Source organism: Eschscholzia californica, unplaced genomic scaffold (genome assembly GCF_041429995.1).
Source record: "Eschscholzia californica isolate CP2 unplaced genomic scaffold, dmEscCali1.0.p SCAF_3, whole genome shotgun sequence".
Classification (NCBI taxonomy): Eukaryota; Viridiplantae; Streptophyta; class Magnoliopsida; order Ranunculales; family Papaveraceae; genus Eschscholzia; species Eschscholzia californica.
Window position 1 is genome coordinate 13,214,677 of NW_028238420.1, and position 71,069 is coordinate 13,285,745.

The window sequence follows — 71,069 nt, forward strand, 5'->3', positions numbered from 1 at the left end:
TACAAATTAAATTGGGAAATGTTAAATGTACAAAGAATCTTTGACAAAATTCTTGACAAAATGTTAAGTGAATGGTCCCGATCAAAGTCAAACTTTGAAAAACTTTGATCAACTTTTGTCTTTTAGTGAAAATGATACATTAAGTCAAGAATTTTGTCAAAGACTTTGTACATGTAGCACTCTCGAATTAAATTATAAGGCACCATCCATTACTCATCTATTTTTTGCAGATGATCTCTTCTTATTTGGGAGTTGCAAAAAAGACAATGTTCATCGACTAAAGCATATGCCACAAATATATTCTGAATGCTCGAGTCAAATCATAAACTTCCACAAGTCATCGATACACTTTAATAAAGGTATCTCACTTCATATTAAGGAGGACATTGCGACTTGGTTAGGCGTTAGAGATATGGCTGATGATGAAAAATATCTAGGTACCCATATTCTTCAACTTGATTCTCGAATCGGTTCTTTTGACTTTTTAATCGAAAAATTGCAAAACAAACTATCGGGTTGGTAGGGTCGATTTATTTCTCATGAAGGGCGTGGAGTTCTCATCAAATCATCTTTACCTTCTATATCAGTATTTCACATGAGCACAACATCCTTACCAAAGAATATTATTAAGCATATGGAGAGAATTGAACGCAACTTCTGGTAGGGACAAGTGACTGATTCTCGAAAAATTCACTTCATAAACTGGAATATATTATGCTCACCAAACCCAAAGGAGGGTTAGGCATATGGAACTTCAACTTTGTCAACAAATCACTCTTAGCAAAGATTATCTGGCGTCTTTTTTCAGATGCTAACGCGACTTGGGTGAACATAATTAAAGCCAACTATTTCCAGAATCAAAGCTTCTGGACAACAGTTTCAAAGCCATCATCTTCTCCTCTTTGGAAGGGTCTTCTAAGTATCCGGGACATGTTCTTATCAAGTTGTATCTGGCAAATCGGCAACGGAAATCAGGTAGACATTTTTGCTGATCCATGGGTTCCAAATCTGGGAAAAGTACTACATCCAAAACCGCCTAATTGGCCGAATGGGATTCAGAAGGTCAGTGACCTTATAGATAACGATCATCGACAATGGCGAACAACCTTGATACACTCATTATATCAAGAAATTTTCAATCAAACCTCAATCAATACTTCAGCAGGACCTCTAAACTGGAGTAAATTTTATAAGAACAACAATCTCCCACCGAAGGTTAGATGTTTTATTTGGAAACTAATCTATAATGGTCTACCAGTTCGAGCTAACCTAGAAAAGATTCTCCTTGTCCCAACAAACCTTTGTCCATGCTGCAACTTACAATCGGAAACGATCCAACACCTTTTCCGAGATTGTGGACATACAAGACATCTATTGCAGCTATTTGATGTTCAGATTACTCAAGCCCAAGATCAACTGTCGGTTCAGCAACTACTGTCTAACTACCTTAATTTGCAAGATAATTTTTCTTGTTTTAACAAATGTTGCTTAATATTATGGAATGTATGGAAAGAAAGAAATGGAATTCACTTTCAGTCCACTTATTTCAATGTCGATCATGTGATACACAAAATCAAAATGGATTTGGCGTACCTACCAAATGATCAGACTCAAACCTCTTTCACAAGTCATGGCATGAATGCTCCCGAACTGCAGTGGGTTCCACCTATGGAATCTTTCATTAAACTCAACGTCGATGGAGCTTTCTCAAACAACAGAGCAAGTTGTGCTACTGTCGCAAGAAATTATCGAGGTATCTTCCAGGGAGGAGCATCAACATGTCTTTCTAGTGAAAGTCCTATTGAAGCAGAGGGGAATGCTATTCTTCTAGGCATGGAATTTGTAAAACCCATGCATTATTCGAAGATCATTATAGAAAGTGACTCGCAATCGCTCATAAACGACTTGATCCAAGAAGACACACTAATCCCTTGGCAACTTCGACCAATATTCAGTGATATCCGATACCTGGAAGCCACCTTCGATTCAGTTCAGTTCTGCTACTGTCCGAGGGTTTACAATACGGCGGCACATGAATTAGCAGAATTAGCTATGCACAACGATGTCTACGGTGTTTGGAAGAGGATTAATATTCCTCATTGTATTGTATCTTGTACCCATGCTGATAATGCTTAATTGAAATATTGTTTCTTGTTTCAAAAAAAAACTGATTTGATCTCATAACTAGGGGTACTTCTGTCTAACTAAATCTGAACGGCTACTTCTTTTTCCAGCGTAAAATATAACCGTTGGGTCATTTCCCGGACAAACCTAATTGTGTACAAATAGCAAACCCTAGACCCAATTCTATTCACAAATCTCTCTCTCCCTCTCCTTCTCTCTCTCTAAGCTATCTGATAAGCTCTCTATTCAATCTCTAGCAGATTGAAAATTGTGATATTGCTCACTTTGTTGTTATTTTCTTGTTTGATCAAATATTTTCTTGCAGGTTTATTATCTTTCTGTTTGTTTTTTTTTTGTCTAATAATGGATGCAGGACGATCTTTCATTTCTTCAAACAACACTCAATCTCGACCTCCATTGCAAGAACAGATGCTCCATAGAAGAAACTCCAGACAAAATGTACGTTCATAAAACCCTTTTTTTTTCCTTCATTGAACCCATCTTTTTGTGTATTCTTTCACATAGTCTATGATCTTGTTTGTGATATTAGTGGTTTCTCCATCTAGGGTTTTATGAGTTTGCAATAGGAATTATCCAAATATAGGGTTTTCACAAAAACAATCTGTAGCTCTAAGAATTTTTCTTCTTTACACCGTTAAATTTAGGGGTTTCTTGATTTTTTTTTTTTTTTTTTTTGTCTATTTATCGAGGATTTGAGTAGTAGAAGAGTATGATTTTTCTCAGGTCTATGGTAATCACAATATATTCTATAAGTTCGCAATAGGAAATATCCAAATATAGGGTTTTGTGGGTCTTTTATATTATATTTGTTTGTTCTAATCTGGAAATTTCTAGGCAGGGTTTATTAGTATCCTAATCTAGGGTTTCAATGTTTTCTTTATTTTTCTGCCTTTATTGATTAGATCAAAATGGTGTTGTTGTTTAGTTACTGAGATGGGATTATTTAAATCTAGGGTTTTCCATTTCTCCCTTGGTTTCTGATTGTATCTCTTGAGAGTTGTAATCTGAGATTGGGTTTTTCATTAACCTAATTTAGGACTTCAATATTAACATTAACCTAATTTGATATTATGTTCCAACAACCTTTATATGGTGTTGTATTCTTGGTTCTGAGATAGGATTATTGAAAATCTAGGGTTTTTTTACTTCTTATAGTTTTTTGATTGTATCTCATGGATTAATTTTTGTTTGGAAATTGCAGTTGGATAGATTCATCCCGAACCGTTCGGCAATGGATTTCGATTATGCGCAGTTCATGCTAATGGAAGCAAGAAAAGGTAAGGAAAATCCGGTTGCGAGTTCTCCAGCTAAAGAAGCTTACAGAAAAGCACTTGCAGAGGCTTTCAACATGAACAGAACCAGAATCCTTGCTTTCAAGAACAAGCCACCAACACCTGTTGAACCATTGTTTCCTGAACCATCCACATCTGTTCAGCAAATCAAACATACCAAACTCAGAAGATCAATTCCTCAGGTAAATATTATTCTCATTGAAATGGGTTTTCTGTTTTATCCTCAATTCTTCGATTTCTGCATCGAAAATTGGCTTTTATAATCTGATTGTTTTCCTATCATTTACAGACATCTGAAAGAACACTAGATGCTCCTGAAATCCTCGACGATTACTACCTGAATTTGCTGGACTGGGGTAGCAGTAATGTCTTGGCAATTGCTCTTGGAAACACAGTTTACTTATGGGATGCTTCAGATTCATCAACTTCTGAACTTATGACTGTCGACGATGATGAAGGTCCTGTCACCAGTGTTAGTTGGGCACCTGATGGTCGTCATATAGCTATTGGATTAAACAGTTCTGAAGTCCAATTATGGGATACTACTTCTAACAGACAATTAAGAACTCTTCGAGGCGGCCATGGATCACGAGTTGGAGCTATGGATTGGAACAATCACATTCTTACAACTGGTGGAATGGATGGTTTGATTGTGAACAACGACGTTAGAATGAGATCCCACATTGTCGAAACATATAGAGGACACCATCAAGATGTTTGTGGGTTGAAATGGTCTTCCTCTGGCCAGCAACTAGCAAGTGGTGGAAATGATAACCTTCTTCATATTTGGGACCTATCCGTTTCTTCTTCAAATTCTCCTACTCAATGGCTACACCGACTCGAAGATCATACTGCGGCAGTAAAAGCCCTAGCTTGGTGTCCATTCCAGTCTAACCTACTTGCTTCTGGTGGAGGTGGAAATGACAGATGTATAAAATTCTGGAACACCCATACTGGAGCTTGTTTGAATTCCGTCGATACTGGCTCACAAGTTTGTTCTTTGCTTTGGAACAAAAATGAAAGAGAACTTTTAAGCTCTCATGGGTTTACTCAGAATCAATTAACTCTTTGGAAGTACCCATCAATGGTTAAAATGTCTGAGCTAACTGGTCATACTTCTAGAGTTCTATTCATGGCTCAGGTAATGATTTATTTAAAAAAATCCCAAATCTCGATTCGATTTTTTATTATATGGTTTGATTCATTTTCTTACTATTTGAAATTCATGTGTTTTTGAAATTTGAGCAGAGTCCAGATGGATGTACCGTGGCATCAGCAGCAGGAGATGAAACTTTAAGATTTTGGAATGTATTTGGAGCTCCTGAAGCTGCTAAGCCTGCACCAAAAGCTAACCCCGAGCCATTCGCCAGTATCAGTCGAATTCGATAAGCATAATTTGTTTAACTGCAACTATTGAAGAACGACGGATGCTTTTTCCTCTTTGATTTTGACATTCATATACTTCATGAAGTATAAGTTAGGGAGGATTATTTTCTTAGTGTAACTTGCATTAAATTGGCTTCAAATTCCAGTAAGTTCTGATTTCTGAAGTCTTTTATTCTATGTTCAGTAAAAAGCTGAACTTTTTCACATACTTGTAAATTTCTTCTAAACAAGTGGTTTATAAATAATAATACAGTGATTTTTTCTTCTTTCAATTTGCTAGGGTTCTTTTATATATACTACTTAGTTAAATAAAGGGTAGTTTCTCTTCCCTTTCTCTTCTTTTTTTTCCCCTTTTATATCTTTGTCCACCTCTTAGAAATGTGTATCTTTGTATAGGTACCCAATCTATCCATCAACCAACATTAGGTAATTCTCTTCATTGTCAATGAGGTTGTGGGATCGAGTCTTGGAGGAAATCGTTTGCCATCAAGATTTATCTCATGTAATTTGGACAATAAATGTAGTAAATAATATAATAAACTTGTCGGGTTTTAGGCCTCTTTCATGTAACCATGTTGTTGGGTTTTAGCCTCTTTCATCAATAGTTTAAATTAGGCGGTTATCGTACTTATCACATCTTCATGATGTATCAATGTTTTGTAGTGACTAACGTAGATCATATTCGATTTTTCAAAAAAAAAAAAGAAATTACTCTTTTTATTTATATTAACGGTTTGTATAGTATATATATGCATTATACACACCATTTCTATATCATATTTTACATACTTGGCATTTTATTTTATGGAACGTATTGTTGATTAGTTTCATATTAATCATTTAAATACTTACTAAGTTAGTCCGTCACAATGCCTATTTTATATTTACAGAACTTAATCGATAGTACTCATAAAATTATACTGAAATGACAAAGTTGATGTGTAATTCATGTTGTTCGAACGAGTATCTCCAATGCAAAATTCAAAAAAAAAACTCAATTAGATAAATTTGTCAAGTTCCAGTTGAATTTCTCATTTTATGTGACAAAAATAGAGCTCCTCGATTCTCGTATGTTAAACTTTTTTTCTTTTACTTATGTGGCATGATTTTTTTTATAAATAAATAGTTAGTTATTTTGAAAATATATAAAGACTTTCTATTAGTTCAAATTCAAATATTAATGAGTTGGATAACTAGAGATGATTGAGGTTCACCTCATCTTTAAGATCTTTGTTGAGTTTTGCATTAGAGGTGATTTTTTTAACTCCAAAAATATTACGTGGCACTCTAGGTTTTATGATTAAGTATTGATGTACGAAATAGATCTTACGTGGCACGGTAGGTTTATATGATTGAGTAATTATTGATGTACGAAGTATATAATCTACGACAGGAGGAGGTAGTCCGTCTGAACATACAGACCTCTCACATGAGACCCCTTGCCCCCAAACAAGTTCAACCAGCAAACAAGTTGCGAGCAGACCACTTAAGTGAGGGTAGGTCACCCATCGGTAAATACATAAATTTCGATAAATGTGTATGGGTCGGGTTGATTTTACCATACCCAATACTACCCAATCATATCTACCACAACTAATGTTCAAAACAAAAAACAAAAGAGCAAAGACTGGTTGTTGCTGCATTAGGATTCAAGTTGGTTCAACTCCTAGGAATATTGGTAGATACAATAAAATACTAATCCTCAATTACCTCAAGATTTCTCAAACTAAACCAGCAAGAAACTATAAACCCCTCTCTGATCTCAGGAGAAGAAGTGCAGTTGGTTTTGATCTGAAACTCAAACTTCCTGACCATCAGGTATGATTTCATTTAACTCTTCTTTCATTCTACCTAATTCTCAACCTGCACCATATCCTAAGAAAAAGGAACTGCGCACCAAAAATCTTATTAATAACACAGAACACCCTCTGAAATCGTACTCTTGAATCAAGATGGTAAAGAAATTTTCTGATATATACAGTTCTCTCTAACGTAAAGACATAAATGTAGAAGGGTCATTGCATAAAGTTAACACAAAATATTTCACAAGCCCTTTTCATTTGCAACTTTTCTGATCTTTATTCACAAAATCAAGAATCTCGTCATTTTCAGCGACGAGCCAGATCCCAATTTAGACCACTTCTTCCTTCTCTTTTCATGAATCTAGTCAGTTTCAGCGATATGACTCCTCTATACCTTTTTGCATCCCCAAGATACAAGATGAATTTCTCTAGGAGTAGCAGTTACTGAATCAACCGTGCACTACATACATATTTATCTGGATATGATAGACTCAACGGGTTGGATGATACTGTGTAATGCCACGCTTCGGGGGCAATTTCCTCAATATGAAAAGGACCAAGGCTGAGGGAAGAATCTCCACCAACTATATCCATAAAAGAAAACACAAGAGATTAGTAATGGAAGTAAGATAATAGATTCACAATTTTGGGCATGAATCGTCCATTAGGAAACAAGCAAACATACGACTATACGAGAGTTACATTGATAACCTACTTTATACAGACTATGGGTATTGATATCGACACATGTACAAAATATCGGATTAATAACGTAAAAAACCAGAATACAAGCATACAACACACAAAGGCTTTACACGAATAACATTAACCTAAAGTACTGCCGTACTGGTTATGTCACTAAGATAATAAAGTACACCTGGTAACTCACTTTTTACCCACGCAAGTGTGAAGTGACTGCAAAAACCCTAAGAAACAAGTAACCTTATCCAACAAAATTCCTATACTACTTGGATTATATCTACAAACAATTTTTTGCTCTCTAAATAAATTTTGATCCAACAGAAAACAAAAGCTTACCAGATAGTATAGAAAATTGAGAACTGGATGATTTAGAACATCAAGGTCAGCCGCCTTGTCAAATGCATTAAAGCACATCTGCAGAATGTGGAATTCACAAAGTTATATGTACTTGAGAAGTAGCAAAGCAGAGAGAGTAGAAAAGGAAGGCAACAGCGGTCACAGAGTGATCTGTGACTCTCACTGGTGATCAACTTCAGAAACCACCACAGCCATAGCTCGAGTCAAAAGTAAGGTCTGGAATTTGGGTTACTGTGTTATGCCAGTCTATTCTGTCAAAATCGTAGTCTGCTGCTAATCAGCCAACCGAGGACTAGAACTGATAACTTGATAACTGGCCAGCAGCCACAACTGGTTCTTAAAATAAAGAATTTCATTAACGCTTCTAAAGTCAAAACAACTTCACCAAAAACTTGATACGGATTTACAATAGCCTAAGCAATAGGTTGAAATAAACTCGTATTTTGTAATAAAAATAACCACTACTACACGGGTCTATGCAGTTTAGACCTAGGCAAGTACGGGTCGATTCCACGAAGATATGATTGAAAAATGATTAAAACCTAAAACTAGTAAAGAAATTTGAATTCGGAATGAATGAGAAAGAAAAATAATAACTAAACGGAAAACTAAATCTAACGAAACCAAGATGAGAAAAAAATCCACATAAATCACTTTTAGACACGAGTAAATAACTAATTAAATCTTCTTTTGTAACTCAAAATTAAGATAAGAAACTATCTAAATTCTGAAAGATGTTTCCATTCAAAACCGATTTATAATCATAAAATTATAATTGTTTTGCTTTGAAAAATAAATCTCTAAACTATTGTCTATCATCAATAACTATACACCATCAAAAAATTTAACCCAAGCATGATGCATCGAATTTAAAAGCATAGACAAAATGAAAAGAAAATCAATTTAACAAAATAAAACAAATTAAACATTAATGCACAATTAAAAAATTTAATCAATTAAAAAAATGTCTCTAAAAGGTCAAATATGAGTTTCATCATCAACCCTAGATGGCGAATGAGAAACCCATTAGTAGAAAAATCACCATCAGACCTAGATGCCGAATTTAAAAATCATGATTTTTCTATGAATGGGTTACCTAATTCTCCATCTAAGGTTAAAGCCCATATAATAACTAATTAAATCTTCAACAAAAAAAAAAAAAAAAAACTAATTAAATCTTCTTTTGTAACTCAAAATTAAGATAAGAAACTATCTAAATTCTGAAAGATGTTTCCATTCAAAACCGATTTATAATCATAAAATTATAATTGTTTTGCTTTGAAAAATAAATCTCTAAACTATTGTCTATCATCAATAACTATACACCATCAAAAAATTTAACCCAAGCATGATGCATCGAATTTAAAAGTATAGACAAAATGAAAAGAAAATCAATTTAACAAAATAAAACAAATTAAACATTAATGCACAATTAAAAAATTTAATCAATTAAAAAAATGTCTCTAAAAGGTCAAATATGAGTATCATCATCAACCCTAGATGGCGAATGAGAAACCCATTAGTAGAAAAATCACCATCAGACCTAGATGCCGAATTTAAAAATCATGATTTTTCTATGAATGGGTTACCTAATTCTCCATCTAAGGTTAAAGCCCATATTTAACCTCTTAGAGACATGTTTTTAATTGATTAAATCTTTTAATTGTGCTTTAATGTTCAATTTGTTTTTAGTTTGTTACATTTATTTTCTTTTCATTGTCTAGGCTTTTAAATTCGATGTATCATGCTTAGGTTAAATTTTTTGATGGTGTATGGTTATTGATGATAAACAATAGTTTAGAGATTTATCTTCCAACGCAAAACAATAATTTTATGATTATAAATCGATTTTGAATGAAAGCATCTTTCGGAATTTAGATAGTTTATTATCTTAATTCTGAATTACAAAAGAAGATTTAATTAGTTATTTACTCGTGTCTAAAAGTGATAGACAATAGTTTAGAGTTTAGAGTTTATTTTTCAAAGCAAAACAATTAGGATTTTATGATTAAAAATCGTTTTTGAATGAAAACATCTTCCGAAATTTAGATAATTTATTATCTTAATTTTGAGAGATAAAAAAAAGATTAATTAGTTAATTACTTGTTTCTAAAAGTGATTTTATGTAGTGGATTCTAAGACTAGATTTTTCTCATTTTGGTTTCATTAGATTTAGTTTCCTTAGTTATCATTTTTCTTTCTCATTCAATCCAAATTCAAATTTCTTTTCTCTACTAGTTTCAGGTTATAATAATTTTTCAATCTTATCTTCGTGATGTCAACCCGTACTTGCCTAGGTCTATACTGGATAAACCCATGCATTTGCGGTTATTTTTTATTACAAAATACGAGTTTAGTTTAACCTATTATTTAGGCTACTTTAAATCTGCATCAAGTTTTTGTATCAAATTGGAATACAACATTACCACAAATTACAAGTACGCGACAATATAAATACGACACCATCAGTTTATCAACCCTCGGAGAATTCTATCCAACAGTTTACAGCTGAAAAATTAATAAAGATAGAATTGCTAATTTGGTTGGAATTGGTGTATGTTTTTACTCATTTAATGAATTTGTCTGCCATAATACCTCTTTCTGTTCTAGCCTAAGGTAGTATTTTATGGTCTCAACACTATTGTCTGCAAGTTCATACAAGCTATACACATAATAATTAATATCCTACATTTGAAGTGACGACATACGAAGAAAGTATTGATTGTTTGATATGGTTATAAGAGATATAATGGCTAAACACAAAGAGATACTTAATATTTGTTAGATTATAATATTATGCAAATAAAATATTAGCTATTTGGAATTTTTTTATTTATTTAAACAATCAGACCTTGAGGCTTACTATGGCCACTCAAAAATCGCTAATTAGAAAGGAGGGCAACCTAACATATAAAGATAGCCTTTTATTATTGCCTGAGCCATAAGGAAGCTTTTCACAAGATAGGTTATATATTAAGTTTGTCTTACGAAGAAGTGTTTGCACATATTCATATTTGCATGACCTAACCAATGATAATTAGAAATCAATTCTAGCTTGAATACTTAATTAGTCAAAGGGATACTAACATAGCTAAATTCTATATGTTTGGAAATAGGTACACTCACCATAATGCATCTTATAAGGAAACACAAGAAACATATGGTCGTCACATAACCAACCTGCACATCATTAAAAGAATGTAAGATACGATATTAATAATTTACGGTCTTACATGTTGAGAATATAAGTTACCTCCTCCAACTTCTTACGCCGCCCTTTTGATTCAAGAGGGAATCTTTGTAGCATAAGGAAGAGCCTGGCAAAACATGATAGGAAAGATGAGAGAACAAAATCAAGCTTACATATGAAGTAAGAGTTTTTCTCTTTCGGAAACTCTATAAATCATCAAACATGAGTATGTGGTGGATAAAAGAAAAAACATACCTTCCTCCATAAAGAAGGAACCCGAGTGCCGCAAATAATGATACACCTGCCCAACGTTAGAGGATATTATCATCATCTTACGTTAAATGGAAAGATTCAAGTTCAACTACTGGACTACAAACCTGCAAAGAATATCTTGGACAGGACAATCATAAGATGGACAGGCTTCCACCACAAAATGAACCAGAGAACTATCTGTAACCATATGAATCGAAAGGTTAAGTCCAGCCCGACAAGGAAAAACATTTTCAGTTACATTTCACAGGTATCTTATAAGAGCAACTTCAAGTGAAAATGTTTCAAAAGTTTTAACATCTCCTCAAACATAACGATGAAGTTGATCCGATTTGGTTAAAACCTGTCAAAATACCTAGATCATACACATGATAAACTGACGAACTTCACCAGGACTTAACCACGAGTATTGAAAGTTTACCTGAATAGCATATACTATTGCATTAACGGTAAAGAAACTCGGTCGTAGACCATCAGTGGATACTGCCCGTGCCTGTAACAAGTTGTTAGAGTACTAAAAGAACAGCTAATAACAAATTAAATAAGGATAACATAATCATCAAAATCAAACCTGATAATATATTTCAGCCCAGAAAAGTACGAGAAGAGCATAAGTCGTGAAGAATGCGAGACTTGGCAAATCGAGCAAGACATGTTGAAAAATCTGACAGTAAAACCATTTGAAAAGATGAAATTAAAAGGTCAAGCGCAATCCTTAACAAATTCATAGAAACGAATGGATTCTAACCTCGGGGTGTATCCGTTGAATATCAAGACGAAACACAAACACTACTGAACGAACTGCCAAGCATGAGAAAGAAAAAACAATCAAAATACATATAAACCCTAATTTGAACCTAATTTGAACCCAATTTGATCTGCAAACAACACAAATACTAACCAGCATTGACAACAAAGTTCAAGAAATGGAAAACCTTCTGTGTTGTCCAACCATACTCCGGAACTCTTAATTCTATCCGGACAAGTTGGATCTGAAATTACAAAAAAAACAACTAATTAACCCTAACCCTGATAGTTACAATTCAAAATAAATATAACCAACTTGACACCCCCAAAATTGAAACATTATAAAGTCTAAGCTAGCAAAATTGAATTTAAAAGATTCAAGAGATATTCCATATCTATCACCATGGCAAGTAAATTTCAAAACCCTAATAGAAAGATAGAAGATGATTGATTACCAGAGCAACGAGAGCAATAAAACCATAAAGACCGGCGAGGGTATGAAAGATACGGTTTTGCCAAATAACTGAATTGTTAACGTCTTCCCACCAATTAGAAGAGTTTTTAAGTCTATAAGCCATCACAAAAGAAGTCAAATTCATCACAATTTTATTATCGTCTGTAATTTTTCCTCGAGATCTCTCCTGAAATTCTTTAAAACCCAAATAGTGCTGAGAAGAAAACTCAATGCGAACAGAATACAGGAGGATCTTAGGAAAAGAAAGAAAGAAATTATAGAGGGAATTTAAAAAAAATGTACAGTATATATATTCAAAGCTACCGACCTATTATCCACAGAAAACTCAATGCGAACAGAAAACTCAATGTCTCCGAGGGGAAACTTGCACCCAAAAAAAATGTCTCTCAAACGCAAAACTGAATTTCGGTTAGAGTCCGTTTGTTACGATGGAAAATCAAGTTAGGAAATCGATTTTCTTATGAAAATCGAATTTCTATTGTTTGGTAGGACACTTTATGTGTGAAAGTCAATTTCTACTCGGACCGTCTAAACTTTGCGCTCTTTCTCTTCTTGCGAGGGTATTTCCATCAATTCCTCACTCAACCTTTTCTCTTTTTCTCCCTCTTTGAAGGATATATCCTTTCAGTCTGAAGAAGATGTCCTTCCGAAGGAATTTCCTTCGACCAATATGACAATGCGCTCAATCTATCAGATAGGATAATGATGACTTTATCCAGAAGATCATCTAGTCTTGGTTGAATTAGGGATTATAATGCTTAGCTAGAAGCCAACTACGATAGTTGGATCACCTCAGTGATTCGCGGCTAACATCGACCGAATGCTACAACGGGTTACACCAAAGAGTCATGATTTGATCGGAGAGATAAAACTAGAGGGACAGGGTAAAAGGTGGATTAGATCCAACTTGGAAAGGTCCAAAAAGGTTCAGATGAGATCCGGACAAAGATAGGAAGAACCGGACCCGAAAAGGAGGCCCAGATCAAGCTAAAAGGGTCGAACATATGATGGTCGACTGGAGTAATGGGTCGGCCATATGATGGGCGGCTGGAGTAATGGGTTGGTCAGGCCAAGGCCACTAAAAGGGCTGCCATACTCAGCCACATAAAGAGGAGCCCTAGATGGGGTAGAACTCGCATCTGAGAACCCCACTTAAAATAGGATTCTGAGTCTTATCTTTTCTGGAGTTCTTAATTGAATCCTAATTGAAATAGGATTCTAACTTTAGGGTTCTCTATTTAAGGATCATTATAGAGCAGCAAAGGTGTGGAATTTTCTCTAAAGAAAATCTATCTCTACAACCATCTAATTGAGAGAGAGAGAGAGAGAGAGATCTTAGAGAAAATGCTCTCAACCTATCTATCTAGTCAAAGAAGAAGAATTCTTCACCCCAACCTCCTAATAAGGTCCTAGCTGACTCTAATGGTGGGAGATCAAGTCACTTGCTCGGGTGTCTCAAGTAGAGGAGTTGCTCAGGTGTCTCAAGTAGGGGAGCTGCAATTTGGAGCTCTCATCTTCGGGATAATGGCACCAGATTTAGTTAGAGGGAAAACGATTCAGGTAAATCTCTATCCCGTTCTAGTTCATCTTTAGTTCTTGCACGTGATCCTGGATACTAGTGTTAGACGTCTGAGTTTCCGCTTAGAACACTGGTTGAGACCAAAACCCAACACCTCTCTCTCGAGCAGGTCATTCCTTTCTCTCTCTATCACATCTTCTCTTGAAATATCTCTTGCAGATCAGGTATTTGATATTACCGCTTTCTATGTTTTCATGTAAGAATCAGTAGAGGCTGAATCATTTGTTCGACCGATTATCTATTGCACAAATTAGGACAGTTATTTCATATGTGGGAGAGAGATCATCAAAATCCTAATTCATAGTCCGACGTGATACAAAACACATAGAACTTGGATAATTGATTCTGATTCAGTTATTTTGGCATCGATTGCGTTAGGGTTTAAGTTAGCTTGTTATTACTGTGAGTTTTTTTGATAATTGGTCTTCATCATTTGTTGTTTCAATGGTTCTGGACATTTTGGGAAGGTTTTCCTTTTACTAGTTAATTTTGAAATTCAGCTCTTTTTTGCTTATTTTCCCTTGTAAAGTCTAGAAACATCATGAAACAGACTTGACTCCAATCTAGTGTTGCTCTTGACCGTTGTGGGTGTAATGAAAATTCATTAATCCTTTCCGCCTGGAAGACCTTAAATTGAATTCAGTCAGGAAGCCCTTTAATTTCTAAAGGGATTGAGTCGGTGTGGGTGGAATGTAAGCAACAACCTCGAATCCAATATGGTGTCATTCGAACAACGGAACCCTTTCCACCTTCTGGAGTTCATGTAATCCATCTTTGTATTCTAGACTTGGGGAAGAGACCTTAAATTTTTTAAGGCAAATTTTAAAAGCTCAGGAATTATACCAGTCTTTAAAGGCACTTTCTGAATTTCCTACTACCTACCAAACACTTACGATTTAAATTTCTAATGTGAAAAAGATTGTTTTCTTTCCCATCCGAGAACATGATTTTGAAACCAAATATTTTGACATTGAATCAAACAAGCCCTTAACCAATTTCCTTTCTGGACTTTTTTTTAGAAAGTTAACTTCATTAAACCGCCGGAAAACGGTAAATAAGTTTAACAATGAACGTACGGGCTAAACTTTCAATCACAACATACGTAGGGATTAAAAGTTGGTGAAATACAACAGTCATGGACTAAATACTAAAGCTGCAACTCCATGTGCCCAATTGTTAGTTGCACGTGGTATGTAGTGGAGGGTCTACATCTCAAGCCGTTCCAGGTGGGTAAGACTGTTCTGGATCGCCGATCGTATTCTCCACAGGGTTTGATCCCCATCATCCATCACCGTTGTAGTCACAATGGATAAATCTCCCTCTATGAGAGCCTTTGAAAACCCTAGATCTGCCATTTTCTCACACGTGAACAACAACATTTGGGCTTCACTATCTATAGCAGACATGTGTTTCATTCTCGTACCTTCTTGGTGAATGACTTCTCCATTAGTGTTCATTAATAGGATACCAACCGAAGCCCCTTGTTGATTGAACTACCCATCGAAGTTAGCTTTAACCATTCCTTCTAGAGGGGGTTCCAAAAGTGATTCTTCGAGATCTGGAATTTGTTGTGCTACTTGTTGTTCGACGAGATTTTCCTTGCTTAGATGATAATACTTCTGCTATTGATCTGGCCTCCGTGGAACTGTAGTATGTTTCTCTCTTTTCAGAAGAGCCATACAAGGTATGACAAAACGTCATTTCCTCTTGTTTTTCCTTTCTCTGAGCTACTAGCTTTCTTGTTAAGTTTTCTGGTTATTTTCCTCGAGCAATGATGGTGTTGTTGAGCTTGCAACCAAATATTCCTAAATACCGAACATTCACTAAACAAATGTTTCTTTGTTTCTTCTGGCTAGTGACATAAACCACATGTGGTGGAGATTTGGTTGTCCTCTTTTGCTATATTTTCTAAGACAATTAATCCATTACTTAATAACTTTCATATGAATATGAATACTTTGGGTTCGATATATGTCATTGTCCAAAACTTCGACCATGGAAAATCTTGTTGTACTCGAAGGTTTCTTTGTGTCGAGGAGAGCTCTTAGTAGAACGACTTAGAGGAAAAATTGTCAGTCCTAATAGGAAGCCATATCAGTCGATCCAATATGTTGTTTCTAGATAGTGGTTCTGTTTGATTGCATTTACTGAAAGTCGGGTCAAAATACCTGTCTAGAATTTGTTGTTCCGAGTATTTGTGTTATGGTCAATTTAATCTGAGACTCATATAATATTTGTAGGCTTGAAATCTGGTACATTTGGGACCCATAGATCTTCTGCAATTTTCAGAGAGGAGCAATCTCCAACCTGCCAAATTGTGATTGCATCACTTCCTTCACCTCCATCAGAGCATTTCGCAAAGTTGTTGCTTTTTTCCGTTTTTAATTCTTTCCTTGTTTTGTAATATTTTGCAGTAATAATTTTATCCCAGATAGCATTAGGTTGATTGGATGAGGAGTCTCCAAGCTAATTTAGCCACTAGAGACTAATTTACTGTGAGAGTATGAAATCGCGGGTCAAGAAGTCAAGAGGACTGTGCCATTGACCGAAAGTCACGCCTTCACCTGTTAATATTTTTACGGCCACCGACGACGTCTTTGAACTTAACCAATGACAAGAGACAAAACACACGTGACCGTGAGACCTTTGGGACACCGGGATGGTGCCAGCCTAAGGGGCTCCGACGGTCAAGTCAGTAAACTTGACAGGTATTGAAATACGAAAAATAAATCAGAGACAGATCTTTGGAATTGTGAATGTTATTTGCTGAAGGAGTAGTCTCCAAAAGCGAAAAGGATATGTCGCTCTTCCTTAATTGAGTGATCGTCCGGAGAGAGAAAGATCAGTCGTTTTCCTTGATGAGGTGCTCGCCTGGAGAGAAAAAGATTGGTCGTCTTATTTGATCAGGTGGTCGTCTGGAAAGAGAAAGATCAGTCGTCTTCCTTGATCAGGTGGTCGTCTGGAGAGAGAAAGATCACTCGTCTTCCTTGATCAGGTGGTCGTCTGGAGAGAGAAAGATCACTCGTCTTCCTTGATCAGGTGGTCATCTGGAGAGAGAGAGAGAGAGGTCAATCGTCTTACTCTATTAGGTGGTCGTCATAAGAGAGAAATATAGTAGCATGCAGTCATAAGTTACTTGTCAGAGGTTTAGATGATCGATGTGAGGGAGAAAGTATTCGGTTGATTGCGGAGGAATTGGATGCCTTAGTCGATGATCAGATGATCCTTATATAGTGTTTCGTGGTCCACTGTCTCTCTTGGTCAACTGTCACCTTGTGGTGGGTTGTCGTCTTGAATGTGGTAACGTCTGGACACGAATGCAGATACCGTAACTCTCATCCAACGGATATATTGATGATATTCTTGGCCAACTGATATCTTGAATAACAGTAACGCCTCAACGGGTATATGCTTAGAAAATAACGACCAACTTTTCGTGCAAGGCTGGCTTCTTTATCTAGGTTGATTCCTTTGTTTAATGCGCGTGTATTTTCTTGTCCCGGATGCTTGAAAATGAATAGGTCTGGCCCATTTGTAGTTTAGTTCATGGATTTGGACTTTTTGTGGGACCATTAATCGTGGATTTCTAGGAACACTCTTGATGACGGGTTTTAACCCATACACTTAACCTTGACAAGGGCCTAATATCTAGACCCCCTAATTGCTTAGAGTTTTGGATAAGGTCCCATGGAAGGAAATTCATTTAGTGTTCGCCCACTTCCTGATTCTACCAAAAACTTATTTTCTCTAGTTGTTTGATAGCACCTTGATGCAGGATTGAGAATCCAATGACTATTTTCCACATGTTCATTATTTTTTACCATCAACGATCACCACCAACTCTCTATGTCTCTATCAGTTTGTCTGTATGTTTGTATGCTTGTCCGTCTTTCTCTTTTTTTTCTCTCTTATGCCTCTCTCTCTCATTCGTTTTGTTTCTCTTCTCTTACGTTGAGAGTCTCTATTTGGATTGAAGGTTTCTTCACCTTCGGTTAATGTTTTAGGTGAAGAAAACCTCAGGGAGAGTTTGATAGAGAGAAACCCTCGTGTGAAGTTTCAAAGATAGAAACCCTCAACTAGGGTTTCAAAGAGAGAAATCGAGACATGAGCGGTAGAAAGGGAGGTGGGCCGAAGAGAGATGACAAATAAAGAAAAATGAGCAAGAGAGAAAAAGTTAAATCGATAGACATGAGAAAAGGTTTTGGTTAAGGGCAATTGAGACCTTTGTTTTATCTTGTTTCTCTTGTTCATTTCTCGGTCTCTCTTTGTCTATGTCTCTCTCATGTTCATATCTATCTCTCTCTCGTCATTCTCGACGAGGGTTTCTCTCCTAGAAACTATCGAGAGAGTACCAAGAAAATGTCCTTTCACTTAAACTATCGATCGAGGGTGAAAAAACCATCAATGGAGAGAGAGAGAGAGAGAGAGAGAGAGAGAGAGAGATTGAACTAATGATCACAGTGGTGGTCGCCATTGGTGGTATTTGAGGGTGAAGAAGATAAACATGAGAAAGAGGAAGAGAGAAAATGACTGAGATATAATTTTTTATTGTTATCTACTCAAAATTGTGATATGTGTAATAATCTCGTCAAATTTAATTTAAGCGTTCTTGACAAAATCTTTTTACAAGTCTTTAGTACACATAGCAAAATATTGCATGTTATGTGTCTGTGTTTTGATGATGAAAGAAATGTACAGTAATTTTTAAAAAAAGAATTAATGCAAATAAGTTTCCATCCATTTATTTGTTTTTTTTTTTTTTTTTGTTGAAATCCATTTATTTGCTCCCTTCAACAAAAAAAAAAAAAAAATCCATTTATTTGCTTGATGACTAGTTTTTATTTAACACTACATCACTTAACATAACATTATAGATGGAGTATTTTCCACATACCACCTATTCTTCCATAACCTAAAAAAAGCAAAAACTGCTAAATTATGTGCAAATAAATTGATGCTTCTATGACAATGCCTGAAAATGACATTACTAAACTTTCTTGATCACATTTGGATTTATATAATGGTGTCCATTTGTCCCAATTGATCTAGGATGAGGACCCAAACATCAAAATCACAATAATTAATTGTTTCCAACAATTTTCAAACGTAGTTTTCAACCGTTAAAAGAGTAGTGGCATTTCCGTAAATTATAGAAAGATAAAGGTATTGTCTCATTCTCATTTCGTAAAGTATCACTCTCACTCTCGCTCGCTGCTCCAAGTCTTTCAAATTCATAGTAATTATTCAGCTGGTTGACATGAACCAGTCTGTCATGGAGAAAGACAGAAACCCTAAATCCACTCACTTTGATGTCAGGAGGGGTTAGAGAGAGAAAGTAAAGCTCTCAGCTCTCAAAACACAAACCCCAATGGATTACCAAAGAATGGAAAAGCCTCAGGTTTGTACAAATATCACAGTTAAGAAACCCTAGTTTGGACATTAACAAGTGTTTATATGAATAAAAGCCTTCACTTAATGTTTCCTTTGATTGTTTATTTCTTCTGGATTTTAATTTGTTGAGGTTTGAGCTTAAAATTTGAGTGTTCATGAAAATAATGCTTAATGTTGATCAAAATTCTCTTTTATTCGCTTCTTGATTAGTGGTTTTTTTATTGTTCTTTTTAATTTCAGGGAGGAGGATTTTCTCCAGCTAAGCTAAGAAATATGCTTTTAGGAATAGAAAAGAAGGAGAAGGAAGAGATCGAATCAAAGTTCACTCTAAGATCTGAACTTAATGAGATCGACGATAGAGGTAACATATTCTCTTTTTCTTGTATGTCTTATGACGAAGAACAAGCAACCAAGGAGTAAAGAAAATAAACAATCACATAGAACACAAGAGATTTACGTGGTTCGGTTTATTGAACATACTCCATAGCGAACAATGGCACGATGAATTCTACTATGAATGTAGAACAAGATATCTCTAGGGTACCCTAATTCCACCACGTCACCGCCTCTCTCTCTAATTCCGAAAACACATCAAACACCCCTTACATTGAAAACCTCCCTAATAAGACTAGGGCACACATAAGCTAAACTGGCCGGGCCAAAATGTGCTAATGAAAGCGGTTTCATAGGTCGCGAACCGGGTTGGGTATCGACCCATATTCAAGACAAGTTCAACAATATGACTGTTTAGATGGTTGTTAGGAAATTTATTTTAAAATTGAACAATGTATACATATTTAGGTTTAAGTACTTCAGTGGATTGCAAGGATGTAGATATCGTAAGTGAACTTCCTAGATGTTCCGATTCACTGCCCGGAGTGGAGTCTCCAGCTTCTGCTTTTGAGTTTCAGAAAGCAGAGAAAACACAACAGAGAGTTCCATTCTCATCATTATGCAAGCCTGCACCCTCGAAATGGGACGATGCACATAAGTGGATAGCGAGTCCTCCATCAAATAAGACTAAGACAGGCCAACATCAAGGGCAAACAGTTACGTCTCGGAAAGCAGGTTTTCTTGGTTACGGAGAAGAACATACCAAAAAGATTGATCCCAATCAACAAGGTAAGAAATTTGATTAATATGGTATATGAACCATTTCGTAACGAATTTTTATGTTAAACCAGTAATCTTAGCCACATTATCTTTTTCAGATTCGGCGTGTATCAGCATTAGAATATGCACCATCTTAATAATTTATTCATTTATATGTATAGTTGTAAACTACTTTTCACATTATCGACTAAAATTTAGCCCTGCTTCATCCAAGGTCTGTGCAACTGGATCTGAGCCTTCGGTCACATTATGATTTTAAATCTCCTTCTCAAAACCCTTTCTGCACATGGAGCTAAAGTAGCACCTATAAATGCCTTTTCCCCGACCTTTGATCTAGTTATGACTTACAACTGCATTCTTTAGGAGTGAACCAATCTTTATTATTTGCGTTAAATGCTAATGAGTTCCCTATTCTATGCCGTGATATTTTGACTAACTTCACTAAAACTGCTGAGTTTCTCATCTTCACTGTCCCAAGGAACTTCACTAAAACTTCGATAAATTTGTGCAGTGGGCCTTAGCAGGAATGACTTGTCCATATCTTTAGTAAGTGTTGTATCACTCATGACACCTCCATCAACAGTTAGATCTGTGTCTATGAGGGACACGGGTACAGAAATGACTCCAATTGCTAGCCAGGAGCCTTCTAGAACTGTGACTCCTGTGAGAGCAACAACATCAATTCAAAGTCCCAGTTCGTCCACGCCATTAACTCCTGTAAGGGATCAACAAATTACATCTCCTGGAGCACAGCTAGATAAGATGAATATTACTGCCTGGGCAAGGAAGGAAGATGAAAACAAGGAACCATCTACTTCAGTAAAGACTTTTGCAGTGGTTCAAGTTGATAAAAGTGTTATTGAGACCCGTGCAGCAGCTTGGGTGGAAGCAGAGAAAGCCAAATATTTGGCTAGGTGGTTCAAATCAGACTTGTCTCATCTATTAGTTGACCTACTTATCTTGCGTTTTTTCTAATGGTGGATGATTATTAGTGTAGATATAAGCGTGAAGAAGTCAAAATAAAAGCATGGGAAAATCATCAGAAAGCAAAGATAGAAGCTGAAATGAGAAAAAATGAGGTAATAATACTACTGTACTTCCAATGGAAGTTGGGGGGGGGTACTCCAACCACTTTTTCGTCTACTGAATCGTTTCTTAATGCTAAGAAAACTAAGTAATGGTTCAACCACATACACATTTGTATTGTATGTTTGTTGGTAGTATGGTGTGGTGGAGTTAACTTATAGTGATGACCTAGAAGGGTCCATTCATATAGACTGTACATATCTCTATGACGCAACGGAAAACTTGGTAAAGTCTTAGAACGTCGTCTAAAACTGAAAAATACTGAAAACTCCCAAAGATTGTGAAACTAATGAATTTTTATTAGCTGAATTGAGTGCCTAAAACTTGTAGAGAAACCCCTTCATAAGAACTTCTTTAGATACGAAACTTCAGCATCTCAGTAAAACAGGAAACTAACGTAAAATAGAAATTATCATAAGAAGCCGTTTTGAGGGCCTAAAATGGAAATTGGCCCTGAAAGTGGTTTGATCCTGGCGTAAGCGAGTATGAATGAGCATAACGCCATTTTACATCAACGCTCCGAATTTCGTGTTATGGCGACATCGACAGTTTCGATCTTAGCACGTTAACCCTTGTTCCTTTATTTCTCGCTGCATCACTCTCAATTGTACCTCAAAAGTCGATTGCCTTTCTTATCAAAAAGATGTAGTTTCTCTTGAATATTGTTATTAGTGTTGGTATAACTTGGGTTTTGTCATTACCCTCAAAAAACGCTACTAGGAACATCGTTAACTTGTACGTCACCTTGAGTAGATGAAATTTGGCATAGCTTTCATGTCCAGTATAGTTATAGGAAACTTTTATGAGATTTACTACAACTATCAACATGATGGCATAAATATCAACACAATAGGTTAACTGAAGTCTGAACTATTCAATTTGGTTGATAAAGCATATCATCGTACTAAGAGATCTATAAATTGTTTACGTCATTAAGAGGACTCTAACCTATTAAAGATCCTAAAACTTGCTAAGTTAGATCCTTGTTAACTACTACAGCTCCCTTCGAATTCTATTACGAAATTCAAATAACAGTAAATCTTAGTCCTAGTACAAAGAAATAAGAACCCTAATTTAACATATATACTCCTTTTCAATATTGTCTTTTTTTCTGATACTTAGATACTCTCAGTCACTTCAATGGGAATAGTGTGAGATTTGTATATACGTCCTCTGTGCACTTGTACTAAGTCGTGTTATGTCTAAAAAGTATTACTCTCAAGTGTAAAAGCGTTCACATATCTTAGCAACATTGAAGGACTTTATAGGACTATAGGTGTACAATGATATCCTAATTTTTGTATCCAAACCTCGTATACAGATACTGTACTAGTATCCAAGTAAAATAGCCATTACCACGAAGTGAAACTTGTAACGTCTACCCTATTGTTTTGTTTTTACCCATTTGCTGTTATTTTTTGAATGGGAAGATAGTAAAATTCCAGTGAGTAGTTATATCACTATCACGCTTTTATTTTCTTATTTACTTCTCTGCACTTAGAGAAGCGAGACTAAAAATCCAAGCCATAGTACACTAGAAATACTCAGCTACTCGTCGTATTACAAGATTGTAGGCTGCAAGGTCGTTGGAGCCTTGTCTTTTCCTTATGTCGAGAACAAGTCAAATAGAGGTTTTCTTCTCAGGTCAACTGAAGATTTATCGTCTCATGTTTGTCACTATCATACTTGGCCAACTAGTTGTTGTCAGAGTTCTGACCTTGAACTTCATTTTAGTGTAGCAAACTCGGCATAATTGGTTTGTTATGTAAAAAATTTAAATTAGTCTTTTGATACGTCATTTTCGATGATTTCTTTTTTCTCTTGTACTGGTAAAATGTTATATTTACTTCGACGTTCCTTACCTTTTTAGATGCAGAATATGTCAACAAATTTTATGTTTAAGTTCTATTAGCAATATATTTATTAGAAATATAGCTAATATTTATTTACATATTTTTCCCCACTGATCTTTGATAGGATTTTATGTTATCAAATTTCAAAAATCTTTCATCATATGAAACTATTTATCGGAAGTGTCTAAGGTGCATAGTTTAACTAATTGCTCCCTTTATATCGTTAAAATGTTCAATTAACTTATCCAATTCAATCTTGTGAACATATTCTAACATCTAGATTATAAAAGAAACCATGATGAAGTTGTAATGCAAAATGCTCATATTTTCAGGCTGAGATGGAAAGAATGAGAGCACAAGCTCATGATAAGGTGATGAAGAAGCTAGCAGCAACAAGGCACAAAGCTGACGAGAAACTAGCAGCGGCAGAAGCCCAGAGAAATCGTCTAGACGTAAAAACTGAGAAGCAAGCTGAGTACATAAGGAGAACTGGTCGTATCCCTTCATCATTTTCCTGGTGGAGTTGTTGTCCTTGATTCAGATTGTTTTGATAAAGCTACCTTCTGCGATATTGACGTATTGGAGCATGGTGGGTGCTCCACCAATGGACACCCACCATATAAGCGACCTTATAGGGAGATCGGTGGAAAAAGATTCAGATTGATTCGTTTTTAGTGTTTTCCATGTTTGTATTTTTCATATATATTTTCTTGTAACTTTAATGTAAACACTATAAATATTACTTCAATGGTGTGGGTGAGAATTCGGGGTCTGGTGTGAAAAAGAAACTAGGGGTCCTTTCTCTGATAACGTAAAAAGGTAAATATCTTTTCCAAATATAATGCATTTAGCAAAAATATAAAATAAATTAAAAAATTTTGTCATATATCAATGGATCTAAGTTGTGTATTTTTTGGCTTCGAAAAATTTGTTTAAGCAAAAAACCATACACATTGAACTAAATTCATTGCATGAAAAAAATTACACATTAAGCATTACATATCACAAGGAGTCTTCAAGTAGACAAAATTACCTAAAACTTGTTTTTTATCTATAATTAATAGTTGTTGTTACTACTAATGGTTCGAGTTAATAATGAATTGAGAAAATTAAAAAAAAAAAAATTGACAAAGAAGAGTATCAAACTTGTGTCTTTGTACTTATTATGCAAAATGTTTACCAACTAAGCTACATTTCTTTAATCATTTTACATTGTCTAGATATTAGATATAATCTGTGATGTAGAGGCCCCTCGGTCTTTAAGAAAAATCAGCAGTTTCAGGGGGGGTCGCCGGGTCGGTGCGACCGCACTGGTCCCCCCTCCCCACACTCACACTCAAACACGCCCCTGTATTGCTTGTTCATAATCCATAAACCACCTTGTTCATTCTATTATTGCTTCTATTATTGTGTGCTAGCTTGATAATTTCACACGGTATAATAAGAGATTAAGGTTGTTTTATCGCCGACGTTATCATCTTCAAGCATTATTGGAGTTTTCTTATTATCTTGAATTATACTTCTTCTCGTCTTCTGATATCGTCAAGGTCAGTTTCTTACTCTTCCAATCGTACATGTCTCTTTTCAATTTTTATTTTTTCTTACAAAAGAAACCAATTTTTCCCTTTCCCGGCACTCGAACGATTTTCAACAACTATAGTTACCGGTTTCTTCCAAAAAAAATTAAATAAAATAAAAAGATGAGCCCTGTCCTTTCTTTGTTTATCTTGATTTCTTGTGAAACAAATGGCCCTTGTGATTCTCCGTTTTACCAAGAAACAAAGACTCTACAACCTATTTTTTCACTATTCGGGTTTTGTTTTTTTATCTCAAACAAAAACATAATCAAATTTTCTTTTGAAAATAGCTATCGTACTTCACCGTCATTGTTTCGGACAGAACATGACATATCTTCCCCGGGTGTTCTGCCGAAACAACGATGATTTCCATACCATCGCCGTTTTGCTGAAACAAACAGTCTCAAAACCGCCACAACTTCCAACAACATCTTTTTTTATTTATTTTTTTGACTCTAGTTTCCTTTGTACCATCTCGATAAAACGTCCAGGCCTTGCTTCCCCGGACCTATACCAATTATATTTGCATTTTTTCTCTTTCTTTCTTATTATTTTCCGCATTGCTAATTTCGTGATTTCTTCTATTTTTAGTTATGTCTTCTGGAACTACCATTCCCTCAGATACTACCATAATCGATGACTCGTCTCCAAGTGAGACTAATACCTCCGCTTTGGCAACTTCTTATGCTTACCACATTCATCCATCAGAAAACCTACTTCGGTTCTCTACTTTCTTACTCTCTTCGGAAATGACTATGCGCAATGGGCTTATAGCTTGACCATAGTCCTCGTTGCAAAAAAGAAAAACAAGGTTTTATCTCTTCCAAAATCCACGATCCCACTTCAGATGCTTTTTGGACCCGTTGTGATGTTATGATTTCTATTTGGATATCGAACTCTGTTTGTCCCAAAATTAAGTAAACTTGTATGCGATGTCCTTCCCCCCTCTTGATTTGGAACTTTTGAAGGATCACTTGAAAGAGATGTCCTTCGACTAAAGTGGCAATGCGAGCAATTTGTCGGATAAAACAATTGGTGAAGAAGGTCATCAAAGTCCGGACGATTTAAGGATCGTAATGTTTAGCTAGAAACCAACTACGATCATCGAATCACTAGGTGATTCGCGGCTAACTTCGTCTGGATCCTACATCGGGTTACAACAAAGAGTGTCGATTTAATCGGAAGATATTACTGGAGGGATGAGACATAAAAGTATGGTTTAGATCCATAAATATGTCCAAAGGGCCATAGACAAAGATAACAAAAGCCTGAAACAAAAGGATAATGGATCAGTCAAAATGCCCGACCAAAGAAGGTTCGTCCAAGGCATGACCGACCGTGCTATAGGGGTCGCCCAGGCCCTGCCAATAAGGGGCAGATCTGGTCGGACACAATATTAGGGTTTCCCATATGATTTACTCATCTGGGAATCCTAATCTGAATGGGATTCAGATATCTGTTTGTGTGGCTATTAAGGAATTCTTGTCTGAATGAGATTCTGACTCCTGTGATTCTATTTAAGGGCCTTTTTAGAACGTAAACAGGTGTGGAAAATTCTCAGAGATATTTCTGTCTTTACAACATCAAGTAAAGAGAGAAAGAGAGAATAGTTCCCAGCTATCTAGCTAGTCTAATGAAGAAGGAGTCCTTTGTCTAATTGCCAAGAAGTTCTAGCTAACTTAAAAGGCGGGAGATCAAATCGATTGTTTGGGTGGCACAAGTAGATGAGTTACATATGGAGCTCTTGGTCTTCGAGAAAGCAATCAATATAGTCAGTGGGAATTATTGATTCAGGTAAATCTCTAAACCCCTTAAATTAGATGTCTGAGATTACGCTTAGAACACTAGGAGACACCATAACCCAACATCACTATACTAAGTCAAACACCCCTTACATGCTTCATAATCGCAAGAATATTTCTATGCTTTAACTAGATAGTTTGACTGTCACTTGATGTTTCTCCACAATGAAGTCCCTCTCGGATGAACTTAACACTATTATGCCTCCACACCCATATGTTTGCGATGTTGGAAGAGCAACTTTGGAATGTGCTAAAATTATTTAAATTATGAAATTTCTTCAAGGTCTTCAGGATCGTTTTGTCGATGTTTAAAGTAGTATTCAACTTATTGACTTTATTCCCCAATTTGGGAAGTTTATAATCTCATTAAACAAGAGGAGAAACAACAATATATCTTTGTTGGGTTCCCTTTGGTTATTCTGCCTCTGCTACAAAAGTAACAACTTCTCAGTCATAGTCTTCTTCTTGTTCGCCCCAAACAAAAATCTTGTCCATTCGGACGACTCTTACCAGAAGCATGGGCACACCATTGGCGAGTGCAACTATGACACGTGTTGTACTCAAGTGCAACCTTGTCCATTCTGAATTTTAATCAAGGGGTGATCGTGTAGTGTGGTTTCTTATGAATAAATCTGATCATGAGCTTATCTTTTTATGGAAATCTTTTATGAACTTTTAATTTGTTGTTATTTTGCGAAATGGTAGTACATAAGTACCACTTTTTGCGAAAGGGGCATGACTATTTATTATTTTGCGAGTGGGTCATGGACTAGTATTAACCTTTGAATAAATGTTAGATTTAACTTAACGTTACATGAACAGTTAACATAGTTATGTAGATGTAAAGGCGTTACTCAAAGTGAATCCGATAGACAATATTCCTCCACATGGATAGTTAATATTGATCAACCTTATGCCCTCACTTTTGTTTTACACGAAGAGAGCCTCTTCAATTCATTTTTTTCTTACACCTTTGATTTTCTCCGAAAATTGAAAGAGGTGTTGCTAATTGATTTTTACAAAGAAATGTCATAATTTTTCACTTTTGTGAATTTAGTGTCAAAATCCAATGAAGTTTACTTAAATGTAACAGTATATTTTTAAGTAATGGAGTTAGAATGAACGGTGGTAAAATTTAACTAGTTAATACTAGTTTACGACCTCTTCGCAAAATAATAAAAGTCATGTCCTTATGTACGACCCTTTCACAAAATAACCCAAATTTTTATCGAATGACTTGCAGTGTTGTATGTGTTCGAATGGTATTGTTCACAAACGTAGTTGTGTTTTCACTCATGAACAAAATGGGGTTGTTGAACACAAACATCGTCACTTGCTCTATGTGGCAAAGGTTTATGTTTTCAAGCCAACTCCTCTCCTTGTGGGGTGAATGTCTAGAAAATACTACTTTTCTCATAAACAAAATGTCTTCTCCGATCTTTTATAACAACTATCCTCACGAGATTTTGTATAATTTCACAAACAGACTAAACTTGGCACTTTTTTGTTTGGTTGTATGTTTCGCCCATAACGTTAATCACTCTAAAAACACTCAAATAAATCCAAAAATGAAGGTAAAGGCTTTTCGATGATTTAACCACTTTGAGAACTTTTCAAACACTATATTAAAAGATAAATCATCAAAATGTTAGGACTTTTAAAACCGATCTTTAGTATGAAATTATGATCCTTTGAAAATTTTCTTTGCTCTCTTTCTTTAATGAACGAAGTAGAGATGATACCCTTCAAACAACATAAAAAAATCTAAGGATTTTGATGAAAATTTTAGAAGAAAAGTCGTAATCTACATAAAAGAAGAAGAAGAAAGAAAAGAAAATTTAATGAGTGTTCGGAACACATACAGACAAAAGGGTGAAAATGTGGTGTGTCTATATAACGATGGACCTACAATAAGAAAAAGTTGGGCTAATTTAGAAGCACCCAATTGGAATTAACCCTTAAAACACGACACGATATACAAAAGTCAGTAATTACCGAATTAGTTCCATCTTGGCCCTCAATTTTTGACCAACTAGTCGTTTTGACACTTAATTGTGTTTGCCAATTTATGCTGACCTCCAATTGTGTTCGACAGTTCATTTTGATCTCTAATTGTTGTCAGACTTACCTATTGTGGTCCGTTTAAGGTTAATTTCGAATTTAAATCAAGACGGTGGTGGGTGTGAAAGAACAAATTGATTTGTTTATCTAAGAACAAATTAAGTGCGGTTTGCTCTCTTAAGAAGGAATCTAAGTTCATTTTTTTTCTAGAAATTCTTTCAGATTTTTTATTTTGTTTTATTTTAAGGTTTATTTGGAAGAAGAATTAGGTGCTTAGATGACAAAGAAGAGAATATGGTAGAGAGGAAAGAGAGATAAAAGGAAAAAAGAAATTCCGTACCATAACAAAAAAAAACCAAAAATAATTTACAAAAATACCAAAACGAATTGTTGAACATAATTTGGGGTCAAAACGAACTGTCCAACACAATTTAGAACCTAAATGAGTAGTTCGTCACAAATTAGGGGTGAAAACATAATTAACCCATGTTTAAAATATTTTATTGCCATCTCCCTACCCCCATTCCGTACTCTGACAATGACCACTAATGGATGCAGGGCACATGCTTCACGTCTTGTCAGTCAGAGCATCTGATAATTTCAACGGTCTATATTAATCAAGTACGAAATTATCAACGGTCATTAATCGATTTTTCCCTAAAACCAGCAAAATTTTAATTTTTCTTCATTTCTGTAATAAAAAGCAAACCTCTCTCTCTCTCTCTAAAATCTCTCACTACTATTACTACTACTTACTACAGTTGGAGTCTTTTTCTTCTTTCCTCCCTCACTCAGGTTTTTTGAGATAAAAAAAAAAAGAAAGCTCTTCTTTCATGGCTGCTGCTGCTTCGATCTCGAATACCGAGATTTTAACAGAGCTTGGTTGATTGATGTTCTTTTCAAGCTTTTATTACTCTTTTCGATTTGGTAAAGAAAAACTCGATTTCTGAAACCTAACTTACTTAATTTGTCATTATTTATTGTTTTCATTCTTTTTCGTTGCTTTACTTTTCTCAGTTTTTCTTCTTCTTCTTCTTCTTTTTCTTCTTCTCAGACATATAGATTCATTAGCTCAAAGATTTTAGAGAGAGAAAACAGAGTGAGAAGATTAGAGTGTTCTTTCTTTCTTTCTTTCTTGTTTGAAAATTGTTGATTAGATTTTGTTAGTGTATTGAAAATGTGGAGGATTATTGATTTTGTTGTTTAATTTTACTTCAGGAACAGAGGAGAAGAAGATTAGGTTGTTTGAAGCTTATAATTCAGTAATAAAGATCTTTTTAGATAGTGGAGAAGATTATTGTTGTTATAAAGTGAATGTCTACTTCAACTGAGCTTTTCTTATCCAAAAATCTAGGGTTTTGAAAATGAATGTTTCATCATCTTCAGGTTTGGGACCTCATAGTCAAGAAGGTATATCTGTCTTCTTCTTCTTTTTCTTTAAGACTTAAATTTGGTAGGTTGTAATCTTTGAAGGAGGAGGATGTCCTCTTTGAGACGGGTATCGTTGGATTGGTTTATCAATTATAGTGATGTGTGTCTCGAGGACCATCTGAAGGTCTTAATTTATTTGAATTTTAGTAGTTCTTAAAGAAGGATCAGAATAGATGATGATTGTCTGTAATTTTCCTGTTAGTTGGGGAGAAGAGATGTTTGAATTCGGAGCTTTGGCATGCATGTGCTGGTCCTCTTGTGTCCCTACCCTCTGTCGGTAGCCGTGTTGTTTACTTCCCTCAGGGCCATAGTGAACAGGTTTCTCTATCTCTCTCTCTCTTGGTTTCTCTTCTTAATTTTCTCTATTTGCAATGTTGGGAATTTTAGGTTTTGAATTACACTATTACAGGTTGTTGCTTCGACGAACAAAGAAGTTGATGGACATATACCCAATTACCCAAGTCTTTCTCCACAACTAATCTGCCAACTTCACAATGTTACTATGCATGTTAGTTTGATTTTCAGTTTTTCTTTTATCTGTTTTGTGATGCATTTCTTAATTTTTGGTAAGATTTTGTTCACCCGAAATGTCGAAAACTTAATAGGAACAATGGGTTGGTTTGAAATTGCAGGCAGATGTCGAAACAGACGAAGTCTATGCTCAAATGACTTTGCAGCCATTGACTCAGGTGATCTCTAATCAATTTGAGGAGCTAATCTGTTGTATTTAGTGTAATTATTGTCAATAAGGTTCTAAAGAGATATTATCTTGGGTTTGTGCAGCAAGAACAAAAGGATACTTTTCTCCATGCCGAGCTGGGTCTACCAAGCAAGCAGCCCACAAATTATTTCTGCAAGACCTTAACTGCTAGTGACACTAGTACTCATGGAGGGTTCTCTGTTCCTCGACGTGCTGCTGAGAAAGTGTTTCCTCCGCTGGTATGCTGCTTACGCTTAGGTTATGTTATGTTGGTTGCTGCCTAATTGTTTTTTGACTTTTTTTTTGTTTTCATTATTTTTGTTACAGGATTTTTCTCAGCAGCCACCAGCACAGGAGCTTATTGCACGGGATCTTCATGATGTTGAGTGGAAGTTCAGGCACATTTTCAGAGGTAGGCTTCATTTTCAGGAATTAAATTTCTTAATCCTTTTTGTTAGTTTGGCAAATATGTTCTCAAAGTTATATAAGCTCATGTGATAAGACTGAAAATGAGGGACTCTTGCTTGCATTACCTAAACATCTATATCTTCACTTTACCTCCTAGTGTCTGTTTTCAGTTCCGTATTACCTAAACATCTAGAGACCGTAATCCGTCTTTGAGAATCTTGAAACATTGCACATTCATAGTTTTAGTTTTTGGAGGACCAAAATTTTCGTTCTTTATATTAATCTTTCAGGCTCAATTTTTGTCACTCAGGATTCTTAACTAGTAAACATGCAGGCTTTAAGTTCAAAACCATCTGGTTACGAGTCGATTGATCCTATAGTCTTATATACTTCATCAACAGGCTAATCTTGGTTCACGTGGAGCAAATTAATCACTACTCTGTTGGCTCTCTTTAGCCGTCTCACTTTAGCTCTAGAACGGTACCTTATTTTAACCGTGACTGCTATGTGCACAAAAGATTTTGCTTTAATTTGTGACTTGATGACTCACATTCAATAAAAGACAAAGGATTCAAAGTTTGACTACGATCTGGACCATTCTTTACCTGAGTGAGTCACCATGTCACAAATTAAGTCAAGATTTTTTTTACACTTAAGATTACCCTATTTTCACTATCGAAACATAGGATGTTATAAGCTGTCTTCTTATGATGCAACCAGTGCTAAACGATAGAAGAGCGGATATTTCAGTCTATTGGTTGCAGAAATAAGAGTTGATGGGCACTTTCGTTTATTGAGCAAAACTTATTCCATACGTGGTCTTATATTATGTGAAAAATGTAATCATTGTGAAAAATTGCTTCAAGAAGAAAGTTACCTCTGTTTTGTAAACATAAAGGTTGCTGCAGTACATATTAGTAGTATACTGGTGCTATCTTATAGTCCAGTGTCTTATAAGAGGGCCAACAACTACTCTTGGGTTTATATGTTATGGTCAGGCTAATAAGTGTCTGGCTGTATCTAAAGGTAAAAACAAGTGTTTCATTTTTCAGTTATCTGAGTTAGGCTAGTATTTGTTTAAAACAGTTGGGAAAGCAACAGGGTACTGGGTTTCTAAATCAGCTAGATTGAACTTAACGTTGCGGTTGACTTTGTCGTGCAGAAGTGGTTCCAATGTTCCACTTACTGATGTAGGACATGAAACGGGAAAGGGGATTGTTTGAAGACAAAACATATTTATAAAATAGGATAGATAAATAGTAGTATCACGCTAGTAGAACCATGAATCACTCCTAGATCCCTTACATATAACACCTATGGGTAGGTTTGCATGTCACAAACTAGAAAAAATGAATACTTCTTGAGTTTCCTTTGTGTCAGAATAAAACATAAGTACATCCAATTGCAGTTACTTCTAGACTTAGGGAATGACTAAACTCTTACGACTCTAAATGACATTAAATATCTTTGATACACTTGAACACCGTAATTAATGTTTAGAAACTTGAAAGAATTCCGCGAAGACCACATGGATTAGGCCAACGTTAGTCAAGGCCCCAATTGGACCCTTCATCTAAGACATGCCAAATCAGAATTTGACCCTTATAATCCTTGTTTTCACATCTTCCATACGCCTTTAACAGCTGCTGCTGCTGCCATCCATCTCTATCACTTAATAGTGAAATTTGCATGGACCATGGGAAGATCACTAATAGTGACACAGCTCTTTGATAACCTATGCTTTGCAGTGCGTTTTTGACAACGTAGACCCGTAAGTGCTTTTAGGCATGTTGAAGTCGCACATCCCTTCAGACAATATATCTAGTGGCGGAATGAGTTTGACTTCCCGAGCCCCTAGAATTAGATTATGAAATATTTATATTCAGAATATAAATCACATTTTCATTGGATTGACAATTTTTTTTCTTCATTTATATTGCAGGACAGCCGAAAAGGCATCTTCTTACCACAGGTTGGAGTGTCTTCGTCAGTGCGAAGAGACTTGTTGCTGGAGATTCTATTCTTTTTATTTGGTATTCACCTTCTTTTACTCTTTTTGAATGGTATGAAATGTTAGTGAGTCGCAAAACTAAGAATCGTTGTTGGTCATTATTGTGTTGCACTATTGGTCGTAGGAATGAAAGGAATCAACTACTACTGGGAATTCGTCGTGCTAATCGACCACAAAACGTGATGCCTTCCTCCGTTTTATCAAGTGATAGCATGCATATTGGACTTCTTGCTGCTGCAGCACATGCTGCCGCTACTAACAGCCGCTTTACGATCTTCTACAATCCAAGGTAGCAAGCAGTTTCAACTCTCTTCCGCTTTCCTTTATTATCTTCTTCTACTTTTTTTTTTTAAATGAAAGAAGTGATATCTTCACTATGCTTTACATGACATCCCAACTAGGTTGGCACCTCATGAAGCATCTATTATCTTCTTCTACTAATTCGTGCATATATTTATTACAGAGCTAGTCCATCAGAGTTTGTCATACCCCTTTCCAAGTACGCTAAAGCAGTGTTTCATACTCGTGTATCCGTTGGAATGCGATTTCGCATGCTCTTTGAAACAGAAGAATCAAGCGTCCGTAGGTATTCTATTCCATACTTATAATTTCCTGTAATGGGAATCAGGGTTGATTTTTAAAATATCTCCGTAACCAAAGATTTGGAGTGCATTATTTCCGAAAGTTTTCATCCATCGTATGTTTGTTTAAAAATCCAAATTTAAATTTTGAAAGGCTTGTGAAATCAGATATATGGGTACCATAACTGGCATAAATGATATGGATCCTGTTCGTTGGCCAAATTCTCACTGGCGGTCTGTTAAGGTACGTTAGCTGGTTGTATTTTCTTTTAACTTTGGACTGCAGTACTGCACTACCATGATATGTAATTTTATAGAAGATATTTGCTGTGTAATCTGGATGAAGAACCTAATTCGGCCGATCTTTTGTAAAAATTCTATTTCATTTCTCAGTTGGACTCTGAACTTGTAACCTTTTTAAAAGAAAATTATATGGATATGCTGATTTGACACTTACAGGCAACTCACCCAACTCCTTTTAGCTACTATGACTGAACTTTAAAAGTTCCTTTTCTTGTTTTTCTTCCCGAGAAAATCATTTGTCCTTATGTCTCAAGCTCTATAACGTTCAAAGAGCTCAAAGTGTGCATAAAATTCTAATTATTCAATTAAGATGTAAATGCTGATTTTTGCTTTTCACTGTGTCTCTAAAGCATTTAAGTTCTTAATTAACCTTTCCGCCACTTGCTATAAAGTAATGTTCTACTTCTACTAGCTCATTTTCTTGTACCTGAAGGTGTATCTTCTGAGAATGTGTTTGCAAACTACATGCGTGTGCCCCTTGTATATTGAGAAAAGAATATAAGAATCTCATCCTCTTAAATATTTAAACCTTCACAACCCTTGTCTCTTAGTCTTTTAAGCCTCACGGATATGGTACCATCTGTTTGTCGTTGTTTTTCCCTGAAAAACCATTTCATAGGTGTTATATATCATATATAGTATGTAATTTAGGTAGAGCTCGTGTTTTTGGGTGATGTGTTTACTATTTATTATGGGCTTTTCATTCTTTCTGTGGACCAAGTCTTCATGGTTACATAGGAAAGCCCACTTCATGTCTGAAATTTGGAGCAACTCAAACAGCTTAATATTACAGGTTGTTGAATTCTAAAATTGATAACATGAAAGATAAGAAAAGAACATAAAGGAAATTTGCCCTATTCTCTTTGGCAGTACTCCCGATTGTTCCGTGCATCTATTGTGAATTCTTATGTAACATGGATGAAAATATTTTTTGCCGTTTTGGACGGATACTGATATTCAAAATTCAAGCACTTGAAAATTCTCTTCAATGAGTTTATGCAAGGTTTCGGACTTACATCTTCTGCTTACTTTGACACCTAGCACTGGTGTCAGATACTGATACTCACACCAGCATCTATGTTACATAACTGAATCCTAATCAATTATGGTCAGGTTGGTTGGGACGAGTCTACAGCAGGAGAGAGACAACCAAGAGTGTCATTATGGGAAATTGAGCCTCTGACAACATTTCCCATGTACCCGTCATTGTTTCCCCTAAGGCTGAAGCGACCTTGGCATCCTGGGGTATCTTCTCTGCATGGTATGTTATCTGGTCTTGCTTTCATGATAAAAAGCTTTTTTTGTTAGGCCTCCTTCCAGAATAATATAATGAGTACGATGGTTTCCTATAGATATGACCATAGAAATGTATGCATTTATAATCATCTAAATTACTTAGTTCCTGGAGTTTCTGGAGTTTTCGAACAAAGGTTGGTGGGAGTCGATATATTCCAAACGTTAGAAATGCCTAGTACTCATTTTCTGGAAGTCTTAGGTACCTCTACGTTTGGTCCGTCGGATGACGAAAGTACAAACCATGGACACCAGGTGATTTTCTTTTGAAGGCACAACATAAATTAATGGCACATGTTTGCCACCGTTTTCCTACAGATACTTCGTCTTGGTTCACTTGTTTGTCTTTGACCTGTTTATCTATCTGGTGTTTTGCTATAATCTGGTTAACTACTACATGAAGTAGGGCAGTTGTGGTTAGAGGGAGTAGGAGAACTCTGTACATCACCCGTAGAGCTTTCAGGAATGGTGGTCTGAACTCTATAGAATTAATTTGCCCCTAAAGTATTGAAACTTCCAAGAATAAACCTTTATATGTAGCATCTTATGGTTAATTGGGTTGGCCATGTTTCTCATTGCTTGCCATGGACTCTTCCTGACAAGATAGTTATTTCCATTTGATCTGGCCCTCAGTTTTTTTATCGTCCATAAAGTCTTTTGATCTTTATCCCAGATAACAAAGATGATCCAACAAATAGTCTCATGTGGTTGAGAGGGGAGACTGCAGATCGAGGCCTCCAGTCCCTGGACTTTCAGACACTTGGTATGAACCCCTGGATGCAGCAGAGATTTGATCCATCACTACTGGCAAATGAGCATGATCAGCGATATCAAGCAATTACAGCTGCTGCTTTTCAGGATATCAGAAACGGAGATCAGCTGAAGCAACAATATATGCAATTTCAGCATCCTCTGCAATATCTTCAACAATCCTCCAACCAGAATCATCTCCTGCACGAGCGGCAGATAATTCAACAATCACTTTCTCAGCAGATTCTCCATGGCCAGGCACAAATTGTGCAAGAAAACCAGCCTGCTCATCTTCTGCAACCACCATTTGATGGCCATCGAAATCAACAAGCACAGCACCAACAAACTTTTCAACAAGGATTTCAGATGCCAAATAATTTCCAGCAACCTGAATCACCTTTATCCACTCCTTTTATTCAAAAACCAGATCTTAGAGATCCAAATGCTAACAATTCCGCACCTCTCAGTCCCTCAAAAATACAGAATATGCTTGGTACACTTTCTCCTGAAGGGAGTAGCAATCTTGTAAACTTTTCAAGGATCAGTCAATCGATGTTGAATGAGCAGCAACACCAGCAAACCTGGGTACCAAAGTTTTCTTATTCTGAGGTCAACAATTATGGCAACTCGGTATCTCTCCCGCCTTTCCCTGGGAAAGATGGTATTGTGGAGCCAGACAACTGCAGTGGGGATGCTCAGACACATCAACTTTTTGGTGTTAACATCGACTCTTCCCCACTTTTAAATCCTGGTGCTGTACCCACTCTAGGTAGCTCGTCAGTTGATGCTGAAGCTTCTTCAATGCAATTTGATGCTTCTGCATATTCGAGGTCTCTTTATGGTTGCATGGATGACTCTTTTGATATTGTGCAAAGTGCAGCTCAAGTTGATCCACCAACCAAAACATTTGTTAAGGTGTGAGTAAAGCAGTAAAGTTCATTAATCAGAATCATCAAATCTATCTTGGAAAGCTTCAATGCTATTTACAACTTTGTGCAGGTTTACAAATCGGGATCAACGGTTGGGAGGTCATTGGACATTGGCCGGTTTAGCAGCTATCATGAGCTGAGGGAGGAACTGGGTCAGATGTTTGGAGTTGAGGGTCAGTTGGAGAACCCTCTAAGATCAGGCTGGCAGCTTGTATTCGTCGACAGGGAGAACGATGTGCTTCTCCTTGGGGACGATCCGTGGGAGTAAGTTGTTCTTTTGTCAAGTTGTTTCTTTTTGAACGTAACGTATCTCTCGTCTTCCTGGGTGCCAGACACCTTTGGCTTTCTATTGAACTACCAGATCCAGAAACTTCTAAAGAAGTCGATTCTAGGGTATCGATTTCTGGTTAAAGTATATAAATTACATCTCCTTAGTTTTTGTTTTGTCAACAAAAATCTATATAACAAAACACAAGACACCAGGAAATGAATGATAGAGAGAATCATTACGCACACAACAAACGAGATTACGTCGTTCAGTTGTAGAACCTACTCTAGGACGCACAAGGAGAAGATTTCACTATGTATGAAGAACAAATTACAGAGATTTTTCAAGAGCGGCTTTTCAGAAACCCTAATTCTCTGCGTCCTCTCTCTCTCTCCCTCCCTCTCTCCGCAGAATAGCAAAACTAAATCGTACCCCCATAATTTGATAGCCACCATTATAACACTACCTACAGGACGTAAATGATTTTGAGATCAACCCGTATTCAGTACTTCTTTTGACATGAGAGAACTATTTTCAGTTATTGTATCTCTGATTTGAGAACTATTGTCGGATGACTTAGAAATATCTACCCATCTAGAAAATTAGATGATCTCATTTCAAATTTCATGGCCTTTTGATATCCTATCTGGATAATAATCTATGACTGACAAGCTTGGGTGGGGAGAGGTTCCCAGCCAACTGATATATGGCTCTGTCAATGGAAGTTTGTATTTTGAAGTAGTCTACGTGTTTGTTTCCTGTTAATGTTAATGCAAGTGGTCCTCTTGCAGGGCATTTGTGAATAATGTCTGGTATATAAAGATACTTTCTCCAGAAGATGTGCTGAAACTAGGGAAACAAGGGATTGAATCGTTAAGCTCCAATGGAGGTCAAAAGATGAATGGTACTAACAGCGATTCTCGAAACCTTGTCAGTAGTGTATCCTCTGTTGGCTCCCTTGAATATTGACAAGGATATAAATGGTATGTTGTTCATTTCCTTTTCACTTACAACCTCGTGTGTCTCTGACTTATTTATACTTATACTATCTTGTTCTAGTCACGTCCTGTGTGTGAAAATTTTCGTTTCATATGATGCTATCAGAACAGATATAATAACCTGAATATGGACTACCTTCTTTCTCATAAAGTCTAACATGCTCATTGCCTTGCGTGTTTGAAATCTGGCTTATTAAATAGAAGAGTAGTACTACGGAACCAAAAAAACTATGCAGACTCTGGACGAAAATCCTATGTGCTTGCCGTGATTCATGGTTCAGAATCATCGGAAGCACAAATCACATCAAACCACATAAGATTTCGGCCCAGAATCTGCCTAATTTTCTTCTTCCCTAGCATTTTTCTAAATAGAAATTAAGATTATAAGAGGTAAGATTTGTTCATGCAGGTGTTACTGCAGCGATTTGAAGATCCAGGGGAGGGAGTCGATCAACCTAAGGTCAGCTTATATTAGTTACCTGCTGCTTATAGCGTAAAATTTCGAATTCCGGACAATGAGTAGGACAAAAAAAATAGTATTTGTGTAATATAAATGCATATACAAAATTCAGACTTGGTGCATGTTTTAAACCATTTCTAGGATATTTTTTTTGGACTGTTCCAACCTTCTTTCTCTCAGTCTGTTTATGCTTTTTATTATGTAAGAGCCGAAGTGTACTGCTTGGTAGATGCTTGATAAGAACAACTTCGTTTGGACCTCTATAACTACGGATTGTTATATTCATTTTTTAAGTTTTACAAGTTTTTACAGCTTTTTTATCGGTGTTCTAAGATTACAAGATGGGCCAATCACGAGTTCACGACATCCGTGAAAGATACCGTTTCTTTGATGTAAAACCACATGACTTCAATGTAAACCCCATGATATATAATTTTAACACTCGTAACACTAATGCTATTGAATATGATCTCATTTGTCATTTGACAATAGACCTCGGCAGTAGACGTGAGAATTGGTATTGGTAAGTATATACGTAAGAAATGCCATGAATTGTGCTAGATGTAGTACTCATGTTGAAACCATTGAGCATGCCCTTTTCCATTGTGATTTTGCTAGAAATGTATGGTTTATTTATTTTTAATATCAATACTAGTTCGATTGCCTCCTTCAACTTCTAAGGACCAAGATCTAATTACGCTTTGGTATATATGGAAAGCCAGATGTAATCATTGTTTCTAGAGAATTGATATATAAGTCGGACAAATTATCAACTTTTCTTATTGGGGAAAAGGATATTGGCGACATACCATCAATGATTCATTTATATAATTATACTAGGGTACATCTCGTGCCCTAGGGCACGGACACTTGTATCAATCAAATGTTACAAAATTTATGTTATATTTTATTGAGTGGGAGAGATTTTTATTAGGTATTATTTTTTTGAATTATTCTTTTGTTTATTCTCTCTTAAATTAGTTATTATTTTATTTCTAAGAAGGAAACGATTATTGTTTGAGTTAATTCCTATATGGCCCCCTACTTTGTGACCAGCTTCCTTTATGGCCCCTTTTTTTTTTCGTAAATTCAAATATGACCCCCTATTTTCAAGCAAATGTCATCACTACCCTTCTTAATTTTAAATTTAAAACATTTAAAAAACATTATTTCCACCTCACCCCTCTCTCTCTCTCCAACTCATCTCTCTCTACAACTCACCCATCTCTCTCTCCAATTCACCTCTCTATCTTTCCAACTCACCTCTTTCTCTTCCAACTCACCTCTCTCTCTCTTCCAACTCACCTCTCTCTCTCTCTCTCTAAACACTCCGACGAAGGGGGTTTCCCTTCGCCGGAGCCGTGAACAGACCAGATCGGGGAAGATGAAGGTGAGCTGGAGAGAGAGAGAGAGAGGTGAGTTGGAAGAGAGAGAGGTGAGTTGGAAGAGAAAGAGGTGAGTTGGAGAGAGAGAGATGGGTGAGTTGTAGAGAGAGATGAGGTGGAGAGAGAGAGAGGGGTGAGGTGGAAATAATGTTTTTTAAATGTTTTAAATTTAAAATTAAGAAGGGTAGTAATGACATTTACTTGAAAATAGGGGGTTATATTTGAATTTACGAAAAAAAGGGGGCCATAAAGGAAGCTGGTCACAAAGTAGGGGGCCATATAGGAATTAACTCTTATTGTTTTTTTAAATAGGTAACTTTATTTCTACAAAGGACTATATTATAAATTTTGAGAAGGGTTTTTAAACAATATCCTTTATTAAAAAATGATGTTTGTCCCAGTCATCGTTTTCCCTTCTGTTTTATATAATTATATAATTGCATGAGGATATATGTATAGGTTTTATATTCTATGACTGTAACTCACATTATTGCGATTTGGTCATAACGTTAAGGGTCCACAAGGGGAGAAAGCAAAGCAAAATCAATCGGCCAATAACTAAATTGCTGAAGAGTCAAAAAGTAAACTTTCTTATCTTGGAGTGAGATAATTAAAGTAAAATGCATCATCTTCAAGGTAAAACGAAGGAAATGCAGTGGAAATCACAACCAATCTTTAACAACTTCAAGCATCTCTAGAACTGATGTTCATTCTTTTTATTATTAGTATGCTAGTGGCAAATGTAATACTCTAGCTTTATGTGTGAGGAGAAATCAAGGGGAACAATTGTGGAATCGATCCCATCACCCCTATGGCATCTTTTAGTGTAATCTGAAATTCCGAATCGAATGTCTTGAGTCGAATGAAATTTACCTTTTAACCAAGAAAAAAAATGTCAAATTTAAACATTTCATTTTGACTAAAGAAAATCTCTTGATGTGTAATACTTCAGTGTTTTAACAATTTATATACTATTTGCTTAGACCATCTCCAATAATTTTTTTAAAAACAAACTATTCGTACAACCCAATAACAAAAAATTTAAAATAAAATTCCTTTTTCCGTGGGGAAGATTCATGTGCTCGAAAATGTATGAGAATTAAACTTAGTTATACGAGGGTCTGCCATAAAAATATGACGGTAATTTGACCAGTGGATGAGTAGGGTCAAGTAAGAGAGTCGGGTGAGAGAGGTGTCGACCGGTAATCCGTAAAGACGATCCTATGACTACATATGGTTCGATAGATGAACTAGTGATACTTAGATGGGTGGGATGGGTAGTGTCGAGGGTCCGATAATCCGTAGGGACGATCCTACGACTACATATGGTTTGATAGACAAATTGATACTTAATCTAAGTTTGACTCATAAAGTTGATGTTCTTAAGCACAACGTAAACCCGGGAATCATACGTAGTCAAATGAACATTTTGAATGGTTATGGCGAGTGTTCGAAAGCGTTGCTAATCGCCTAACTATGTGAAGCGCGTGACAAGACACATGAAAGTAGATCTAGACTATAAATCAAAATCAATACATCGCCTAATCAATTAATTTGAGGTGCTTGAAAAAACGGAAGAAAAATATACCAACTGATAAATGGAAATAACACAAGCAATCAATTATATATCAAACATTTAAATCGAACACATACAAGTCATGTAATCGATATACATCATCCTTAACCTCAACCACGATTAATTATTCACGGTGTTACAATTGATCAAAGGAAAGAAAGAAGACAAATTATAAAGTTCGAGCATGACCCCTTTCGATTTGATTGCAAAGTTATGGTCAACCGAGAGAAAAGTCGCTAACTGTTCTACCTTTGAAGAAATATCCCGCCCGGGTAGAGATGAAGTGTGACTCCTAGCAAAAATGTGGTTAGCCGAAATCAAAACTCATTTCTTTCAAACCATAAACACCATAAAAGCTTAGATCAAGTTATGTCTCTCCAAGATCATTTGTAGCCCAAAACAACATGGGGGAATTGAAATCAGATCACTGGCTGTGGTCAATGAGGCACTTATAACAAAAATGACTTGGAGACTCATTACAAACAACAAAGCAGTATGGTGCAAGCTTCTGAGAGCAAAATACATAAAAAGTTATGACTTTTGGATTTCACCAAAACCAAGTTCAGCCCCACCTTTCTGGCAGTCAATTTTGAAGACTAGAACTACTATGCAAACAAATGTTCTTTGGATAGTTGCTGATGGTTCATCAATTAAAATGCAAACAGATCTATGGATTCCAAATATAAAAGATCATAAATCAAGAATGACCACTAATTTACCACAAAACATATGCTGGGTAGGGGATTTACTTCTACAACAACAAGAAAGATGGAACATTAACCTTATAACATCATTGTTCCAACCAGAGACGGTAGAAGCTATTCTTCAAATTCAATTAATTGAATGTATAAACCAAGACAGATTAATTTGGAAACCAACAGAGCAAGGCAAATTCAGCACCAAGTCATAGTATACACAAGTGAAGACAATACCTAGCTATCCAAATACAGTTACTACTTTCTCATGGAAAAAGTTTTAGAAAATCAAGCACATGAACCCAAAAATCCAAATCTTTATTTGGAAGCTTATCCAAGATGGTCTACCAGTGTTAAGAAACATAGTAAAAAAAATCGAAGGCATAACTCAATAATGCAAGCTCTGTACTCAAAATGAGTTGGAAACAATACCACACCTATTTGGAGCTTGCTCGAAGCTAAAGGAGCTGATCAACACATCATCAGATCCAATCAAAAATCTTAAAGACTTACCGGATAAAGATGAGTTTTGATGCACCCGAAAAGGTTGCACACCCAAGCGGAGGTATCAAGTAGTAATCCGGCAAAGCCGGGATCGATCCAAGGATAGGAAGGTAGTTTGGATACCGAAAGGGTCTCGTTCAAAGATTTAAGTATCACAAACTAACTTAGACTAAGGCGGAAAAGAACAAAGATAACTGGGGAGTTTTTATATGAATAAGTAATAAGAGATGAAAACAAGTAAAGCTAATGAGATGATTCAATGTAAATAAGCGAGAGAGATTCGAGAGAAGAGTTGGAGGAACAAGAGTCGGGAGACAACAAGTAAAGAGGTGTCGAAGTCCGAGAATCCGATATGGTGGACTTACAACTAGGTATAGTCCGATCAAATGGATTGATGTAAATATAGTCTCGATTCCTAAGGTGGACGTTCATAAGCACTACGTATATCCAGAGATAATACTTAGTCAAACAAACGTCATAAACGATTAAAACCGAATCATCGAAAATGTCGTCTAGTCGCCTAACTATGTGAAGTGCATGACAAGACACATGAAAATTGAATCTAGACTACGATCGATATCGATCACTTTGCCGAATCGATTAACTATGCAAAGTACTTGATAAGACGCATGAAAAACGATTGAAACAAGTAATCAAAATAAGAGAACATCAATTTATTATCAAAACATTAAATCATATTAAACATAATCACGAATTCATCACATTTCATCTTATATAATCGACACACTAAAGTTAGCTAAACATGGTGATTGAATAAGAAATGGAAAGAAAATGATTAGAGAATCCCCCTTTTTCGATGTGGTTCGAGGCTAAGATCGTCGGAAAATATGAGTAGTTAAGGTGCAGCCGATCTCCCCTTAGCAAATTTATAGGTTCCCCATAGCGACCGTCATCATCTTCTCCCTTTAGAACTCAACCTCCATTAAAGCTAACCCTAGCTTTCTCTCTCTAGAAATCTTAGCCCAAAAGCAAAATCAAACACATAGGAAGCAAGCCAATGACATGGGGAACAAAAGCCCTAAGTTTTCTGACCAAGAAGATGGCCGGAAAACCTAGAATAATCCGGCCAAAGAAGCATGTGAAATCCGGGCAAAAGATGAAATCCGGCCAAGTAAGCTTATCCCGTGCTCTTGTGAACGGCCCGAGCCACAGCCGTCCCGTGCAAGATCGTTGTTGTCCCGTGCTCCCGTATCAAGTTGCTGTGCCGGAACAGCAGCTGTCTTCCCGAGCTGCTGTGAGGACAGTAGCTCGGGCTGCTGTCCGGTCTTGCTGCTGCTGTTCGGTGGCCGTCCCTTCTCCATGGCCATCCCGAGAAGCTCCCATGGTCGCATCCCGAGAAGCTCCCATGGTCGCATCCCGAGAAGCTCCCATGGTCGCATCCCGAGAAGCTCCCGTGCTCCATGGCTGTTTGGCCAGCTGCCTCCTTCTTCCTCTCTTGCTCTCTCTATCAAACTATCACTTCAAGAACAAAAAACCCTAGAACCCTTTCTTCCTCTCTTGCTTGGTGAAGAAGATGATGAATAGTGTCCCAACTTGTGTTTACACAACCCTAGACTTAGTCAAACTTGACTAAGTCTTAGGCCATTTTGACTTGGACCAAAAAGGTGCCCATAGAATCTCTATTATTCTCTTCCTTTTTGGGCTCTTGGGTTGGGCTTCTTTCTAAAGCAAGGGAGTGCCTTCATCTTGTCTCTACATTTAGAACCAAGGGGGGTGCCTTCATAGAATCCTTGTTTCAAGACCGAATCTCGGCTTCTTTCATTCACAACTTATCCGTCCGAACTCCGAATCGACTTCCGTTTTCACCGTCGGACTCGTCATTGACTTCACTTGTTGTTTGACTTCTGATTTTGACCAAAATGATCAAAATACCCCTGGTGCTCTTTTCTTCCCTTTTTCCACATAAGATGAAAATGTGATAATTCGCTCTCCTTATTCTGAATTACACACCAAACCCCAAATAAACTACCTAGCAATGAAAACACATAAATAATTAGAAATAAAACTCGAAAAGAACTAACTCATCAAAGTTAAGTGACCTAAATGTGGCATTTTCATGCCACATCAACATCCCCAAACTTAGAATTTGCTAGTCCTCGAGCAAACAAACAAAACAAGACAATAAAGTAAACCTAGCTCACTTTCGGAGGACTCCCGGTTGCATTTAGCGTATGCAACAAGCCTTTAAACCGTTAGGTTACCCCTAAAGGACGAGTTTTGTCTCGTGAGCGTTTCTAGTGAATACACCCACAAAGTTCAAGATTCCAAGAGATAAAAGAGTTGAACTATCGATGCAAATAAGGTAACGATCAACAAGTGAGAGACTTAAGTGTGTCAAACATATGAATCAAACCAATAAACACAAAAGCATGCTAAGAGTCCCCTCACTAATAGTTTCATACTTAAGTGCAAGTGTCCCATCATCATGAGCATCATCCAAGTCTAAAGTAACAAAACTTTGTTTCCTATCATAGCACATTTCGCCTCGACTTTGGCCTCACGGTCTGATAGGCCTAAAAATAGGTCTATTCCCGCAAGTATACGGGGTCAAGTTATAGTATTGAAAATAAGATCGAGTATCGTCCCAAGAGATAGGTAGGTAACTTCAGATATTGAATGCGGGTTTAACCCAATAATCAAAATGTCAATAGCTAACTTAGACTAACACACACACACACCCCACTCATAAATTTGATTTGATTTGCAAGAAATAAGAAAACAAAAAGAACTAACTAAACTATCTAAGTAAAACGGGCGAGAGAGATTCGAGAGAAGAGTCGGAGGAACAAGAGTCGGGAGACGGCAAGAGTTGATTCGGGCAAAAGTTAAGTGAGACGGATATTTCGATCCACAAGATTGGCAATGACAAATACTATGTATTTATTCGCATGAAAATGTAATTAACTTCACCCACATTGACAATCCTAGGTGTCATATATAACTCGAAATCTAACATAATGAACTATTTAGATTTCGGAAGATATTCTTTAAAAACACATTTCAAAATCAAGAATGTTTGATTGACTATCATATGAATCTAAATTCCTAAACTATCATTCATTATCTAAAAAGCATATCTCATCTAATAACTTAATAAAAGCATGAAATATCTAATTATAATGCATGAATGAGAAAGAGATCATAGATTCAACATGACAAGCAATAGGCATCGACTATCAAACTTACACACACTATCTAATGGATTGAGAATGAACAAGTATGACACTAATAAGCATAATATGTCCAATTAAGTGTAATCGATCAAACGTCACTAAGTATCGATTATCCACTAAGTACACATTATCGAACTTCATGTCAATTAGACGATTAAGATCGAGGCTTCTAGTTTATAAAACTAGACGAAGACAATTAAACTCACATGTAAACAAATAATAAGCCAATCATCACATTCAAATCATACTTCAAGAGTATCCGAATACGAGAGTTCATGTATCGAAATCCGGGAATCCATAATGATAAATCTACAACTATGCATTGTCCGATTTAATGTGTCAAATACAAGCGATGTTCGACTCCTAAGGTGATGTCTATAAGTACTACGTATATCCGGAAATTATACTTAGTTAAATAAACGTCCTAAATCGGTTAATCCCGAGTCGTCGAAATCGTCTTCTAGTCGCCTAACTATGTGAAATGCATGACAAGACACATGAAATTATGATCAAAACGTTAATCGAATCAAATGAACATCAACTCATAATCAAAACATCAAATCATATTAAACATAATCACGAATTCATCACATTTCATCTCATATATTCGACACACTTGATTTAGTTAACATGGTGATTGAATAATAAATGTAAAGAAGATGATGAGAAATCCCCCTTTTTCGATGTGATTCGAGGCTAGGTTCGTCGAGAAAAATAAGTCTCTAAGTGTAGTCGATCTCCCCGTAGCGAATTTCCGGATTTCCCTTTAATATGGCACTTTTGGGTGTCCCCGAGTAAAAATCAGATTTCCCCATAGCACCCATCATCATCTTCTCCATCTCAAGAACATCTACCATTAAAGCTTCACCAAGCTTTCTCTCTCTAAAGATTTTTCACCCAAAATCAAATCAAATTACATGGAAAGATAGATCAAGACATGGGGAGTAAAAGCCCTATGGTTTTAGACCAAGAAAGTTGCCGGAACACCATGAAAAATCCGGTCAAAGAAACACAAATTCCGGCCAACCATGAAATCCGGCCAAATAAACTTAGATCCGGGCCAAAGCACCATGTCCCTAGCCGTCCCGTGCACTACCCGAGCTGCTCCATTGACTTTGTCGGCCAAGCTTTGGCCGGCCTTAGTGATGGCCGGCCAAAGCTTGGCCGACCCCTCCTTCTTCTCTCTTTTTCCCTCTCTAGCTCAACTACTAAACCAAACCCTAAGAACCCTAAAAAGTTGATGATTTGGTGAAGAAACCCTAGCCACCTTCTCTCTCCTCCTCCCAACTTGTGTATTTCCTTAATGGAAAAGATGATGAATAGTTTACACTACTAAAACCCTAGGTTTCTCTTGACTTAGTCAATTCATTTAGACTTTGTTGACTTGGGCCCAAGTGAGTGCTCCTAGAATCTCTACACCTTCCTTCATCTTTGAGTATTCTTGACTTTGGGCTTGGGTTTGGGCTTTGCTTCTCACATAGGAATCAAGGGGGGTGCCTTCATAAAATATTTGTTTTAAGACCGAACCTCGACTTCTTTCTTTCACAACTTCCCCGTCCGAACTCGGAATTGACTTCCGTTTTCACCGTTGGACTCGTCTTTGACTCCTCTTCTCATATGATTTGCTTGAAGTCCTTTTCTCTCATTTTGGGCACATGAAATGATAGCGATAATTCGCTCCCTTTATTCCGAATTCCATGTTTAGCTCCAAATATGGTACCTAAACAAGAAAAACACATAAAATATTATTCGTAACACTCGAAAATGACTAGTTAGTCTAAGTTAGGCGCCTCAAATGTGACATTTTCGTGTCACATCAAACATCCCCAAACTTAAACTTTGCTAGTCCTCGAGCAAACAAAACAAAGTAAAATAAAAGCCAAACTCACTTTCGGAGGAATCCCGGTTGCATTTAGCATATGCAACAAGCCGTTAAACCCCTAGGTTACCCTAGTGGACGAGTGTGGTCTCGTGAGGGTTTCCATAGATGATACCCACAAACATCATGGTTTCAAATACACAAGGGTCCAAAATCCAAATCGTAGATAAGCATGATTGATATGGTAAAGGGTTTAAGCATGTCAACACATAATGAATCAAATAAATAAGCTCTTGTAAAAGCTAAAGGCCCCTTCACTAATGATCTTACCCTAAAATGCAAGTGTTATACCATAATGAGTACATCTATGTTCCGAAGTCACAAAACCTTGATTCCCAAGTTAGTACATTTCGCCTCGACTTCGGCCTCACGGACATACACTCCAAAAATGAAATCACTCAAGAATGGTTCGCTCGTATGTGTGAGTGTGATCACTTAACTAGGACTCAACACATAAAAAGGGGTGAGGACAACATTTTGGAACGAATGATCTTCGAAAAGGAATTAGCCACTATATAGAGTGGGGAAGCTCACTCGCCCTTCTCACCCATTCTACCCTCTAAAAATGTCTTCTAAAGGTTAGCGGATACAATAGATGATGTGATGGTGGTGGATTCCCGAGAATTTCGACCTCTTCATTATGGTAGAACCTCTTAAGCATCTCAACATTTGTTTCTTGCTTCGAATATTTATTCATGAACAAAAACACCAACACATATATACAATCACATCACTCACACAAAAGAGCTAACACATGCTCAAACATACACAAAAATCACTTTATTTCACTCTTTTTTCTTTCTTCTTTTTTTCTTTTTTTCATATCACTTTTTTTTCATTTTTTTTTTTCATTCTTTTTTTTTTCTCTTTTTTTTCTTTTTCTTTTCATAACACAAACAAACAACCAAAACAAAATACAACACACACAACTCTATTCTTGCAATCAACTTTCATTTCATACTTGCTTTTGACATTCTTCATTCTTTTACCTCATGTCTTCATTCTCGGGATATAAGATGATGGATGGTGATGGAGTATCCGCTTTCCTCTAGTTGGCATTCTCATAGGGTTTCATGGACTACAAGGGCAAGGTTAATTCGCTATCCTAATGTCACTCCTAGTGGCTAAGGAAATTGAGCACACGAGATCAAATGAGCTCTTTTATAAGTTACGAGGTTGAGTAGCTCTTCATTCTACTCGGAGTTAGCGCAGAAGAGTACACTCGAATGGCAATTTAGGCTTTGAGCTCTCACATGGGTTAAGTCTCCACTAATGACTACTTTAGGTCTCTTAGAAATGTTTCTTCTTCACTAAGATGTCACTCACATGGCACAACACAAATACTAAAAGACTCGACTTTCATGCAAAGGCCATTAGCAATCACAAAACTCATTAACTCGACACATATGCATCAAAATTCTTAAAAATATCACTAGAATCACATGCAAATCTACTCAAAATGTTCAAAATTTTCAAATTTTGGCTAATTTGAACCCTTTTGTCTTTGAAACCCATGGTCATGCATTGGTTATGGTCATATCCCGCATCCCCAAACTTAAAACTAACATTGTCCTCAATGTTCTAAGCATACACTCACCAAAAGATAAAGAGACACATCAATCTAAAGAGAAGAGTGGAGAGATATTACCATAACCGAAGGAGATAAAAGATGATACTACCAAGGCTCATGTATAAAGAGGTTCCAAGTTGATGCCAAGCTCGCGCCATCCCCAAACTTGGAACAAACCACGCCTTAGAAGTAAAACATATAAGAATTGCTCCTAAAATATCAACAAATATCATAAGAATGAATCACATAAAAGACATGACCACATACAAATCTACCACTAACGCGGGTATACACGATTGCATTGAGCTATGCAATTAGCCTTTAATTCTCTTGATTTCACACAAGAACACGAGTTATGTCTCGTGGAGGGTTTCCAGAGATGATACCCACAAACATCAAAACCTATTAATCGGTCTAACGATCATAAAGCAAAAGACGAAAAATTTTGGGGGTCAACCCAAAGAAAGCTATATACAGGTGCTAATCGTCTCAAAAAAAGATAAAGAATACGAAGTGCACATGAGACGATAAAAGAAAACAAGCCATCCCCAAACTTAGTGGGTGCACAGTCCACTAAGTAGGTATAAATAGAAGGAACGACAACAAAGAAATCATCAAAAGGATCGACATACATGTGAAGAGTCAAAATATCAGTCGAAGGCAAAAAATCATCTGGAAGCTTAGTGGACAGAATATCCACTATGTCCATAGACGTCTTTGGAAAGACGTCTGAAATGTCCCAAAAGGGATCAACAACCGAGTTTGAGATCATGTGGAAAGTCGAACTAGACTCTAAGGGTAAGGCAGTATGCTCGGGGACCAAGTCAAGGTCTATGGTTTCCTTAGGCAAATAGTCTGACAAACTATCCAACATGTCACTAACTACTACGTCATCAATATCCTCAAAGGCATCTGGAGCTTCATAATCAATTATAACATCATGCCTTCCTAGCATTGCATCTAAGACTGACTCCTTACAAGTGTCAAAAATTGGAAAGTTCAATATAGTGTCATCCCCAAACTTGTTCATAGAGCCATCATCCTGAATTTCAAAGTCTAATATAGTTCTATCATGATGAGACGACACATGGTGAGGAAACGAGACAACAAGGTTATCAGTTTGTTCAAGTTCTTGGATCTTCTCAGTTGATTCGTCGACATTTAACTTAGTACTAGGGTTAGACTTATTACCCTCGCCATCGGACCTAGTACCCTCTTGAGTTTGGGGTGGTAAAACCCCTTCCTCGTCGGCTAATAACTGTGACATCATCATCTCTAATGGATGATTTAGAGATTCTAATTGATGATCTAGAGACTCAAACCTTTGATGTAACTCTTGTTCAAATCGATATTGTGTCTCTTTAAGTTGTAACATCATTTCAGTCAGACGTCTCACAGACTCTAATTGAGATTTATCTTCAAGAGTCTCTTCATGATAAGGCTCACAAGTGTAATTAAATGAAGACTCTTGATAATAACTCCCACCGTACATACTAGGATCATACCTGCCTCTAAAATCATTGGTCTCAGAATAGTGTGGACTATAAGGTCTCTCATACATATTTAGTGTCGGACCATATCTATCACTAATTCGACCATCTCTACACATCCGTCGGTATTCTCCTAGGGTCATACGAGATCGGTCAGGCTCAAATGGTCTATTCCCCTCACTAATCGGAGCATCCCTACACATCCTTTGGTATTCACCTAAGGTCATATCAGGTCGGTTAGTGCGGGGAATCCTCGAAATAAGCTCATCATCATCATCAAATGGCCAACCGTTATAAGAACGGGCCATGATCTCACAATGCTCAAGGAACTAACAAACAAGCTATCAATGCAAATCAAAACTTATCCAACCAATCACACACAAGTAAGAAAGAAAGAGATAGAATACGATACTAGCGGATGCTCATCTCGTTTCGTTCTTCCTTCCGATTCCTTTCTGATTCTTTTGTTCCCCTTCGCTCCTATGTTCCTGTTTTGTTTTTGGCTTTTCTCTTAAAGTGGTACCTAAAAAAAAGAAAAGATAAGAAACTACAAAAATAAAGAAAGAAAAACGTCTAAGTTAACAAATAACACTAAACTAATGAACAAAACAAGCAACCGATATCCTAACTACTAAACCTATCCCCGGCAGCGGCGCCAAAAACTTGATGGGCCTAAAAATAGGTCTATTCCCGCAAGTATACGGGGTCAAGTTATAGTATTTATAATAAGATCGAGTATCGTCCCAAGGGATAAGTAGGTAACTTTAGATATTGACGGCGAGTTTAGCCTAATAATTAAAATGTCAATAGCTAACTTAGACTAACACACTCACACACCCCATTTCATAGATTTGATGATTGATATGTAAGAAATAAGAAAACGAATAAAACTAAATAAACTAACTAAGAGAGAGGTAAGAAGATATCTAAGGTTATAAAATCCACCGCATAATTTCACTTTATAAAACAAGCACTTAATTACTTAAATCTCTTTTGTATTTACTCGGGATCCAATATAATAAACTATTTGGATTCCGGATGATATTCTAGATAAAACAATTTTATAATCACTAATTCTAATTGTCTACCTTATAGAGATTCAGATTGCTAAACTATTATTCATCATCTAAAAAGCATACTCCATCTAACAACTTAACGAAAGTATGAAATATCTAATTATGAGGCATGAGTAATGGAAAGCAAATCCAATCCATATAGATAAACAATCAATAGACATTAAAGCACATCAAAGGATTTAATTAATCAAGAACAAGTATTATAAAGATCCAAAATGGGTTTCATTCACAACCTTAAATTGCTAAATTAACTATACATGAAATCTAGAATAACATTCATTGACATTGTAAAATAAATGAATACTAAGAAATTATGGAAAGAAATCACCAAGAATGCTCAAATTCCGTATCCCCATGTATCTCCAATTTGTCCAAGATTTGCTCCATTTATGCTCAAGAATGTTACTCCAAGAAATCCAAGTAATAGCTATTTTATTGCACCCAAACAAGAAAAAGAAAGAGAAGGGAAGAAATTAGATCTAGAAAGAAGTTGGAAAGAAGAGATGAAGAGGGTAAAGATGATGGAAGAATATGGAAGAAAGAAGGAGATGACTATTAATGGTAGAAAGAATAGTGGTAGAGAAGAAAGTAGTAGTATTAGTAGAGAAGATAGAAAAAGAATGGGAAAAATGGATTAGGTTGAAGAAAGAAATAGGTAAGAAGAGGTATTAGAGAAGAAGGAGTATGGAGAAATTAGAAGGTTAGAAGTAGAAAGAAAATGTAGAGAATAGATGAAGGTGGTAGAGAAAGTAGAAGAAAAGAATGGGGGATTAGGGTTAGAAGATAGAAAGAGAAGTGGCTTAGAAATTAGATAAGGAAGCCATTTGAGAGGGTTTGCAAGTCTAAGTTTTAATGGAGGAGAAAGAGATTTATTTATAGGTGGGTTAGGGTTTTTGTTGGGTTAAATGGGTAAAAAGATAAAAGGAAGGGTTATATTTGGAAATATGGGGGGTTTAAAATTGAAAAAAACCCTAAAAGCACACAAGTGTCGGCGGCTGGTAGGGTTTGGTTGGGTTTCGGATGCTATGGTGCTTCTCGGCTGAGCAATTAACGTGCGGCAGCAAACAGTAGCCGTCGGATCAAAGGACGCGCGGATCTTGGGCGGCCGGGAAGTTGACACGCGTCCGGGACTAACTTAATATGAAGCTTCGAGCAACACGGGATTACAACAAAAAGAACGGATCATCTGAAGCCGTCAGATCTGGAAAACGCGGAAGCGTGTGGACACGATTAGAACGTGGGCACGGGACTACCGAAGCTCGCTGCAACGTGGTGTATTGGAACGTCTTCCCAGCAGAGAGATCTCGTGCGTTGATCTGAAGGACGCGGAAGGTAGCGGCTGAGATTATAACGTGAGAAGGGGGCTACCGGATTAAATTGCAACGGACCACACCGTATCATGCTCTTTAGCGTCACTTCGCTGCTCAACGCTAATACGGGAAAAGGATATACCGGCCTCCGAAGCTCGCCACGTGTCTTCTTTTATACCGCGCGCCAGAACCATGCTCGAAGGTGTCCCACTTGGTCAACAACACATACAAAAATTAAATGAGGATATCAAGTTCTAAAAACGAAATGATCTCTTAGGAATGGAAACAACCACTAACGGAATGGGGAAGCTCACTCACCCTTCTCACCCACTCTACCCTCTAATAATGTCTCCTAAAGGTAAACGGATACAAGTGATGGAATGGAAGATGATGAAATCTCGAGAATGTCGACGCCTTCAATAATAAAAGAATACTCAAACAACCTTTAAACTTGACTTTTTGCCTTGAATACTTTATTTTCCACAACACTTAACACAAACACAAAATAACACATATAAACACTTTCTTTCTTTTTTCTTATTTTTTTTTCTCTTCTTTTCACTTTTCTCTTTTTCTTTTTTTTCTTTTTTTTCTTTTTTCACTTTTTCACTTTCTTTTCTTTTTTAAAACACATACTCAAACACCAAAACAAAAATACAACTAGTATTCTCAACAAATCACCTTTACTTTCACATTTTGCTTTCACATCCTTTCTTCTTTACTTTTCATGCCTTCATTCTCGAGAGTAGTATGATGAATGGATGGTGGAGTATCCGTTTCCCTAAAGTTGACACCATTATCGGGTTTCATGGACTACAAGAGTAAGGTTTATTCGCTATCCTGATGTCACTCCTAGTGGCTAAGGAAGTTGAGCTCATGAGGTCGTCTAAGCTCTATTGAAAGTTGCGAAGTTGAGTAGCTCTTCATTCTACTCAGAGTTAACGCGGAAGAGTACACTTAAAGGCAATAAAAAGGCTCAGATATCTCACATGGGTTTAAGTCTCCACTAATGACTATTCTAGGTCACTCAGAAGTGTTCCTTCTTCCTTAAGATGATACTCATATGATAAAACACCAACACCAAAGGACTCAACATTCATGAAAAGACTAAGAGCATGCATATGATTTATCGAGAAAGACACACATGCATCAACATACTTAAGAAAATCACTAAAATCATACCAAATCTACCCAAAAAATTTCAAATTTGGTCGAATTTGTTGAACTCTCTTGTCTTTTGAAATCTAAGGTCATGATGTCATACGACCAAAAAGTTGTATCCCCATCCCCAAACTTAAAACTACATTGTCCTCAATTTTCTAAGCATATACTCACCAAAAGATAAGAGGTACAATAAGTTAAAGAGAAGAGTGGAAGGATATTACGATAGCCGGTGGAGATAAAAATTTATACTACCAAGACTTGTGTATTCGAGTTCCAAGTTGATGATAAGCCCATCGCCATCCCCAAACTTGGAACGAACCACGTCCCAAAGGTATATAAAGTGAGAAACACTCCTAAAACATCAATAAATAGAATAAGAATGAAGCATAAGCATGACAACATAAAAATGACCACTCACGCAGGATCACTCGATTGCATCGAACCATGCAATTAGTCATTGATTCTCTTGCTTTCACAAAAGCACGAGTTAGGTCTCGTGGAGGGTTTTCAGAGATGTTACCCACACACATCAAACCCATCTCAATAGACCAACCAATCATATAACGAAAGACGAAATATTTGGGGGTCTACCCATACGAAAGTTTTAACTAGTAAGAACCGTCTCACAACAATGTAATGGTATGGGTTTATACGTGAGACGACAAAAAATAAGAAGTAATCCCCAAACTTGGATGATGACAAGGCAACAAAGTTTGATAAAATAACAGAGGGGGCATGCATTTCACCAAAATGATCTACAAAGGTCTCAGGAATCAAACTAGTCATGTTGTTATGGTCCTCCTGAGCATTAATAGTATTGTCCCTTTGAACTACCGGTGCAAGCATATATATATCACAGGTAGGCAATAATAGTTGAGAGAATGAGGGTTTAGGTCTATCAACTGGTTTAGACTCAGATTTCGACTGAAAAACCTCGTTATGCCCACCACCATTCTCAAAAATCGTACGATCCTCGGGTATGTCTACCGTCATGGGAGTCTCTAAGTTAATCATTTCATCACTTTCGAGAATGGAGTTGGACTTAACATTAGCACTAGGTGTATTACCCTCACCTGTACCCTTAGGATTTGTTGGAGTTTGGGGTTGTGAAACCCCTTTCTCGATGTCTTTCAATTTTGCTTCAATCTCTTTAAGGGCGTGCAAGGTGTTTTGGCTAATCTGAGTTTCTACCTCATAAAATGATTTCGAAACATCTTCAAGAGTCCTCTCATGATGAGATGCATAAGTGATATCAACTAAGGGCTCTTGAAGATTCTCATAATCATTTGTAAAGGCATCACTCCTTGAACCTATGGGCTTCATATACGTGTCTACGACATTTGTGCATCCTAATGAGACATCTCGACAAAGATAAATAGTAGGGCATTCACCCGTTAGGTGTTCTCGACTTGCACAAATGCTACAAACACTATCAATCACTAAATCACCATCATGCATATCTGTAAATTCTTTCCGAGACACTTTGAAAATTTTATCATGTACTTCCCCATTTTCCTTGAAAAAGCATATGCCTCCTTTTGAGTAATGGTCTCCTTCGGCTATATCTTCGTCACTCTTAACGGGTGTGTCCCAATCTTGGGCCTTGTCCGCTAAGAGGTCGAGATACTCCCAAGCCTCATTAGGACTTTTACTCATAAACTCTCCGTTGCACATAACTTCCACGAAGTGTTTCATTTTGGAAGTCAAGCCATCGTAAAAGAATCCGATGACCCTCCATGTTTCGTAGTTATGATGTGGACATGCGAGAAGGAGGTCTTTAAATCTCTCCCAACACCTAAAGAAGGTCTCCTCTTTGTCTTGCTCAAAGTTCATAATTTCTCTTCTTAAGGTGGTGGTTCGATGAGCGGGAAAGAACTCTTTCAAAAACACCCTAGTCATCTCATCCCAACTTCTTATAGTCCTAGGCCTTAAAGAATGAAACCATATCTTCGACTTTTCTTTTAATGAAAACGGAAATAATTTGAGCTTAGCGATTCCCTCAAGTTCTCCATTGATTGGGAGTATCGAGCAAATCTCATCGAACTCTCTCAAATGAAAATATGGATCTTCATTCTCTAAACCTCGAAAAATAGGAAGTAATGGAATAATCTCAGGGTCTATGTCTAAATTACACACATTACTCAGAAATATGATGCATGAAGGTATGCTAGCCATCACTACAAAAAAACGTCACATTTGTAACGGCTATTTGTAACGGCTTCCCAGAAACCCGTTACAAATAAAGCTTTTGTCACGGCTTCATTGAAGCCGTTATAAATCTTAGCTTATTTTTAACGGCTCTATGCTAAAAAGCCGTTACAAAAAACCTAATTGAGTCGGCGTGAAATTTGCCGCTCACAATTGGGTTATTGTAACGCCTTCGTCAAAATAAGGCCGTTACAAAAACTGAATTAATGGCGCCACACATTTGCGCCTAAAACTTTTGTTATAACGGCTGCCCTGCCGATACAATTAACTCTTTTTGTAACGGCTCTTTTGTACTGCAACCGTTATAACAAAACCTTGTAACGACTTTTGCGTGGTGGGCCGTTATAATTGTTGGAAGCCCTAAATTAGAAAACAGACCCTCCATCATTATTTTTTCTCTCTAACTCTGCTACTCGTTCTCTCCGTCGTTCTCCTTCAGTCTGAGCTCATTCTCCTTCACTCTCTCAAACTCTGGCAAGATCTCTCTCATCTTTGCTTCTGTTCGACTTTATTTTTGAGTCTGATTCGTTCTCTATCTCTAGTCTATCAGACAAATTGACAACAGCGAAGGAGCCAAGCAAAGTAGACTCTCATTCGTTGTCTCCCTCTCTCTCTCGCTCTCTCTGATTTGTGGTAAGATCTTCTCTCATTCTTGTGTCAATCTGTAACCACTTTAGTTATTTTTTATTTCTTCAATTTCTAACCACTTTGATGGGAAGTGAGCAACAACAAAGGTTTTGAAATATGAATGAGGGTTTAGGTTGATGAAATTCATAGAGAAATCTTCAACTTCTAACCACTTTGATGTGTAAATCTGTAAAAGATTTTAGGGTTTATTTGATTCCAACAACAATAAAGATTCTGGTGAGGGTTTTACCTTGAATCTTCCTTGATGTTTGAAGTTTCAACTTAATTAGTGGTTGAAATTAGGTTTTCAATATTTCATTGATGGTTGCTTTTCTTTTCCATGGATTAGTTTTGTTTTTCTTATTTCATTTATTGGTTGAACTCTCAAGAATTTTGCTGCTGGAATATCAAATCTTATAGTTTCTTTTTCTCATGGAAAGTTCAGACACCATAGATGATGTGCTAGCTAAAGTTGAATACGTGGAGGGGATTCTACTGGATCAACAGAGACTAATGGTGTTATATGCATAACCCCTTTCGCATTTAGAAGTAACCGAGGCTGGGAGAAATGGGTTTGTCAGAGGTGTTGTACATTTATTCTCCAGATGTGGTGCCACAGAAGCGATCAGTAGCAATATTTTTTCAGCTTCAGGTGAGACATCCATCTTCTCGTTTTTTTGCCTTTTTTCCATCTCTCTGTTATAGAAGTTTATGTTTCCTGTTCTCCGTTTCATTTATTAAATCGGATAAGGGATCTTCTGGTACTATACTATGGTTTCATTTGAGATTGCTTCAATAAATTTGCTTACTCGTCCACATATAAAAGAAAAGGCAAAAGGTACCAGTCTACCAGACTAACGATGGCAATTTTATTTGTTCTTCTCCGTTAGCTGAAACCCTACACATCGATTAGATACCGTTATCTGGTATGCTCTCTGGCTGTATAGGTGTATGAAACATGATTACTTACTAGATGCAGTTTCTTGTAGTTATGATATTAGTATATAACTGAATTTATTCCCTTCCTAACAATATAAAATGTTGACTGGCAGCTTGCTTTCTTTCCCTGGTTCTGAACTATCTGGTTGAAATGCATCATTCAGATCAATGTGATTCCACTCTGTTTTACTGTTAGCCATTCCTCAAAGATACTCACAAATATCCAGACTCTTGTGCAATTGAACTTTCTGTCTCAGGGAGGGAAGAATAAAAGTGAGGTATGTCAGAGGTGTACAAATTTTCTCACTTTCAACTAGCTGCCTACCAATCATTTGCCAAGTTTTAGCGGTCCACATGTTACTGGAGATGCTTGTTCCCTTAGGGCCATTTGTGTGTATATATTTATGAGGTTTTCCGATTATGATGAGGTTGGATGAACAAGTATTGGTAGGAAACTTGGTGCGGAAGTCATTCATTGGTTCAAGAGCGCGACTAGGGAAGGTAATTAAGGGTTTATAAGATGACAACTGACACATACAGGTTTGGTCACCAGAATGCACTAGACCCTACCCCTATATTTACCCAAGGTTTGTTTTTCTTTTTGTCCTGAAGGGCGATAAGTTCCTCTTTTACACCTTATTCCTGTTTATTTACAACATAGTTAGATCTCCATATTCATATCGAAAAGGAAAAGTGATACTATCTAAATATTCTTTTTTGAGAAGAATCAATTGATCAAAGTGTGTGTGTGTATATATATATATATAATGAGTGAAAGCTACCTGTCATATCAGGACAGGTTGGGATTTTTCCTTCTCTGTTGAGTTCATTGATAACTGCCATCCATGCTATTTCTTTGCCCAGGTCCTCCATTGAAGATCCAAGCTAGCATCAAAGTATCCCATCAGGATCATTACGCAGTTACGCTGGTTTGACGTGATAGGCTTGAGACAGTTTGATGGACTTCAAAGGAATATATGCAAGCAATATTCTTGATAGGCTGCTTTGATGCTCGTTACTCATAATGTATTTATGCTCCATTTCCATCTTCAGGTATTGACCCACAAAATTTTTCATGTGATCTTATTCATGTTTTCTTCTGGACCTGCACTCTCTGACTTCAGAACTGTGTATTCTTAGTTTTATTACTTTGTTTCACGATTGGTGCAGAAATTTGTTTTGTTCATTAGGGATAGGTTAGTATAAAGGTTTTTCAATTCGATGGCGAGCTTTCCGCTATCATCTCTTTGCAGCATAAGGTTATGCTTTCTTCCGAACTAGTATAAAATTTAAAAAATTCTTGTCTCAAAATTTCGAAGTAAGGTTTGATTCATAAATTCGATTGTTGTTGAATGCTTCTTTATAGTGGTCATGGTTAGATTCTTGATAATGTTGAAACTTAGTGAAAAGAATTAGGGATTGGGTGAGATGAGGGCTTCGGTGAGATGCTAAATCCATCACAAAGTGTAGATATACCTGCGGGAATATCTCATTTCGCTACTCGAATTAACACGAAAACTGAAAACGACAAGTTTGTAATTCACGTAATTCTTTACGGAATTAGTTTCGGAATGAGAAACCCATATATATAGTTGATTTGGTTGAAGTGTGAAATCATGGGGAGGAGTTGAGTTATGTGATCAGAAGAGAGGCAGGAGATCGATTCTGGAAAGTATGTGAAGCTACCCTTCGAAAATCTCGATGACATTTTTGCACTATTTCCTCTGCAATTTCCAGAAAGGAAGGGGGCATTTACTTAATATTTGTTGTATGTTGTTTCAGTTCCATCCAGGCAAAAATGTGAGACTGGGCAAGGACCATACAATCTTCTCCTTAATTGATGGATTAGTAAAATTCGAAAAGTTCGGACCAGACAGGAAAAAGGTGGGATCAGAAATTTAGTAATTTAGCTCTTACATTTGTATTACTAAATGTTCTTCGATCGAAGCTTAATAATGGTTTCATGTGATTCAACAGGTTAGTGTTTATCCTCGCGTGGTACAACCTGAAAATCCGAATAGTTACCGAGCAAGGAAGAGAGAGTACTTCAGGTTGCAGCATGAAAAGCGAAAAGCTAGGAAAGAAGGATACGTTCCTCAACCCCAATTGGTCTTAGCTTCAGTAGAGGAAGAAGGCTCTGAAAACAATCCAATTTGCTGAACATTAAGGTGATATCTCTGGTTCCCTAGTTTTAGTTTTCACCTTTGAGATGCATTGAATTAGAATCGGTTTCGCTTAGTTCACTTTGTTCTTCTTTGTCTTTTGTTTGTTTTGAATGTATAAACATCGACGAATTCCTATTTAAATTATGATTCCATATCGTCAGAATGTATACATCTCTTTCGCATTTCAACTCTAAGAATCAGTTAATGTCTTTCTTATGCTTATTTTATCCGTTAATCTCTTTAGTGTAATGGGTATATCTAGGTTAGTTTAATGACTTCCTGGTATAAATACAGGTGATAGGTAAAAGCTGCAATATTTTGCTAGCGGGATTCCAGAGCTTTTGAATTTTTTTTTTCAAATCAGTCATTTATAACGGCCTTTTTGGACAAAGCCGTTACAAAAGGTGGCATTTATAACTGCTTCTTTCAAAAGAGCCGTTACAAGAGATAGCATATATAACGGTTTTATTAAAATTTGCCGTTACAAATTACCCTTCTCATTTGCCGCCACCAGAATTCCCACCAGTTTGGTGAGCCTTTTTATAACGGCTCTCCCACACCAAGCCGTGATAAAAAGAGTAACTGTAACGGCCTAAAGCCGTTACAACTGTATTTGCAACGGGACTTTTTATAACGGCCCATTTTTTTTATATAACGGTTCTTGGCCGTTATAAAAAGCTTTTTATAACGGCTTTCCGAGCTGTTGTAACGGCTTTAGCCGTTATAAAAGTGACGTATTTTTGTAGTGCATATTAGGTTCAAGGTAGTCCCTAAGACTTCTAAGCGGTTGATGAACCTCATACCCATCATTCCAACTATCATTCCCATTAACATCCATTGAAGCACAATTAAAAAAATGCAAGCAATCACAAGTGTTCAATTCGACTACAACTATCAATAATAGACAAGATGCAAATGCACTTAAGCTGCCCAAATAGGTAAAGGTTAGGGAACGATACTAGAGGTGGCGTTTGTTACCACAATTGGATCCTCTTCCCTTTTCTTGTCTCTACCTTTTTATCCCCAAACTTGTTTGCTTTCGTCCTTTAAAGCTCCTTGGATGAGTACCTCAAAGAAAACAAGAATTAAAAAGAAACTAAAAAAAACAAAGAAAATAAACGTCCAAGTAAGCAAATAACACTAAACTAATGAACAAAACACGTAAACGATATCTAAACTACTAAACCTATCCCCGGCAGCGGCGCCAAAAACTTGATGCACCCGAAAAGGTTGCACACCCAAGCGGAGGTATCAAGTAGTAATCCGGCAAAGCCGGGATCGATCCAAGGATAGGAAGGTAGTTTGGATACCGAAAGGGTCTCGTTCAAAAATTTAAGTATCACAAACTAACTTAGACTAAGGCGGAAAAGAACAAAGATAACTGGGGAGTTTTTATATGAATAAGTAATAAGAGATGAAAACAAGTAAAGCTAATGAGATGATTCAATGTAAATAAGCGAGAGAGATTCGAGAGAAGAGTTGGAGGAACAAGAGTCGGGAGACAACAAGTAAAGAGGTGTCGAAGTCCGAGAATCCGATATGGTGGACTTACAACTAGGTATAGTCCGATCGAATGGATTGATGTAAATCTAGTCTCGATTCCTAAGGTGGACGTTCATAAGCACTACGTATGTCCAGAGATAATACTTAGTCAAACAAACGTCATAAACGATTAAAATCGAATCATCGAAAATGTCGTCTAGTCGCCTAACTATGTGAAGTGCATGACAAGACACATGAAAATTGAATCTAGACTACGATCGATATCGATCACTTTGCCGAATCGATTAACTATGCGAAGTACTTGATAAGACGCATGAAAAACGATTGAAACAAGTAATCAAAATAAGAGAACATCAATTTATTATCAAAACATTAAATCATATTAAACATAATCACGAATTCATCACATTTCATCTCATATAATCGACACACTAAAGTTAGCTAAACATGGTGATTGAATAAGAAATGGAAAGAAAATGATTAGAGAATCCCCCTTTTTCGATGTGGTTCGAGGCTAAGATCGTCGGAAAATATGAGTAGTTAAGGTGCAGCCGATCTCTCCTTAGCAAATTTATAGGTTCCCCATAGCGACCGTCATCATCTTCTCCCTTTAGAACTCAACCTCCATTAAAGCTAACCCTAGCTTTCTCTCTCTAGAAATCTTAGCCCAAAACCAAAATCAAACACATAGGAAGCAAGCCAATGACATGGGGAACAAAAGCCCTAAGTTTTCCGACCAAGAAGATGGCCGGAAAACCTAGAATAATCCGGCCAAAGAAGCATGTGAAATCCGGGCAAAAGATGAAATCCGGCCAAAAGATGAAATCCGGCCAAAAGATGAAATCCGGCCAAGTAAGCTTATCCCGTGCTCTTGTGAACGGCCCGAGCCACAGCCGCACCATCCACAGCCGTCCCGTGCAAGATCGTTGCTGTCCCGTGCTCCCGTATCAAGTTGCTGTGCCGGAACAGCAGCTGTCTTCCCGAGCTGCTGTGAGGACAGTAGCTCGGGCTGCTGTCCGTTCTTGCTGCTGCTGTTCGGTGGCCGTCCCTTCTCCATGGCCATCCCGAGAAGCTCCCATGGTCGCATCCCGAGAAGCTCCCGTGCTCCATGGCTGTCCCGTGCTAAACTCGGGTTCTCTTGTGCGCCTCCTTCTTCCTCTCTTGCTCTCTCTATCAAACTATCACTTCAAGAACAAAAAACCCTAGAACCCTTTCTCCCTCTCTTGCTTGGTGAAGAAGATGATGAATAGTGTCCCAACTTGTGTTTACACAACCCTAGACTTAGTCAAACTTGACTAAGTCTTAGGCCATTTTGACTTGGACCAAAAAGGTGCCCATAGAATCTCTATTATTCTCTTCCTTTTTGGGCTCTTGGGTTGGGCTTCTTTCTAAAGCAAGGGAGTGCCTTCATCTTGTCTCTACATTTAGAACCAAGGGGGGTGCCTTCATAGAATCCTTGTTTCAAGACCGAACCTCGGCTTCTTTCATTCATAACTTATCCGTCCGAACTCCGAACCGACTTCCGTTTTCACCGTCGGACTCGTCATTGACTTCACTTGTTGTTTGACTTCTGATTTTAATCAAAATGACCAAAATACCCCTGGTGCTCTTTTCTTCCCTTTTTCCGCATAAGATGAATATGTGATAATTCGCTCTCTTTATTCTGAATTACACACCAAACCCCAAATAAACTACCTAGCAATGAAAACACATAAATAATTAGAAATAAAACTCGAAAAGAACTAACTCATCAAAGTTAAGTGACCTAAATGTGGCATTTTCACGCCACATCAAGTTTTCTAATGAAACATGGACGAAATATACTTACATGTTATGGGAGTGGTGGAAGCAAAGAAATGAAGTGGTGATCAACAATAAAAACCTAGATCTTCGAAGATGTTGGGCGTCGGTCAAACCAGAACTCAGGTACCTTTCTGACTCACTAATAGGCTCTTCTCATACTCATAATATGCAGGTTGACGACTGGATCTCACCTCTAGAAAGGATTATAAAGATTAATCTAGATGGAGTGTTTAGAAATACTCAGGCAAGTGCGGCGACGTGGCTAGGGACTCGAGGGGAATGATCCTCCACACAAAAACTCTGGTATTCGAACTAGTATCGCCTCTTCATAATGAACTAATCGCTTTCAGTCTAGGGTTTGAGCTTGGAGAAGAAATGAGACTCGAGCAGTACATTCTCGAAGGAGACTCTAGGGTTATTACCCAATTTCTATCAGATGATGGCCAGACAGCCCCGTGGCGCTTATCGATGGAATTTGATGATTTACGTGCTCGCGCAAGAAATGGCCACGTTATCATCCAATTCTGTAGACGTAATATGAATCAGGTCGCACACTCTCTAGTGGACACAGTGTTAACCCCTTGATTTGTCTCAAGCGGTCTTTACACCCCATTTGTTGTTAACTTTTTACATTTTGGTCCTTGTTGTAACGTCTGTTGTACTTTTTGGATCATGGTTGTAACATATTTGCCGTTTAATAGAATGGTTTTCGTTCAAAAAAAAAGTTATGTCCCTCCAAAATCATAACCATCCAAGTAAAAATCAAATCCAAAAAGTAACTTAAACTCTAGCATTGTGCCGTAACGACCATATAAATATGACCCCGACAGAGAATAAGCTCTATAACTATCACCACTAAAATCATTGCATCCGCTATATAAAAGGCCTTTGGTATAGGAAGAGCAATATTTAGTAAAGGCAGTGCGTTAGAAAGTTTAATTTATGCATTTACTCTTCCTTTACCAAATTAGTTTAAGGAGGACGTAATAAGGATCATTTAATAAATAATGCTAAAATATAAGGACTTCGATAAACATTAATAATAAATCTAATATTCTATTCACTTGTAATTTTCTTTCACATAAACAACCCAACTCTAATATTGTCACTACTATCAACATCACCATTAGTATTAAAATCTTGCAAAGTTTACCATCACTATAGTTTTAGTTTCAAGCTTTTAATTATGCCTCAAGGTCTCATGGATGAGGAACCACCATTAAAGAAGGAGGCAACCTACATTAAGAAAGAAGACTCCGTTGACTTAAACGAAGACATCGACTTAAATGAAAATATCGACTTAAACAAAGACATATGTAATGAATATAATATGTCTCATGTAAAGAAAAATTATTTTCTTGTCTTCCTCTATGGTTGAACAAACGTTTTAGGGTTTTAGGTCGTTTTTTTTAAAGAATTTTCGGTTGGGTCGACTGAAAAATCCAACAAATTTCAATCGGGATGGCTGAAAAAGACAACAAATTTCGGTCGGGTCCACCGAAAAAACAATAAATTTCGGTCGAGCTGGCTGAAATTGTTCTGTTTTTTCATCCGCTCTGGACGAAATTTGTTTCAATTTTCAGTTGTTCTGGATGAAAATTTTCACTATTTTCATTCATGAATTTTTATTTATAGCTAAATTTCTTTTATGAATCTTCAAAAGTTACTTTAAGCAGTGTTAATACCCTAAAAATCTGTGGAGAAATCAAGCAATAACAAGAATTACAAATCCCTCTATGGAGATGAGTGTTGTGTTATCATCTAGGGTTTAGGTTTCCATCTTTATCTCTTTCTCTCTTTGATCGAAACGAACAGATTTAGGGCTTTTTGTCTCTTTCGGTTGAACAGATTAAGGGTGTGTAACTCTCTTCGCTCTCTTTGATCGACAAATAGATTTTTGGTCGAACATGACTTTTCTCTCTTCTCTATCTTTTGGTCGAAATAGTTTGAGGGGAGGGACTAACGTTTAAAGTTGGTATATTTTAGAAAATAGTGTTTATCTCTCCATATTCTAAAAAGAATGCTCTCCCTATCTAATACACTGCCTTTGCTAATGTCATTCCTATACCAAAGGCCTATAAAAACTAATAAGGTTATCCCATAGCATGAAAGTCCATTCCTACTTGTAATACTTTTTAACAATATAAGATTTATTTCTGATCCCATTAGAGTAAAAAATTAGCCAGTTTAAAAAAAAAACTAGCTAAACATTTCAACAAAAAAAAAAGCTAAACAGTAACTCTTGACTTTCAACAAAAAAAGGGTTATTTCTCAAATGGCCCCCAATTTTGTGACCAGCTTCCTGCCTGACCCCCTACTTTAGCAAATATTTTCGTATGGACCTTTTTTCGTTATCTTTAACTGTCCGTTACTCTTTCTCTTCCATCTCATTTTCTCTTTCTGCCAAGTCACCTATCACGCCACATCATCATCTTCTCCGGCAATGGTCGCCGGCCGACCAAATTTCCGGCTGGCGACCCCTGCCGGAGAAGATGATGATGTGGCGTGATAGGTGACTTGGCATAGAGAGAAAATGAGATGGAAGAGAGAGAGTAACGGACAGTTAAAGATAACGGAAAAAGGGGGCCATACGAAAATATTTGCTAAAGTAGGGGCCAGGCAGGAAGTTGGTCACAAAGTTAGGAGCCATTTGGGAAATAACCCAAAAAAAAAATAGTAACTCTTGACAATAGGGAAAAAAAAGGCGAATGGTAAGGGGAGCTGGAAATTGTTGTTGGGGAGCTGTAGTACAAAACCAGTTTTTTGTACTACAGCTCCCCATACCAATTTAGTATAAGGAGCTATTTTTTCGGATTTGAAATTAAATAATGAAATAGAGAGGGATTAAAAAAAATATTTACAATTAAAAAATTGTAATAGTAATATTTTTTCTTTCCTGTTTTTTCTTAAACCCTAAATATTTCAACAACAATACCTCTTTTTTCGTCTACACAATCAAGTTACAAAACAACCATTACCAATATCGCAAGATACTTATGATGTTGCTTCTTTAATGGAGGGAAAATATATTTTTCAATCGAACCAACAACCACCAACCCAATCAAACAGTGTTAGTATAGATGAAGATCTCTCTCAAGATGTAAGGAATTCGCAAGACAAATATTTACGGTCAAATTTTATTTCTCTTTTTTCCTTCAACTTTAAAAATTTGCCCAAAAAGAGGCAAACTAATTCTGTTCGTTCAACAATTTCCCTAGGGAATTTTTTGTAAAATTTCCCCCCAGGTCCGGGGAAAAAAATCAAATAGTTTCTCTATTTGTGAAATTTTTCTATTTAGAAAAAAGTAAAATAGTTTCTCGATTTTGGTTGATGTCTTCTTCATTGGGAAAAATACTTGGGTAGAAGTCGCCGTAAATTTGTAGTTGATGAAGGAAAAAGATTGCAAGAGGGATATTTAGGAGATTCGAATTCAGAAGAGAGAACGAGTGAAAGAGGAAGAAAGCATTTTTCTTTTTGTTATTTATGAGATATTTGACTATATTACACTTGAGTCCTTCAAATTATGAGTTTCACATTTAAAATCCGTAACATTAAAGGTCTTTAAAATAAGGATTTTTGAGTCAACAGTCCAAAATCTGGGGGGTAAATCTAAAAAAAATCCACTCTAGACCAAAAATTAGTTGCAGGTCCAAATGTCAGTTTTTTTTTTATTCCCCTCTTGCCCTTGGACGGGACATGCTGACGTTTTCCTGAAAAAAAAAATGTCTGGTAAATAAAATAATTTACCAGTACACGAAAAATTCAAAGTTTCAAAATTTTTTGAAAATTTGAAATTTTCAAACGAAATTTCAAATTCCCGCCCAGCAAACCATCTCTTCTCGGTAAATAAAATAATTTCCTGTACACAAAAAATTCCAATTTTCAAATTTTTTTGAAATTTTCAAACGAAATCTTTTCTTCGAAATTTTAAAATTTTCGAAATTTTCAAACGAAATTTCAAATTCCCGGGCAAATTTTGAAAATTTTAAATTTCCGCCCAGCAAAAGTGTCTAGTACAGAAAAAAATTTTCAGTAAATAAAATAATTTCCCGGTCACAAATTTTTTTTTTCGAAGTTTTGAAATTTTCAAACGAAATTTCAAATTCCCGCCCAAATTTTCAAATTTTTTTACGAAATTTCAAATTCCCGCCCAGCAAAAATGTCTAGTACAGAAAAAAATTTCCAGTAAATAAAATTATTTACCAAAAAAAATTGCGTTTCCCGGGAATTTTTCGGTGGCTGTTCCGTAATTTTCTGAACAGTACACATTCTGATGGACGGGTTGTCAGATTATTTTTCAGAAAAAAAATCGTTTCCCGAGAATTTTCGATGGCAATTTTGTAATTTTCGATGACATGAACGGTAAATACTTTATTTTCTAAGGGCCCTTTACGTAATTTTGACCCCCCAAACTGACACATTGGACCTCCTTTACATTTTTAGACAACTTTGGGTGGGATTTTCATTTTGACCCCCTTTTTGGACCAATGACCCAACCCCTCTTAAAATAATAATCCAAAAGTCTTATCTCCCCTTACTAATCTTTATAGCTCCCCAACCATAATAGCTCCCCAGCAACAATTTCTAGCTCCCTTTACCAATCGCCAAAAAAAAGGAAACATCTAAAACCCAACAAGAATCGTACTTTCTCTCACCATCTCCGATTCCCTTTCTCTCTCTCTCTGTTAAATAGTAACTCTTGTTCAATCTGACTTTACTCAACTATCTCATACTTCAGATCTCATCTCTCTCTCTCTCCGTCTTTTGCCCTAATCTTCTCTCTACTTCAGTTCTATCTGTAGAGATTTCTTTTGCAGATCAGCCATGAAAACGGGGATTGAAGTTGCGAGCAACCCCAAAATAACAACAATGGAGGACGAGAAATCAAAGCGTAACACAGATTGCGTTTATTTCCTTGCTTCTCCTTTAACTTGCAAAAAGGTAATCTTTTTGGATTTCTCTACTCTTCTCAATTAGGGTTTCCATAAATTATATCTTGTTTCCTATTCTTTAAATCATTCTGGGTTTCTTAGGTCTTGATAATTTTCTCTGTAATTCATCCGAGTATATCAAGTTTTGATGTTTTGATTTAAGAATTCAGACCTTTTTAGGGCTGATTCTCTTCTTGCATGCATGATGAAATCAATGACCTACTTTAATTTCTTAAAGTTCTTGGAAGCAAAAAAATTAAATCTTTTTCTCTATCAAATTGATGATCTGCTTCAACTTTTTTTGATCTTTTTTAAGCTACTTCCTCGCCGGGATAAATAGGTTGCCATCTACCTACACCATGATCATTCATTTATTTGGAGGAGTAAAATGCTAGTTGGTTCAAGATTTTTGCCCTAGCATGGACAAGTAGCAGTAGTGTAGCACCTTTGTTTGTAGTAAGGGAATTTTTATTTAGTTGAAAGAATTGATAATTCCTTAGAACTTTTAACCTTATATAGCTTGCTACAAGAAGCCTCTTCTCTTGTTTTAACGGTCCATTTATTCCGGAACCGATAATTCTTATTGACACGTTGTTTCTAATTTATGGTTTCACCAATAACTCTTTAGAATTGTAACAATTGGAGATTGTTACAGCGCTCCGGTTAATTAAAATAAGTAAATTTAGAGAAGGATGTATCCGCAAGTAACTTTTTTTAATCGTAAATCGTAATGTTTCTCTACATTTGGCAACTCAAATTATCGTTCTTGACATTCTTCATGAAAACTACAATTACCGTAGTCTATAAATGGATGGCTCTTAAACTATTTGTAAAAGCCTTTTCGAAATAAGCCTCTTTCCGATCTTCTATTTGTTCGTGGTATACTCCTGCTGTATAGTTTCTGTGTAAGTCCATCAAGTGCCATATTGCATCTAAAGTTGAAGAAGAATACTAATTGTCTAGATTCAACAGTAGCGTTTGATGTCTTCTCTTAGAAAGTAAGCCTAAAGAAAAGTAAAATTTGTTTCTTAAGAAATCTTAATCTTCAGAGTTATTACTATTATTTAATCACTTTGATATCTTTACTTCAAGTAGGTAGAGAAGTTAATATATATTTTACCATTAATACAATTATTAGCGTTAGTATCTTTACGGGAAACCTCTCTTATTTAATTATGTTTTATGCCTTCTCATAGGGACGTGACTGTGAGTATCGCCACAGTGAAGAGGCTAGAATGAATCCCCGGGATTGTTGGTATTGGATGAACGGCAATTGCTTGAACCCGAAGTGTTCGTTTCGACACCCTGTGAGTTTCTTCTGTCCTCAAATACACACACACAGACACGCACTCATACACACACACACACATGTGTATATATATATATATATATATCATTATATTAAGAGATTGCCTAATGCTGAACCGAACTTTGTATTTTCAGCCACTTGATGGTCTGCTGGGAACTTCAGTAGGAACTTTGGCAAAACCGTCTCTGCCTCCTTCCTTAGCTGCCTCATCAATGCAATTGCCGCGTGATCCTGTTTCTAACTTGGGTAAACAAGCGAACCTCCACAAACAAGCCACTCCTTGTTATTACTTCCAGAAGGGACTTTGTTTGAAGGGTGATCGATGTCCCTTCATGCATGAACCATCTCAGGAACCTGCAGCAATAACACCTATATCTATTAATACCGAACCTCAGATTCCCAAAAAGCCCATGATAGGACTTAAAAGGTGTAGAAGCCAGCAGCAAAGTATACAACAAGATAACATTGTAAAGCGAGTAGAAGTACCATCTGCACCAAAACCAGCACCAAGACCTCAAATCGTCCCTTCCAGAAATGGATTAGTAGGTAAGACAACTATGCCACAGGCAACCAATTTCAAATATGAGATGCCAAGATACAGACCACCTAATGTTCATCTCAGAGTTCAGAATGTGAAGGAATCTGATGAGTTCGTGGCATATTCCTCTCCTGGTATTGATGTTCTTGTTAATGATGAGCTCCGACAACACGATGGCTACCGTAATGAGGATGGATTTGAAACCGTGACAGGTCATGAAGGAAGAAATGTAAATAACACCAC

The 71,069-nt window shown here is 36.7% G+C and overlaps 5 protein-coding genes across 14 annotated transcripts in view; 4 read left to right on the top strand and 1 right to left on the bottom strand.

Moving 5' to 3' along the window:
* The first annotated feature begins 1,831 nt into the window (after positions 1-1,831).
* LOC147548521 (cell division cycle 20.2, cofactor of APC complex-like) lies at positions 1,832-5,095 on the top strand. Its single transcript, XM_086671477.1, has 4 exons — positions 1,832-2,583; positions 3,347-3,619; positions 3,727-4,578; positions 4,686-5,095. Exons 1-4 carry the CDS (start codon positions 2,488-2,490, stop codon positions 4,824-4,826), a joined length of 1,362 nt encoding a protein of 453 aa, XP_086527603.1. The 5' UTR covers positions 1,832-2,487; the 3' UTR covers positions 4,827-5,095.
* Positions 5,096-6,713: 1,618 nt separating this feature from the next.
* LOC147548522 (tobamovirus multiplication protein 3) lies at positions 6,714-12,809 on the bottom strand. 3 transcript variants are annotated; one of them, XM_086669436.1, is made up of 12 exons: positions 12,674-12,809; positions 12,347-12,598; positions 12,046-12,136; positions 11,893-11,945; positions 11,716-11,808; positions 11,566-11,637; positions 11,252-11,324; positions 11,130-11,175; positions 10,938-11,001; positions 10,811-10,864; positions 7,664-7,741; positions 6,714-7,209 (listed from the first exon to the last, which is right to left on the bottom strand). In XM_086669436.1, the coding sequence occupies exons 2-12, from the start codon at positions 12,488-12,490 to the stop codon at positions 7,117-7,119; spliced, it is 861 nt and encodes a 286-aa protein (XP_086525562.1). In that variant the 5' UTR covers positions 12,491-12,598; positions 12,674-12,809; the 3' UTR covers positions 6,714-7,116. The 3 variants fall into 3 exon arrangements, with proteins under 3 accessions (XP_086525562.1, XP_086525563.1, XP_086525561.1); XM_086669437.1 differs by having other exon boundaries at positions 12,347-12,458; positions 12,674-12,754; XM_086669435.1 differs by lacking the exon at positions 12,674-12,809 and having other exon boundaries at positions 12,347-12,638.
* Positions 12,810-19,051: 6,242 nt separating this feature from the next.
* Positions 19,052-24,280, top strand: LOC147548523 (uncharacterized). Of its 3 annotated transcripts, none has more exons than XM_086669438.1 (6): positions 19,052-19,343; positions 19,577-19,697; positions 20,138-20,458; positions 20,961-21,363; positions 21,447-21,528; positions 23,721-24,280. In XM_086669438.1, the coding sequence occupies exons 1-6, from the start codon at positions 19,314-19,316 to the stop codon at positions 23,922-23,924; spliced, it is 1,161 nt and encodes a 386-aa protein (XP_086525564.1). In that variant the 5' UTR covers positions 19,052-19,313; the 3' UTR covers positions 23,925-24,280. The 3 variants fall into 3 exon arrangements, with proteins under 3 accessions (XP_086525564.1, XP_086525565.1, XP_086525566.1); XM_086669439.1 differs by having other exon boundaries at positions 19,097-19,343; positions 20,153-20,458; XM_086669440.1 differs by having other exon boundaries at positions 19,342-19,466.
* Positions 24,281-29,472: 5,192 nt separating this feature from the next.
* Positions 29,473-39,245, top strand: ARF8 (auxin response factor 8). 5 transcript variants are annotated; one of them, XM_086669045.1, is made up of 16 exons: positions 29,473-29,755; positions 30,047-30,238; positions 30,462-30,577; positions 30,669-30,767; positions 30,892-30,948; positions 31,043-31,198; positions 31,287-31,371; positions 33,310-33,400; positions 33,503-33,667; positions 33,842-33,964; positions 34,128-34,203; positions 35,376-35,523; positions 36,229-37,220; positions 37,305-37,498; positions 38,294-38,485; positions 38,910-39,245. In XM_086669045.1, exons 2-15 carry the CDS (start codon positions 30,193-30,195, stop codon positions 38,469-38,471), a joined length of 2,526 nt encoding a protein of 841 aa, XP_086525171.1. In that variant the 5' UTR covers positions 29,473-29,755; positions 30,047-30,192; the 3' UTR covers positions 38,472-38,485; positions 38,910-39,245. The 5 variants fall into 5 exon arrangements, with proteins under 5 accessions (XP_086525171.1, XP_086525175.1, XP_086525172.1 ...); XM_086669046.1 differs by having other exon boundaries at positions 29,507-29,755; positions 30,053-30,238; XM_086669047.1 differs by lacking the exon at positions 29,473-29,755 and adding an exon at positions 29,758-29,927.
* A 27,029-nt stretch (positions 39,246-66,274) lies between these two features.
* The window catches only part of LOC147548525 (zinc finger CCCH domain-containing protein 19-like), a 6,225-nt gene continuing 1,430 nt past the window's right edge, over positions 66,275-71,069 (top strand). Inside the window, exons 1-4 of one of the 2 annotated variants that reach the window (XM_086670018.1) lie at positions 66,275-66,311; positions 68,624-68,989; positions 70,176-70,286; positions 70,423-71,069. The exon at positions 70,423-71,069 is cut by the window's right edge and continues 1,430 nt beyond it. In XM_086670018.1, coding sequence (XP_086526144.1) covers positions 68,873-68,989; positions 70,176-70,286; positions 70,423-71,069 — 875 coding nt within the window. In that variant the 5' untranslated portion in view covers positions 66,275-66,311; positions 68,624-68,872. Of the gene's footprint in view, positions 66,312-66,712; positions 66,753-68,623; positions 68,990-70,175; positions 70,287-70,422 lie in introns of those variants that run through there. The other variant, XM_086670019.1, reaches the window with a different exon arrangement.

What these genes read in the sequence shown, in the direction of transcription:
- LOC147548521 (XM_086671477.1), top strand. Translation starts at nt 2,488, where the DNA reads ATGGATGCAGGACGATCTTTCATTTCTTCAAACAACACTCAATCTCGA. An exon ending in GAAGAAACTCCAGACAAAAT is followed by an intron (nt 2,584 to 3,346) that starts GTACGTTCATAA and finishes TGGAAATTGCAG; the next exon opens with TTGGATAGATTCATCCCGAA. An exon ending in GAGTTCTATTCATGGCTCAG is followed by an intron (nt 4,579 to 4,685) that starts GTAATGATTTAT and finishes AAATTTGAGCAG; the next exon opens with AGTCCAGATGGATGTACCGT.
- LOC147548522 (XM_086669436.1), bottom strand. Translation starts at nt 12,490, where the DNA reads ATGAATTTGACTTCTTTTGTGATGGCTTATAGACTTAAAAACTCTTCT. An exon ending in TTATTGCTCTCGTTGCTCTG is followed by an intron (nt 12,137 to 12,346) that starts GTAATCAATCAT and finishes TTGTAATTTCAG; the next exon opens with ATCCAACTTGTCCGGATAGA. An exon ending in CAATAGTATATGCTATTCAG is followed by an intron (nt 11,325 to 11,565) that starts GTAAACTTTCAA and finishes ATATGGTTACAG; the next exon opens with ATAGTTCTCTGGTTCATTTT.
- LOC147548523 (XM_086669438.1), top strand. Translation starts at nt 19,314, where the DNA reads ATGGATTACCAAAGAATGGAAAAGCCTCAG. An exon ending in GATTGATCCCAATCAACAAG is followed by an intron (nt 20,459 to 20,960) that starts GTAAGAAATTTG and finishes AAATTTGTGCAG; the next exon opens with TGGGCCTTAGCAGGAATGAC. An exon ending in AAAGCCAAATATTTGGCTAG is followed by an intron (nt 21,364 to 21,446) that starts GTGGTTCAAATC and finishes TTATTAGTGTAG; the next exon opens with ATATAAGCGTGAAGAAGTCA.
- ARF8 (XM_086669045.1), top strand. Translation starts at nt 30,193, where the DNA reads ATGAATGTTTCATCATCTTCAGGTTTGGGACCTCATAGTCAAGAAG. An exon ending in GATTCTATTCTTTTTATTTG is followed by an intron (nt 33,401 to 33,502) that starts GTATTCACCTTC and finishes TATTGGTCGTAG; the next exon opens with GAATGAAAGGAATCAACTAC. An exon ending in CTCACTGGCGGTCTGTTAAG is followed by an intron (nt 34,204 to 35,375) that starts GTACGTTAGCTG and finishes AATTATGGTCAG; the next exon opens with GTTGGTTGGGACGAGTCTAC.